The following is a 72,089-nucleotide window of genomic DNA, read 5'->3' on the forward strand; positions in this document are numbered from 1 at the left end:
CATCCTAACGTTTAAGGGCCAACGGCAAGGTCTTAACCAGACATACCCCCCCCCACTTGGAGGGGCGACAGCACTGAGGCGTACTCAAGTGCAACTACTACCAATTTCCCTTGACTTGACGGGGGCACTTATCAACTCGACGCCAGTTAAAGGTCGTTCGAAGACTCGTGTGAGGTATCTAGAAGGTATCGTAGACCTCCCCCCAACCCCACACAACTTACCGCATCTGCCGTCGCAGATGTCACTGGCCCCGGGAAATTCCCCAGGAGGGGGCTGTAACCCCTCCTACACAGGAAGGGGCCTTGACCGCCTTTCCTCTTCTTTCGGCGACCCATCCTTAGAAGGGACCGCCTCCCCGTTGAGGGGCCAAAGGCCACCTCCCCCGAGCGCTCCCATCCGTGTTGGGTGACGCCCACTCATAGGGATCTTCCAATTAGTGCTCACCGATCATGACCTTACCGCCACAGGCCGGATAGTTGACCGGCTATCCGGACCCCCCACACAACTCCTACCTAAAGGTCATGTTTCAATGATTTTAACCATGCTAAGAAGTCGCCTAAGAGTAACTCATTCCCCACCCAAGGCAAATGCACACCATCCCCCGAATACATACTGTCATCATTAATACAGCTATGAGAAATAGAATGCAATGTCCCGGAACGGAACAACCTACTCACTTTATTGTTAAGCTTTCTAACAGAATGGTTCAAAGCAGGAATAGAGATAGCCCCCCGCCACACCTTTCGTGGAATCAAATGGGACCATGCAATCGTGCACCCCGGAACTCTCCTCGCCAACCAACTCACGGTGGAAAGCATTGCCTCCAGGAGTAGTCGTCTACCGATGGTGACCAAATCATTACCCCCAACATGCACTATAACTATAGACGGCGGTGACCTTGTCCGCCCTAACAAACCCTCGAAAAATGTTTGAAACTGGTCAATACAGAGACCGCCCCTTCCGTAGTAGGACATCCTGTACCCGTATTCCCCAGCTACGTGAATCATGTCACCTGCTTTGAATACGTCTGCGGCACGCCTCACGTATGAGTGGCCCACGACCCACACCTCCTTTTTCACAGCCGGTGATGTCTGACCGCTGGCCCGGTGTAGGGTCGACTGCATAGTCCGCCCCGCCTCGTAGGCTTGCGTAACTGAAAACCAAACAAAAACAAGAAGCGTGAGTACATTATTACAGCTTCACAACATGTGCAACCGCACGTATCTTTTGTAACAATTGGAGGACCAACGCCCCACTCGTTTCACTTGCTCAACATTAAGACCCCTGGCTGTAGCTTCCGTGGCAGCCCCTATTCGAAAGGAATGGGTCCCAAATTCGCCCGGGTTCAAGCCCGCAGCGGCAATTGACATCGCAAGCACCCGCTGAAACTGAAATTTCGTCAGTGGGGTGGCGTCAGCGTGTCTTAACAAAGTCCCCCCCCAGGATGCCACCCTTCGTGCTAGGTAATCCTCCAAACACTTTACCGGACATATGGAGGACCCCGGAATCCTGCGTATGATGACGCAGTCACCCATCCCATCTTGATCAGTCTTGGATTTTACAAAGGAGACAGTCATTGTTTCTCCCCTGATCTGAACGTGTTCCTGGCACAAACCCCCTGCCACATCCAGTTTGTTCCTTGCAACTAGTTCGCTTACCCGCATTACTCCGTGGAATGCTAGCGTAAAAGCGGCTCGGAACAGCACCGCCTCAAACTGAGATGAACATGTGGCCGGGAGTGTGGCCAACAACTGGGACAATCTATCCAAACCTATCGGGCGCCTTTCATCTACTCTGCGACCCTCAAGGCGTTGCCACCCACGCAGCGCCTTCTGTACAACGAACGACGCTGTTGGGTCCTGGATAGCGTGTGCTTTGGCAACAAAGGAAATGGCAGCACGATGCCTCTGGGCCGTAGCCACCGATTTCCCAGCCCTACGTAAGGACATCAGGAAATTCACTACCCCTTCCTCGTGACCCCAAAGTCGCTCTCTATCACTCCCCAAAAAGGCTAAATAGGCCCGAAACGCCCCTTCGTATGCCTTCCTCGTCCTTGGTGCTAGACTCTCTCCCACAAGGTGACGAAGTTCGGGGCACCGAGAGACCAGAGAGCTTCGGGAAAGGGTGCCGGCTCTGGGTCCGCTGAGGGGAGGAAACCCAAAAAAGCCTGCATTTGAAAACGAGACAGTGCGTCAGCCGCCTGATTCATCACCCCTGGAACATGTTTTGCTCTGAACAGCACGTTCAATTGCATACATAGTAAAACAATTTCCTTAAGCAATCTTAAAATCAGTTTACAACGTGCTGCCTGACTATTGATGCACTCGACCACGGTCATATTGTCAGACCAAAATATGACAGAGTGATCTTTGAACCCATCGGGCCATGTTCTCAAGGCCACCAAGATGGGAAACAGTTCCAGGAAAGCAATATTACTCGTCAGACCATTCTCATGCCACCATGTCGGCCATCTTCGCGCCGACCATTTGGTGCCGAAGATGGCGCCAAAACCTATGCTTCCTGCTGAATCTGTCCACAGCCCCAGCTCTTCAGAAGACACGGCTGGTTCATTCCAGACGATTCTACCATTGAAGTCCGCCAGAAATGCTAACCAAATACGCATGTCCTGGCGGATCTCGGCCGATAGTCTCGTGCGATGATGGCACTCTTTAAGGCCGACCATCGCTTGGGCAATTGAACGGGAAAAGGGGCGGGCCATTGGTATTCCCCTCAGGGCAAAATTCAACTGTCCCACCAACTGCTGTAATTGTTGCAGCGTAACTTTAGATGCATTTATACACACTTGCAGCGCAGCCCTGAACTTCAACACTTTCTCAGCTGGCAAACGGAAACACCCTTCAATGGAGTCCAACTCGATCCCCAGAAACTCGAGGCAAGTCGTAGGACCCACTGTTTTACCCGGCGCCAATGGCACACCAAACTGTTTCATTAACACACAAAATTCGGCCAAGGCCCGGCCACATTCAAGATCCCCGGCTGCCCCAAGAAACAGAAAATCATCAAGGTAGTGCATTACATCTTGGAAACCTGTTTTCCTTGTGAAGACCCATTGTAGAAAACTACTGAATTTCTCGAAATAAGCACAGGATATAGAGCACCCCATTGGCATACACCTATCCATGTAATAACAACCCTGAAACATGAATCCTAGGAGACGCTGGTCGTCTGGGTGTACCGGGAGCAATCGGAACGCTGACTCGATATCTGACTTCGCCATCAGCGCCCCGGGCCCCAGGCGATTTAAAATGGCTACGGCCTCATCGAAGGATGCGTACCGCACCGAACACACTTCTGGATCGATTGCATCATTCACGGAAAGACCTCGTGGAGCTGATAAATTATGAATCAGTCGGAACTCACCGGGGTCTCTCTTGGGGACTACCCCTAAGGGAGAACAAACAAAATTCTGGACCGGGGGTACACTAAACGGGCCGGCGACCCGACCTCGAGTCACCTCTTTCCGGATCTTATCCTGTACTACGGTCGTATGCTGCAGGACGGAAAGTTGATTTTTACACTTTTCCACACCCTGAAAGTCCCCTACCGGGATGCGGAAACCATACGAAAAACCGTTCCGCAGCACCCCAGCAGAAGTACGATCCAGGTATTCACTGAGCCAGGGAATCATCGCCAGGGTATCAATTGGGGTAGGTAAAGGCGCCCCTCGGACTATATTAGACCTGTTTGGCACCTCCTTTCCCCCCATTATCACCCGTTCTGGCTCTGCACGAGGACTCAGGATGGGACGACCCACAACCACTACATTCATGTTTGAATTTACACGATCCCTGGGGTCTAGTACATTTACCTCTGTTGTAATTAAAGCAGAAACCCCTTTTCCCGGTATTGCCGGCAGGTTTCGAGTACTCGTCGGCACCCGTACCTGATCGAAAGGGCGTCCCCGCATATTGCCGGGAGGATTCGCCAACATTACTTCCCACCAACGGCATTTTCAACATTCCTGACTCCTTCATTTTATCCCAAGTCAAGGAATCATAACAATCCCAGGTTAAACTTTTATTATGCTCTTTTTCCTTTCTGAACAGATTATCGTAACAAAACCAATGATTACCCTGGTGCGATGTCGAGTACCCCATGATTCGTGATTGATAGATTGGGAACTCGGAAAGCAACTCAGGTCTACGTTCCCCCAGGATTGATGTAAAGATTCCCCAAGCATTGCCCCAATTGCCGATATTCTCATTCACTTTAAAGGCGGCCATTTTTGCGCGCCAAACACTCGGATGCATGAGATCCTTCTGACCCTTTACATGCTCTACCTCATAATGATCAATAAGCAGTGAGAAAATGTTCACATACTCCCCCGCCCAAATCTTTTCCTTAATTGCCAAAGGAACATGTTGCCCCAACTTCTCTCTCCGAGAGGGTGTTGACTCATCCCTCGCAATCGGCAATGGCCGCTTACCTGCACCTGACGCTGCCTCTGTGGTCGCAATCGTCCCTGGTGTCTTGTCCCCTACTGCAGCCAGCACGGGCACCTTGGCTGCTTCCCGTTTCTCACGCAATTGCTTTATCAGCGCCTGCGCATCGACAGCCGTGGCGCCCTCGTTACCTTTTCCCAACCACGCTGCCAATTGTGCTGCCAGCTCGGGCGGCATATCATCCTCGGACACGGGGGTGACCACAACGGGAATTGGATTCCCCTCCTCTGGCACGGGAGTTGGAGCCTCGAGCGGGGCACTGGGACCCGGGATGTCTTCACCCGCTGCCCCCCTCCTGGGCCTCTTGTTTTTCCCTCCCGGGGCTGCTCCCGCCAAAGGACGTTTTGGACCCCCTTCCTCATTCTTGTCCACCCGCTTCTTTAGCTCGGACATCTCCTTCATGAGAACACGCAGCATCTGGTCAGTAGTCATGCGCTTTCCCATCTTCTTCGGCATTCTCCAACAAAGTAACTGTAAAACAAACAAGAACGATTAAAACGCTCAAAATTGGCTCTTCGTTCCGTCTCGAGCTCACGTGCAGCGAGGTGGTGCAGCTTCAGAGCACAGGAACAAGAGGCTGTCTTCTGGTCTTGCGTCCCTTTTTATCCATCTTCAGGGCGGGCGTAAACCCGCCCCTGCCTGCCCCGAGGGCGTGGCCAGCCGCGTCAGTGTCTAGGCCAGCCCACTCTAGGGCGGGAAAAAGCGCGCCCCGGCTACGCCGCTTCGGGCATACCAGCCGAGACGCGCCTCCCGCCCAAAATGGCTTCCCGGGGGGATCGAGGCACTCTGCCATACGTTCGGGGGGACCGAGTGGTCGCCCCTTTCCACTCTTCATCTAACAGTGAAGAGTGGGATTGGAGGACTTGTGGTATGACTTCCTGCCACGCAAGCCCACATGATAACCTTCAAGATTTTTGTTGGACAGAATCAAACTCCTGCTAATCCTCTTCCTAGCTTGAAAAGCCAGTAACTGTCTGGTGCCCTTGCTATTCTCAATTCATCTTTCTCGTATTTACGCAAAATGACACCAAAATTATATGAAACTATGCGTAATTATGTGAAAATCAAATCGTCATGTTGTGCTATATTTTAGCTCCAATGCATCCTCGCATCAATTTTTATCATGAGGATGCAAGATCACTGTGAACAACAGCCACTTATTTTCTGTTGTTCTCTTGCGTTAGCTGTAAAGCTTTACCATGAATTATGCCATTTCCTGAAAATGTTTATTGCAAATAGCACATAAGAAAGGAAAGTGGCCTAATAGGTAAGTTAGGGAATTTTGCTTAACACGAAATTCCAAAAATGGCATCAATTAGCACAGCCTAATTTACATTTCACTCAAACCTAATGGAAAACCTGCAGGAATATGTTTTAGATTTCAGAGAAAGAAATGAATGAACAGTATAAACGTCAAAGATAACAAAAGCATGAATCAAGTTTCTCTGGTCTCATTTAAGTATTTGCCTAAACTTTTAGTTTATAATTTTTGGAAAAGTTGTACAACTGTAACAAAGCAAGAACACAGCACATGGAAGACAGAAGACATATTCAGAAAATGAAACAATATGTTTAAACATAAAAGTTCATGAGTATATACTCCTCATAATCATCGTTTTAACAAGAACCTCTATCTTAATCGTTTCATTAAACAATTTTCTGTAATTGCTCAGTTTCATCTATTATAGGCAAGTTAAGTCGAGGGTATGTTTATTGTTCATAATAGTGTCAACATGTTTTTCCACCTGTTGTAGCAGTGCAGACCTTAATCTGAGATTTGCTGAGAATGATGCACTAGAACACAAAATCACCTTTTCAGTTGCTTCCAAAATCTCCACCACAAAGTAAATGAAGGGGTTTTTTAACACAGAGTAGCAATAGTGTTCAATTATGGTTTTCTAACATTAGTCTGATCTACCTATCCCACTTTGCTCATATTTCCCAATATATACATTTTGATGGTCTGTTTTGAATCAAATACCATCTAGAAATGTGTGCATTTGGACTTGGCGCTCTAAGATGCTGGGCCATTTTGACATCAACTGGAGTGTGGGGCCTGCCAAAGAGCCGACCTCTCCGATAGGACGATTACAATGGCATTCCATTGGGATTAATAATGTAGCCCATTTTAACATATTTAACACAATACCAAACGGCCACTAAATATTGTGAATAAATGAAATATGTGCTCTATTAATTTACTGTTGTTTTAGGCTGCATAGTACATCTTATTACTCCATTATCTGATACTGTCTATATTTCTTGTCAGAAATGGGGCTAATATGTGGGAGAGGTCAAAAGACAATAAGGAGACCATCTTTGCTATAAGTGTGTGTTAAGTTAAAGCCATACCAAAAATTTTAAAGTAAAGGACACAACCCAATAAAACCATCCGGTTGGATTCTTTGGGGAGCAGAAATGGGTTTGGTCACATTGCTACGGGCAGAATCTTATTCCGAGGATCGAAGTTGCTCTTCGGCGGACTGCAGAGTGATCAGGGAGCCCTTGATCACGCTTACTCATGTTACCATTAAGTCTCCAAGTGGTACCCCCTACTGGCTGTTCTTTTTGTCCGGAAGATGTATCCCGATAATTCTTACCCTACGTTCTCCATCTCACATAAAATAATAGAATGGATAAGGGACATTCTTATGTTTAGGGACAGATGTCCTCGATTTCAACATTTTATATACTGTTTTGTATAGCACTGTACATAGTATCTTCACTTAAAACACCTTGTCACTTATAGTTCACTGTTTCACTTACAAGTCACTTTTTCGCCTTTTTCAATTATGAGTCATTTTGTCTTGGCAGCCATATCATTGTGTGCCAAAAACATAAAACTAAAAGTAAATATTACAATATACTAATTTTGATTGACTTCATGAGATCTGTGTTTCCTTTTTATTCTTATTTTCTGTACATTTATTGTTTGTAATATAAAGAAATTTTCCACCCGACAGAACCAATTGTAGTGTATTTTCTAAACACTCAGGTTCTGAAGGATACTGGGTTACCCCAGTATATTTCATATAGTGATGTTGCTCTCAGCGCAACAACTCTTCATCAATATTGCAGCCCATATGGGAATTGCCGCTGTCTGAAGCTTTGTCGACGCATGCCCTCGCATTGCAAATCTCTTGTCCATGGGCAGCCTTGATGATGATGCAGGTTCTCGCAATGTATCACTGACAGTGGTCTTCACATTGCAAGCCCTCATCGACTGGATCCTCAACGATGATGCAGGATCTCACGTTGCAGCTTTGCAGATCCCCAAAACGAATGCATCAACCAGGCTGCACGACACATCCTCGATGTGGGACCACACAACGCTCCACAACCATGACTTAAGGTACTCTTGTTTAGCGGACCGTACTGGGTCCCTGTAGCCGGCCTGTGCTCAATAGCGGTCTGACTGAAATTGTGACTGGCTATCCACAATTGACACTTTGTGCATCCTGGTAATATTTTCTCTGAAATCTTTAAACCTGCATATCTCCAGTTCCACTGATTGGATTTTTGTTGTTTTTGATATTGTTTTATTTATTAAAGATTCATCTATATATCTAAACCTGGTTTGGGATTCTTTTGAGGTGTGTTGTTACTGTGTTACTGTTTGAAATCTTGCACAAATACTTCACACATTCCCTCTAAGTTAAGGGTGACTGCTCTGTGCCCATCTACCAGGGGGTTGAGCACAGGTTAATTTGGGCCTTGCTTGTGGCTTCACCCTGATATTATTTAAGGTTTATACTTCAGCAAGATTTTATCCCACTCCAACCAGCACTCAATTCCTGCAGTTGCCTTCACTACACTCCATAATTTGACCACTGTCGGTGATGACTCGGATAACCAGATTTTTATATATGTTCTGACTAGTAGGTAAAATAAAAAATAAAAAAATAACAACAAATATTCATCCTTCTGGCACAGTATCACAAGTACCAAAAATCACAAGAGCATTGTTTACCTTAAGCTCTTAGTCAAGAATGCTACTGATAAAAGTACTTAAATTCTGCAAATGTTCCCAAAGGGCCAAAAACAGTAGAAACATATGCAAGTGATTGGCCCTGGACATATCACACGTTGGACATTGTACCACTCCATCCTGCTGGATTTTGAAATGTTTCTCTAGTGATTTCTCCTAAGAGTGGATGCTCACACTGTTATACAAATGATATTCATTGATATTTTTTTACTAACTTGGAATTCAGTAATTGGCAGGCATATGTCCAACAGTTGCTCTACATTACATATTTTATATTGCAAGACCTGTCATAGTGTATTATGTAATCTTGCTCATTCTTTTTTATATTAATTAATATTATGTTCGAAAACAGGAGCTACTAAAGAGTTATCTAGCGGTTCCAAAGATATTGCCCACAATGTGAAATATAGATATTTGAATATGAAAATCTCACTTTTTTAGATATGGAAAGTGACTCCCATGACCTGACCATCAAAAAGCAGGTCACGCAGAAGTTCATACCAGATTCCAGATCTCTTTAAGATTGTTATTTCCCAAAATTATCATACTGCTTGCAGATTCTGTAATAAGAAACAAAAAGCAATTTCCAGACTGCATACTACAGGTTTAGAATTGCCAACAAAATGCTTAGTTAGATCGTCTTGAAATACTGAGCAGAGAATTTGTGCAAAAACATACTTGCAAAATGGTTCTCACCTATCCCCAATAGTGAACACCAATCATTTTCACCAGGAATCATTTCAAAGCTCTAAAATTCTTTAACTGGAATGTACTACGGCACCACTGAATGCCAATATTCTGCTGCATTTTTTATCAATCCATTAGTGATGGAGTCAAATGTAAATTGTATATGGGGAATGTGAGAAATTGGGTTACTGGTTGACTACTGTGTGCGGTATGGTCAAGCAGCAACCACAATCCTAGTCAGAGTAAGGCACAAGTAAACTCCAAATTAATTTGTGCTCAGCCCTCCGGTGCCTTGGCACAGAGCAGTCAGGCTTAACTTAGAGGCAATGTCTAAAGTATTTCTGCAACACTTCAAACAGTAAAGCAGTGAAAACACCAACTAAAAAGATCCCACACCAGATTAGAAAAAAAGACCTTTATTTATTAGGAAAATAAGAAAAACAACAAAAATCCAATAAGTAGAACAGGAGATATTGACTTTTAAATGTTTTAGAGAAAATAGCACCAAAAAGCGTAGAGCTCCAACTCTGGATATCTGGTCACAGGTTCAAGCAGACTGCGATGGAGCACAGGCCAGCTACAGGGACCCAGTTCGGCCCACTGAACTAAGTACCTTAAATCCAGGAGTCAGAACTTTGCTAGGATCCGAGTTGAAGATGTATCGCGTAGCTGAAGTGATACATTCATTCCAGGATGCGGTGAGGCTGTAATATGAGCACTTGCATCATTGTCAGGATCCCGTCGATGGACCTTACGATGCAAAGTTTGTTGTTGAAGATGCGGTGTGCAGTTGGAGCTGTGAGACTCTGATATGGAGTCTATCATCGTAGCTGCCATCATCCAGAGATGTGAGATCCTTTGGCGAGGATGCGTCACAAATTGGTGGTTCCTAAAGGCTTTATGGGTTGCTGCGGTGATGGAGGTCTTTGAGATGGATTGAATGCACCCAGCAGCAGAGGTGCGTCGGTTCAGCTCTGGGGTTGCACTGTGCAGCAGAGGAGATGCATCAGTTCTGCTGCATACACAGAGCCTGATAAAATCACCTTAAGCCCACTTTCAAAGCTCCGGTACTGGGGTGGCACCACGTGGCAGGGTAGACTCACAGATGGCACAGTCCAGGAGCAGAAGCAAGGTGTTGAAAGCATGTTATAGTCCTGAGGCTTCAAATCAGGAGGTTAGGCAACTAGACCTTGGAGTCACTTTGGCTTCTCGGTTCAATAGATGCCTGCCCAGTCTTCCTCACTCAGGCTGGAGGGCAGTTGGTCAGCACAGCAGAGCAAAGCAGGAGTCCAGCAGAGTGCAGTGCAGCAGAGTGGAATCCTTCAGCAGCACAGCATTCCTTTTTCCTGGCAGAGTATCCCCAGACCCAGAAGTACTGAAGTGGTGGTACCTGAGGTTCTTCTTTTATACACAGATGTACCTCTGAAATGGGGAGAAGCTTCTAGAAGCATGCCTTTGTAGGGCACAGATTCCCTGCCTTTCCTGCTCTGGCTCCAGACTAACTACAGAGGGTATGCCGTTCTTTGTGTGGAATGTAAGGACAGTGGTCCCAGAAAGTGACAGTACAATGTGAGAAATTAAAACAGATATGCAAAATAAAACACAAGGTATTTGTTGTACTCAGTGTTTAGTTCACACTGGGCAACAATCTCTTAATGACATTTTTTAAATATTATTGCATGTAACAATGTCCCAAGAGGGGAGCATGGTGAGGGAGAGAAGAAAGGAAGGGAGGTATGGTGTTTTGTGAGGATAGGGAAGTGATTGAGAGATCGAGTGTCAATCAGAAGCAGTACATTACTTAGAACACGGGAGGCTCATTCATGAAGCCTGTAAATCTCAATTCCAGCAAAAACTGTATAGACCCATGATAACAACAGTAACACAACATGAAACTGCTGTTGTCTATGCTGGCGAAGCAATACAGTATCCACGTTTCAACCCCTAGGACAGTGTAGGCAGATGGATCCCTTACTTCAGGGTCTTTATCAGGACAAGGTGTGGGGGTGAGGAACCTAATGGCAAGAAAATGACAGCTTTGTAAAAGTGTTATTTTAAGAATTGTAATTTAAAATCTGACTCCACCATGAATTAGGATTTAAAGTTAGGATTTCCAAGACACCAAACATGAACCAGTTATCTCTTCCAATTTGGAAATCACACGTATAAAATGTAATAAGGCAAATTCAACTTTATCCTGTGGTAGAGATAGACATTGTGGTAGTAAAAAAGAAATGTAAGAGTTTTCCACTACCAGGACATGTAAAACTTTGGGCTTACTAGGGCCTACCTTAGTGGTGAGTTCTGTGTTTTAAAAACTATGGTTTGGGCATGGCACCAGGTTTATTTTACTAGGTTGACATGCAAGGTCAAAACTGCACATACAGGCTCTGCAATAGCAGGCCTGAGACATATTTAAAGGGCTACTTAAGTCGGTGGCACAATCAGTGCTGCAGGTCTAATAGCAACATTTCGTTTTCAGGCCCGAAGCATATGTAGTGCACTTTACCAGAGGCTTCTAAATAAATTAAATATGTGAATTGGGTATTAGCCTATTAGACCATGTTTTGAGCTGAGAGGAAAAGCACTTGAGCACTGGTTAGTAGTGGTAAAGTGTGCAGAGCTCTAAGGTCAGCAAAATGTAAGTAAATAAAAACAAGAGGTTTGAAGGCAAAATATTAGTAGAAACCAATGCAAGGATGCCAGGTCTAGCAGGGAGGGTCAACATCTGTAATAGGTTAATTCATCTGATGTTTTATTGAGAATAACAGACATCAGTGGCCTTAGATTCTTTGTGAATGCTACACCTAGGTATCTTAATTTACCATAGCATTGAGGGTAATTAGTTTCTAAATTCCAGACCAGGCTTTATAAGTTTGCATTATTTACTGCATAGACCAACAGTAGTGCAAAGTCTGCCTCTCAGGGTATTGTCTCATGGGATCACTGTTAATATTTTCAGGTTGTTCACATGCAATGCGTCTTTATTATTATACTGTTCATGCAAGAACTTGGTGACCATATTATGCTTCTTCAAACATGTACAAATCAAATAAAAATAAATGCCTTCCTTTTTTTCCATGAGAACAGTGGTCATTATTAGGTCAGCGTGATGCCTTTACTCATATGGCCAGCACTCCCGCCAGGTCATTGAAGTAAGCTTTCCATCCATTGAGTCAATAGGAGCAGCGCCAACAGAACGTTGCTGGTCCACCCATCGCTAAAACAGGGCAGGCAGACAGAGAGTTTGATGGGCAGGGTACTCTGTCACATTTGTAACAGAGTACCCTATCTGCCAAACTCTATATTGGTCCCTGTGTCAGGTCCTTTTGGCGAGACCAGCAACTGTGGTCCTTTGTCAATCCTCAAATAACCCTCCTCTAAATTAAACATCTTATTTGAATTTCTCTAGTTTAGCAGCAAGGCATTCTTTTAACTGTTATATAATTGTATTTAAAGTCAAGTCATTAAATGTTAATGAAAACTTGGATCATGTAGTACACATTCAGCATTAACAGGAGAACATGCTTGTGCACAGCAAATGGGAAATGTATGGTAAATTGAAGAAGGTACAGGGAAAAAACAATTTATTGGAAGAAAAATAGGTATTTAGGAAACCAAAATTTTTTTGCATTCATTACCTTCTTTTGCAGAACCCGTTTTTGTTGACATTAGGAATCTGTGCTTATTACCACTGCAAACCAGTGGTAAAGTGCTTGTGCGTTCTCCCTAAAACATGGTTACAGTAGCCTACACCAGATGGGTGAATTTAATTTACTTGTAAGTAACTACTAAATGGTAATACATGTATCCAGGACCTGTAAATTAAATGCTACTAGTGGGTCTGCAGCACTTGTTGTGCCACTCACCAAATTAGCCTTTTAACCCCTTAAGTGCTGCTGACGGCCAATGGTCGTCAGCAGCGCTACCTCCCCAGTGCTGCGCACGACCATTGAACGTCCATTCAGGTCTAGTTCTAATGGACAGCGCAGCACTGGGGAGAAATGTTTACACGCAGCTAAGGTGTTAAACATGTCTCATGTGTGCCAGTGCAGCCTGTAGTGCAGTTTTAAACCTTCATTTCAAGCTGGTAAAATAAACCTTTTTCCAGGCCTAAGCATTCCTTTTAAATACTTACAAGTCACCCCTAAGTAAGGCCATTCAGAAGAGTGGTGCTGACATTGAGGCCTGCAGTTGTGCATGTTAAGAATAGAGGTCTGCTATCTCGGTGGGATAGCTGAAGCTTGTGGTTTGAAGCAAATATGCTGCCTATTATTAAATGACCTCGGAAGCTTGTTTCCGGTCCAGGGAAGACATGGCTTGGCAGTTTGAGCTGGACTGTTCCCATGAGGCACAGGGTCAGACTGATTTGCATATAGCCATGTCTGAACTGGGGTGGCAGAGTGGGCTAAAGAACGGTGATGGATTAAACCCAGATCTTTTGACTGGGTGTGAGTGTTTGATTAATTCAGATGCTCCATCCATCACCACCCCCTTTTGTACAGCTTTTGGCCGCCATAAGTGTGGCAGGGCATGCTCAGACGTGAGTCCCTTGCTCACTTTGCCACTGGATTCAAGCAAGCCAGTCTGAAGACGGCTGGAATGCCAGAAACCGGTCCTCGGAAGCTTGTTTCCAGTCAAGGGAAGACAAGGCTTGGCAGTTTGGGCTGGACTGTTCCCATGAGGCACAGGGTCAGACTGATTTGCATATAGCCATGTCTGAACTGTGGTGGCAGAGTGGGCTAAAGAACAGTGATGGATTAAACCCAGATCTTTTGACTGGGGGTGAGTGTTTGATTGATTCAGATGCTCCGTCAATCACCACCCCATTTTGTACCACGGGGTATAAATACAAACCAGGAAACAATGTAGCTCTTTTCTGTATATACTGAACAAATTCCTCAACTAGTAATCATCGTTCAAGTTTTGGTTCATTTCATGTTAGACTAAAAGAAATTGTGTCAGAGGATTGACTCTGATGCATTACAATGTATAATATAGCTAGCCTCTTTTGAATGGTGTGCAGGGCCGACTTTGCCTTGTACAGCACTATAGAAGATGAAAACATTTCATACTTTGTCTTGCAGTAAAACAAATCAATTAGCTATTTAAAAATTGGTCGACCTCTCTTCTTATCAAAGGATTTTTTACTTAGCAAAGCCGAGAGTTAATCTCAAGTCAAATGGAGCTGAGAATGATTTGTACTTTTTCCCACTAGAAGAACAAAGAGAATTGTTCTAACTTTTATTAAAGTGGCTACTGGATATACCAATAGTTACTTCAGCTATTATAGGAATTAGTAACTACTATTGCACAGAATATATGTATGGAGCACTATTGAAGACTTCCTAGGGGCAACATAGTGTCCTTTATGGGCAAATGCATGGGTTCCTCAAGTGCTGCATCTCCAGTGTTTCCTTAAAACACATGTTTTAAAGATGTTATGTAATTTGCAGGTACCTACTTCTATCAATAAACTATGAGGGGAAGATATATAACCAACTACGTTCCAATTAGATATTTTGAACTTTTAGGTACGCTAAGGAACAAACTCTTACTTTTAGGAAATGCAAACATCTTCCAGGATGGTCTTCATGCCATTCTAAGGTTAAAAACTTCATATCAGCAATCATAGTGTTCATATAGCTTCGAGCTGGTCCTAAAGAGATAACTAAAACAGTCCTAAAATTCGTTAATGAGGTGAAGCGGATGAAAACAAAAAAGGGATTGCTTCTTTGCTAGTCATAACACATTTGCTGACCAAAACTGAGCGAGGAATGGAAAGCTATCTCAAATATGATACACCCTGAAACCCTTGTACTCTCTATGTTCTGTTTAGACTAGGGGTTTACAGCCTTTACGTTTTTCTGCAATGTGGAATAGCAATAGATATGAGATTTGCCTATGTGAGGTAAGTGGGAGTCAAGAAAGGTGTAATTCATTTTATGTTGTTCTGTTCAAATTCTAAAAGACTCAATGCTGCGTAAGTATGGGGTGTGAACAAAAAGCAAAGTTATTAGCCTGTGTAAACATTGTTATATTAAATACAATTTTTGGAAGCAAACTGTATCTGTAAAGTTTTGACTCATAGAACATCAATGTCAATAATGCACCCACCATACACTTTCTTATCCAATTGTGTCTATATATTAGATGGCTTATTTAATATGAGTTGATTTATACATGTGTTTATGAGTATACAAGAAAATGTGTTTTATTTTTGTGGTACGTAGTCTGTGCGATCTAATGTATTTGCTGAAATTAACTAACTTTAGTTAAGGGAGCGACTCTCTAAACTGAACTCTGCCTTTTGAGCATGGAAGTATCTGGAGGATGATAGGTTCTCGATATAGTGCTCTTTATTGTACTTGAAAAGTTAGTTACGGACATTCCTTGGAGGAATGGAAAGGGACGACCACTCGGTCCCCCCGAACGTATGGTTGGGGGCCCGGATCCCCCTGGGAAACCATTTTGGGCGGGGGGGCGTGTCACGGCTGGTATGCCCGAAGCGGCGTAGCCAGGGCGCGCCTTTTCCCGCCCAAGAGGGGTTGTCCTAGACACCTACACCGTTGGCCACACCCAGTAGGCGTACCGGAGGAGGGTACACGCCCTCCCGAAGAGGAATAAAGAGAGCAGGAATCCGAAGAAGCATCCTCTTGTTCCTGTGCTTGGAAGCTGCACCCACTCGTTGCACGTGAGCCCTCGACGGAACAAGGAGCAATTTTGAGAACTTGTAATTCTTGTGTTTCTCTTTCAGCGACTTCGAGCCTACGGATCCAGGACCGTGTTGAGCAACGGGCATCGAATATCCGATAACAATGCCTGGCAAGAAGGCGGGAAAGAAGTCCGGGACTGACCAGATGCTTCGCATGCTGATAAAAGATATGGCGAGCATGAAAAAGCAGATGGCAGCGATGAACAATACTGGTAAACCGAAGAAAGTTATAGGCCCGGCATTGCCGGGAGTTGTCCCCGCAGGGAGGGGTAAAAGGGTCAGGAATAGGATGGCAGGGGGGGAGGTCCCGGTTCCCGAGTTACCCCCGGCAAGCCCGGTCATTCCAGTCGAGGCCCCGGTACCGATCCCGGACGCGGGCCAACCGATTCCGGTTGTTGTTACGCCCGCCAGCGAGGAGGACATGCCTCCGGAATTAGCCGCCCAGTTGGCCGCATGGCTTGGTAGAAAAACAGGGGGTGCTACGGCACCGGGAGACACGGCCGAAGAGGCCAAGTTACTAATGCAGCAGTTGCGGCAGTCGCGAGATGCAGCGAAGGCGAATCTCCCTCTTGTCCCCCCACAGGTGACCTCGGAAGGACCGGCAGCTGGCGTCGAAAAAACAGCGGGAGCAGCAATGGAGCCGGGTAAGCAAGCATTGCCAATGGCAAGGGAGTGGTCTTTGCCCTCAAGACGGGAGAAGGTGGTCCAACATATACCGTTGGGCACGAAAGAATTGATATGGGCTGATAAGTATGTGAATATGTTTTCTCTACTGACTGACCATCGCGAGATGGAGTATGTTAAGACACAGAAGGATTTGTGGCACCCGAGTGTATGGCGAGCCAAAATGGCGGGTTTCAGGGTTGATGAGACAATCTCAAATTGGGCCAAGGCCTTTGCGATGTTTACTGCAATTATTGGGGAACGTAAGCCCGAGGTTTTGCCCGAATTGGCCTGCTATCAGGCACGAATAATGGATTTTTATGAAACGTATGAGGGCAATAAGTGGATGGGTTACGATATGAAGTTTCGTAAGGCCAAAGAGTACGATTCATCTCTGATGTGGGATTGTCTCGACTCGATCTCTTGGCAGAAGCAGCTCCTGCCGGGCGCGACGAAGTCGTCCTCGCTAGGCGGGAATGGGTCGGGGCCTTCCCGCCAACAGCCTGCGGCGCCCTTTCGAGCGGGCCCCGCTGGCGACCACCAACCATGGAATGGTGGGAATGGGGGTAAGAAAGGGGTCTGTTGGAATTTTAACAGGGGCAATTGCACAAGGCCACAAGGGACGTGTAAGTTCAGACATGTGTGTGCAGGTTGCGGAAATTCTGCACACCCCGAGAGTTCGTGCATGTCTCCGCTGGGTTGTTGAGGAACGGCTTCTTATATGGTTTCCACATCCCGGCGGGGGATTTTCGTGGGGAACCACTGTGTAGAAACCAACTGTCGGCTCAGCATAATCCAGCGGTGGTTGAGAGGAAGATTGCAAAAGAGGTTGCCCTTGGCCGGGTTGCTGGCCCATATAGGCACCCGCCAGTAACTAATTTCATCTGTTCCCCGTTGGGAGTGGTTCCCAAGAAGGACCCGGGGGAATTTAGGCTGATCCATAACTTGTCAGCTCCGAGGGGTCTTTCGGTAAACAATGCGATTGACCCAGGAGTTTGTTCGGTGCGGTACGCATCCTTCGATGATGCCGTCACCATGTTGAATCGCCTGGGGCCTGGAGCGCTGATGGCGAAGTCGGATATCGAGTCAGCGTTCCGGTTGCTCCCGGTACACCCACGGGATCAGCGTCTGTTAGGCTTTGTGTTCCAGGGCCATTACTACATGGATAGATGTATGCCAATGGGTTGCTCCATCTCTTGTGCTTATTTTGAGAAATTCAGCTGTTTTCTGGAATGGGCATTCACAAAAGCCACTGGCCATAGCCATGTTATGCATTACCTGGATGATTTTTTGTTCTTGGGGGCGGCCGGCGACAAAAAATGTGCGCAGGCCTTACATGAATTTTGCACTCTCATGAAGGAATTCGGGGTGCCATTGGCACCAGGTAAGACGGTTGGACCATCTACTTCACTCGAGTTTCTGGGAATTGAGCTCGATTCTGTGGAGGGATGTTTCCGTTTGCCAGTGGGGAAAGTAGCGAAATTTAGAACTTCCCTGGAACTGTGCATTAGCAAAGAGAAAGTTACTCTCCATCAGTTACAACAAGCAGTGGGTCAGCTTAACTTTGCCCTAAGAGTGATACCAATGGCCCGCCCCTTTTCCCGCTCCATTGCACAAGCCATGGTTGGTCTCAAGGAAGGGCACCACCGCACGAGACTGTCGGCAGAGGTTCGCCAGGACATGCGCATATGGTTGGCGTTTCTGGCGGACTTCAACGGTCGAGTGGTGCGGAACAAGCCGCCAGCGTCTTCGGACGAGCTGGGTTTGTGGACCGACTCTGCGGGGAGCGTGGGATTTGGCGCCATCTTTGGTAATCGATGGTCTGCGCAGACATGGCCGACGTGGTGGCACACCAGCGGTCTCACAGGTAACATTGGGTTTCTCGAGTTGTTCCCCATTTTTGTGGCTCTGAAGGCATGGCCGGATGAGTTCAGAGATCGCTCTGTGGTGTTTTGGTCCGATAACATGACTGTGGTTGAATGTATAAATAATCAGGCAGCACACTGCAAGTGGATATTAAGATTACTGAAAGAAATTGTACTACTTTGCATGAGACTGAACGTGCAATTCAGGGCGAAGCATGTGCCAGGTGTACTGAACCAGGCGGCTGATGCACTCTCTCGTTCACACATGCAGGCTTTCAGGGGTTATCTACCTTCTGCGGACCTAGCGGCGGCACCATTTCCCGAAGCACTCTGGCTACTCGGTGCCCCGGATTACAAGACCTCGTGGCAGCAAGCTTAGCCCCCAGGACAAGGAAGGCATACGAAGGAGCGTTTCGTTCCTATTGTGCATTTTTGGGTCTGGCAGGGGGGGACAATTGGGGTCAGGAAAATTATGTCCTGAAGTTTCTAGTAGCACTGCACAAAGAAGGCCGATCAGCGGCAACGGCCAATAGGCACCGGGCCGCCATTTCATTCATGGCGCAGGCGCATGGCATCAAGGACCCGACATCGTCCTTTTTGGTAAAGAAAGCCCTTCGTGGTTGGCAACGCCTTGAGGGTCGTAGAGTAGACGAGAGGCGCCTGATTGGGTTAGACAGGTTGTCCCTGCTGATGTCGATACTCCCCACGACATGTTCCTCCCAGTTCGAGGCAGTGCTGTTCCGGGCCGCTTTCGCATTAGCGTTCCATGGGGCTATGCGGGTGAGCAAGCTGGTGGCAAGAAATAAGAAAGATGTGGAGGGAGGTCTGTGTCGGGATCATATTCTGATTAAGGGTGAGTCAATGGTGGTCACAATAGCCAGGTCCAAGACTGACCAGAGTGCTATGGGAGACAGTATTGTTGTCCAGCGCATACGAGGGTCCCCCATGTGCCCGGTGAAGTGCGTTGAGGAATATTTGGCGCGAAGGGCGGACACATGGGGGGGAAGCCTGCTGAGACACATCGACGCCACCCCACTGACGAGGTTTCAGTTTCAGAGGGTGCTAACAATGGCAATCGCAGCGGCGGGCTTGAACCCGGGCGATTTCGGGACCCATTCCTTTAGGATAGGGGCTGCTACAGAGGCTACAGCCAGGGGTCAGAGTGTTGAGAAGGTGAAACAACTGGGACGATGGTCCTCGAACTGTTATAAAAGGTATGTGCGGTTGCACATGTTGTGAAGTCAATGTCATGCACTCACGCTTCTTGTCTTCTGTTTGGTTTACAGTTTCGCGAGCATGCTATGCGGGGCGGACTGTGCAGTCGACCCGGCACCTGGGGACCAGCGGTCAGAGATCACCGGCTGAGGAGAGAGCGGTGTGGGTCGTGGGCCACTCATACGTGAGGCGGGCCGGGGACGTATTCAAAGCAGGTGACGTGACTCACGCAGCTGGGGAATACAGGTACAGAGTGACCTTCCACGGAAGGGGCGGGCTCTGTTTTGACCAGTTTCAATGTTTTGTCGAGGAACTGTTAGGGCGGCAGAGGTCACCGCCATCTGTAATCATAGTACATCTGGGGGGTAATGACTTGGTGACACTCGGTCGGCGAGTACTACTCGAGCGAGTTTTATCTACTGTTAGCTGGCTGGCGAGAAGGATCCCGGGGTGCACGATAGCATGGTCCCACATGATTCCCAGGAAGGTGTGGCGGGGGGGCCTCTCGGTGTCAGCACTGTACCATTCAGTGAAAAAGGTCAATAACAAACTTGGTAGGTTGTTTCGCTCGGCGCAGTTGCACTGTATTCCGCATAGATGTATTCGGGGGGATCACATGTATCTCGATGATGGGGTCCATTTGTCCCGGGAGGGGAATGTCTTACTCATAGGAGACTTCATAGCATGGTTAAGGGGTTTGTAAAAGCATGACCTTTAGTAGGAGTTTGTGGGGGGGCCGGATAGCCGGTCAACTATCCGGCCTGTGGCGGTAAGGTCATGATCGGTGAGCAGTAATTTCAAGGTCCCTAGAGTGGGGGCGCCACCCACTATGGATGGGAGCGCCCGGGGGGAGGCGGCCATTGGCCCCTCCCACGGGGAGGCGGCACCCACTAAGTATGGGTCGCCTAAGGGAAGACGGCCATAGGCCCCTTCCAGGGGAGGAGGCGGCTAGATGCCCCTCCTACAAATTTCCCGGGGCCCGGATATCCGCGACGGCGGATGTGATAGACAGTGTGGGGTGGGAGGGGGGTCCACGCTGCCTTCTTACAGACACCCCACACGGGTCCTCGGACGACCTTTAAGATGGCGTCGAGTTAAAATGGGGGCCCCCGCAAGACAAGGGAAATTGGAGTTGGCGCAGAGGGTACAGTCCTCTGCGCGGCCGCCCTCACACTGTGAGGGGGAGAGTTCTGGTAGTAGGGATCTGACACCGGTTGCGACCTTGCCGTTGGCCGGTAATGCTAGGATGTACAATTTTAATTTAGAAAGTATGCATTTGCAGGATGTTAGACTCGGCTAGGAAAACCTTTGTACTAGAGATTTGTTAAGGTTAGCCAAAGAACATGTCTTCATCAAAATGTAATAAATGAAAATTGTACATGATATGAAACTGTTATTTTAATGTTTTAATTTTGTTTCATATTTTAATAAATACGGCCGGGAGGGTAACTCCCTCCCGCCTTCCAAAAGTTCAGAACTGCGTCCGTCTTCCCATCCTTGGGGATTGTGTTGGGAGGGGGTGACAGGCATCCCGGCCATATGGAAAGGGGCGACCACTCGGTCCCCCCGAACGTATGGTTGGGGGCCCGGATCCCCCCGGGAAACCATTTTGGGCGGGGGGCGTGCCACGGCTGGTATGCCCGAAGCGGCGTAGCCGGGGCGCGCCTTTTCCCGCCCAAGAGGGGTTGTCCTAGGCACCTACACCATTGGCCACGCCCAGTAGGCGTACCAGAGGGGGGTACACGCCCTCCCGAAGAGGAATAAAGAGAGCAGGAATCCGAAGAAGCATCCTCTTGTTCCTGTGCTTGGAAGCTGCACCCACTCGTTGCACGTGAGCCCTCGACGGAACAAGGAGCAATTTTGACCCACCCACCAGCCCCTTATGGCAACATTAGTACTGCAATAAAGTGATTTGCTTTGATAACATCTTTTTTCCTTTGTTTAGCGGTTGATAACATGGCAATGTCAGTACTGCAATAAAGTGATTTGCTTGATAACATCTTCTTCCCTTGGTTTAGCGGATGATAACGGTCTAGTTTAATGATGTGATGAATGTCTAGTAGTATAGACAAATATTGCAATGTACAGTGTAATTTTCTTCCTTAGTAGGTAAACAATTGTCGTATTTATTTTTTGGTCGGGCGGTAAGGTCATGATCGGTGAGCAGTAATTTCAAGGTCCCTAGAGGGGGGGCGCCACCCACTATGGATGGGAGCGCCCGGGGGGGAGGCGGCCATTGGCCCCTCCCACGGGAAGGCGGCACCCACTAAGTATGGGTCGCCTAAGGGAAGACGGCCATAGGCCCCTTCCAGGGGAGGAGGCGGCTAGATGCCCCTCCTACAAATTTCCCAGGGCCCGGATATCCGCGACGGTGGATGTGATAGACAGTGTGGGGTGGGAGGGGGGTCCACGCTGCCTTCTTACAGACACCCCACACAGGTCCTCGGACGACCTTTAAGATGGCGTCGAGTTAAAATGGGGGCCCCCGCAAGACAAGGGAAATTGGAGTTGGCTCAGAGGGTACAGTCCTCTGCCCGGCCGCCCTCACACCGGGAGGGGGGGAGTTCTGGTAGTAGGGATCTGACACCGGTTGCGACCTTGCCGTTGGCCCGTAATGCTAGGATGTACAATTTTAATTTAGAAAGTATGCATTTGCAGGATGTTAGACTCGGCTAGGAAAACCTTTGTACTAGAGATTTGTTAAGGTTAGCCAAAGAACATGTCTTCATCAAAATGTAATAAATGAAAATTGTACATGATATGAAACTGTTATTTTAATGTTTTAATTTTGTTTCATATTTTAATAAATACGGCCGGGAGGGTAACTCCCTCCCGCCTTCCAAAAGTTCAGAACTGCGTCCGTCTTCCCATCCTTGGGGATTGTGTTGGGAGGGGGTGACAGGCATCCCGGCCACATCCACAGTAGCTGTGTCCATATTGATTAGATTCCTTTCAACCAGTCCTAAAGATTTGACAGAAACATTCTTGATTACCTCTGGATTACTGCTGCGTACTCATTTTGCTAATAAAGGAAGAAAAAACTACGAAGAGAAACAAGAGCTTTCTAAAGCAGATTTCCTAGAAAGTTGCACCTGCTATGGCCTCAGAAATGTCTTTACCCACTTAGGGGATATCTGGCCCAGCAACCAGTACCCAGATTGGATTGCTGAACTCAATGGGCCAGATGCATCAAGCATTTTGCCCCTCATAAACGGGCCGAATCACAGAATCGGCCAGTTTGCGATTGTAAAAAATGCATTTTCCTCATTGAAGTTTGGTATTTTTGGTGTCATATTATTAGTTATGTTTTACTCTATTTTTCGAAATTAGAGTGTGAATTTTATTGTGTTGTATTTTGTCTTTCATACTGTTTAGGTCCTGCATAAATAATTTACATATTACCTCTAACCTAATCCTGTTAGCTCTGTGTCATAGCTACCAGTGGGTTGAGCTCTGGTTAATTTAGAGACTTTAGTGGTGCATCCTGACAAAGTTTGTGATTTTTACTTAATACACTAATACATGTGACTAATACACCAATTTAAAAATCTAACCTATCAAATTAGTGGAAATAGTTTTTTTCTCCGGCATATTCATGTCAAGCAGTGTTTGAGAACATTATCTCTCTTGAATGCGATCACTGAGATAACCAGTAATTTCTTTAAACACTACAAGTCTAGCATACGTCTCAAAGTGGAAATTCTCTACATGCAATGCTAAAGAATATAGTGCATAAGGCCATTTTTTATTTTTGTAACCATGGGCAGATGCTCAACACCTAAGTGTATTTAAGGTTTATTTTGTAGTCCTTAATATGATTTAAATCCATCTCCAATCAATGAAATATATCTATTTAAAATATGACTTGTGTCCACTCACACCTTCAGTGACTTTTCTTATAAATTCTCTTAATAAATACAAAGGCATGTTCTGCTGAAATGAACAGTATAACTAGGCTTTCCTTTTTTCAGGTTATATTCATAGTAAATTCTTGTGGAGTGGATTGTAGTGTTTTCCAAAGTTTTCAAAAATTCTAAAAATCAGTGGTTATTAGTGTTCATTCTTTTTTGCTCCGTACATAATCATGGGGATTGTGTTTTCCAGAGTAAATAAATAAATGTGCTTTCTACACACCCAACAACTTTCCCAAAGTTCAGCAATGAATGTACACCTTCCTCTTTCATTCAGGGAAGGATTGTGAAACCTTGGGGAGAATAAACTTACCGCCTGATTCATGAAGCAAAATTGCACTCGCAAAGGGCAAGATTCTCAGAATCTTGCCTTTTGCGAGTGCAATTTCGGCATTTGGGATTCACAATCCCAAATGCTAAAATCGCTAATGAGGAATTAGCAAATATGCGAGGATTAGCATTTAAGGAATCTCTATTAGAGATTCCTTAAATGCTATTCATGACACTTGCAAAAATTGCGATTTAGCAAAATTGGGCCGCTATTTACCGAGAGGTCAGACCTCTCGGTAAATAGCAAAAACATAGAAAAATGCTTTTAAAAGCATTTTTCTAAGTTGCATGTTGCACACACACATGTCCTTTGGACATGTGTGTGCGCAACACCTGTTCAAATGTGCATTTTAGGGGTGCTACAGGGTGTCCTTTGGACACCCCTGGCACCCTTAAAATCGCTATCTGATTTGCGAGTAGCAAATTCCTACTCGCAAATAAGGGATACTCCCCATTCATTCCTATGGGCCTTTTGGCCCATAGGAATGAATGGGGAGAAATTCCTTTTTTTGCGAGTAGCAAATTGCTACTCGCAAATAGAGAACATGTAGGAATCGCTATTGATTTAGCAATTCCTACATGAATGCCGTTTTGCGTGTCCTCAATAGCGAGTCGCTATGATTCGCTATTAGGGCCACGCAAAACGGCCCGTACATGAATCAGGCTGTTAGTCACTAAAGTTCAAACTTTTTTGTAATCTTTCTCCAGGTGGCGTATGAGAAAAACTATTGCCAACTGGGATACTATGTCTTGTACTCCTATTTGGGTGTCCATTCTCAATTTAGACCATAATTACAGTGCTGGTCACAAAGCCTCTAACCACTGGTTGTAGGTTTAAAGTCCGACTGTCATATTATAATGACAGAGGTCAGAGTTTAAACCAGCCTGGGGCGCTGAAGCGGTTCCGACGGTCTCAAGGAGCCAGTCAGAAAGACCTCATAATCCCTTAAGGACAGCCTTTCTGCTGTCAGGATTATGATGGCACTTTCCAACAGCAGTTCCATGTCGGCCTTTCCAACAAGGAACTGGTGTCAGAAAGTGTCTTATGGGGCCCCTAGCAGGGACCCATCCCTCTGTGGCATCTGCATACTCCCTGGGGGACCCTACGGTGCTCCTCCCAAGATCCCTGCATCATGTGGTAGGCACTGTGGGGTGCCAGCCACACTGTGAAGGGATGTTTGAAAACTTCCATTTTTCTATGGGAGCTTAAGCTGTGGGCATTTATCGCCTGCCGCACAAGCTCCAATAAAAAAATGTATGTTTCCAACCACACTATGTGTGGTCGCATCCAAATGATGCGGTCAGAACTGCTGACCTGAAGTTGGACGTTACCCATTCCGCAATGGTGTTGGATGGACGTAAGTCCACCCAACATTGTAATCAGGGCCTATGTGTCCTAAGTAATATCCAAGCAATAATAATATAATGCACATCTTTACCATCCTAGGAATAACATCAAAACAGATTCAGTGGTGGTCCTGGACATTTGCTTATTGGAGAGCTAAACAAAGGCACTAACCCCTCCAGTGTAGCTTGCATCAGCTTCAAAAACCAAGTAATAGTTTCATTTTCACACTCTACCACTAGGGTGAGGCAACATTTTTTCGCATGCAGCAATTTAGAGGCAGTTTGGCACCCAAGGTACCTAAGTCTTCTCATGAGCTCAATGGCAAAATGAAGTTAATATAGATAGCCAATTTTGCCAGATTAGCTGAAGGTGTTTGCAATGAATTTGCTCTGTTAGAGAAGCCCATATTCAAGTTAATGTCATCAATGGAAAGGTATTCCACTGCTTTAGAGGGATCTACTCAACAGAGGATGACTGATGTTATATAGTTCAAAGTGTCACTTTATGAGGTTTGGCTGACTTCTAGACACCAAATGCTCACCAGAGCCAGATTTATTAACATTTTGGTGGTAAATTTGATATTCATTGCACTAATGACATACTGTTTTGATACACTATGACTTCTTGCCAACCAACAACTCTCCCCCGAAATGTTTGTAGGTTTCTCATCTCAAGGACATTTCTTCCATGCTCTTCAACACGTTTGCTCTGTCCTTGCCAAATCTCACAATTTGATGTGTATACAGGCTAGCAATTTCCCAAAGAATATTGACCTTATTTTATTCAGAAAATTGTCAGAAACAAGTCTTAAAGTACTAAATAAAAATACACTTACACAGCCATTGGTCCTCACATTTCTTGCCATCTTCTATGCACCTCAAATGCTGGTCCATCATTTATAGTGTCACTGCAGGTGGTACATCAAGGAGTGTGGACCAATGTCACCAAAGGGAATGTTTCTAAATTCTTACTCATTAGCCTAACCTGTTATCCCCCACCCATAGAATCAAATTCTAGTTGCCTAAACTTAAAACCAAATGCAAACAATCTCTGAATGTGTTCTAATCATCAAACTGGTCAATGTGTGAAGGAGTGGCTAAACAGCAGGCAGGATGCAAATATTGTGCAAGGACTTTTTTCACCTGGGGGACAGTCACCATACCAATCATGACCTCACCTGTGATACTTGATACATTTGAAAATGAAGGTGTTTTTAAGAAGGTTTTTTAGATTTGAGAAATTACATATACAGAGTGTACATAAAAATTATTTGCACAAAAGCATTGAAAGGGCCGGGCTCAAAAGTGCTAGACTGTTCAATAGTCACACTCTGATGGTTCTTTTTCACAGCATGAACGTGTAAACGGGAGAAAAGTCTCTAGAAAAACAATCAATTAGCCAATTATTCTTTTGTATATATAATAACCCACGAGCAACTACTTATGGTTAGTTAGTTTATTACAAAGCCAAAAATAGCTGAAGGTAGATATACCTCAACACAAGTGTATAGAAATACACAGGAATCAGCATGAAGCCAAATCTGTGCATCCAATTTCGATGGTGCAGCATAAGCAACACAATTAATTCAAGAAGTAGAATACAGAAAATCAGGAAGCATGAGTCCAAATTTCCCTGTATCAAGGGTTGGTGAGTAAAACACATTCAATCCATCTCTACTCTAACACTAAGGTGACATCCCTAAATAAGCATTTTTTCAGAAGGGAGGGTAATAGGTGTCAGCACATGGAGTCTCCCTCAGACATTTCTCCACGATCAATGGGTCAAGTTGCATAAAGCTACAAAAGACAGAGCTCGTTCTAGGATGCTCTTTCTCTGAAGGCAAGAAAGAAGTGGTGCGCTATCCCTACTTCCAACCACCAGTTATCCACGGGTAGCACTCCCATGGTGCCCTTTGGATCACGCCATCCACCCTGGGTACAGTCCTGACGGTGTTTTTCCATAATATCAATGGTCTGCCTTCCTTGCTACAATTCGTCCTTGGTTCCCAGGCCTTCTCTTGTGTGAAGCACAACAACCTTCCTTTATCGACTCAAGCCACCCGAATATAACTCCTTCTCTCCTTGCCTGACTAGTAAAAAAAATATTCTATTTAAGAGGGCGCTTCTTCACCTGCAACAAAAATTCATAAATTTCAAACTGTTAATTCTAAAGGGGGGTGTTCAGGGACTTCCATTTCAGGCCTACGAATTTCAGCTAACATAAGAGAAACATCATATAAGCTTTACAAATTCATATAACATTAATGCAAATTTCAACTAGTACATTTACCTATGTATGAAATAACAAAGTTAATAAGTACATTTAATATATGAATAAGTGTCAGTTGAACAACACAAGTTCTTCATGTTAATGTTTCCTACTAGTTACATTCAGTTTCGAAGTCGATCCTCCATGCTACTTGTCAATGGCCTAAAATACACCACGTATTCATGTTAATACATTTCAAAATCCTAAAACTTCACGTTCATACAACAAATTATTATATGCGGATGCGCTCTACATGTGATGATGATGCACCCTTACAGTGGAAATTAAATCTCCACTCTATCAGCATCATCTCCATTTGTCGACTTTCAAGATTCTCAAGCCTTGCACTGATTCTCACAAAATCCTTTGCCTCTTTTGGCAAGGATTAAATGCTAAGTTTTAGGACACAAAAGTAGTAAGGCGTTCATTACATACAAACACAGTTTGAAATACAGCATGTATTTAAATAGTTCTAGGACAGATGTCCCATACAAAAATGAACACTGATGCATTTTATTTGGTAGGGGAAACAGCATTTACAATGCACCATGAACCACGCATGCTGTTACATTGCAACCGTTACAACAAATGCATCTTTACCACGTCTTCCTTTACCATGCATATCTTTACAGCGAAATGCCTGAAGGAAAACGGTGTTGGACTTTGAAGTCCAACTCTTTCCCTACTGCTGTTTAGACTGGAATGAAATAGTAAATTATACCTCTCCAAAATCCAATGTGATGTAACAGTATGCATGGTGAAGGCATGCTTGACTCCCACATAAAACCATTTAGCAGGAAGAGCTGTAATTCTGGAGGCAGATGCATTTATGGGAAGCAAAGTTTCTCACCCTCTTACTAAACACTTTATTAATGTTTGTTGGGGCATACTGGCAACTCATCAAATATATGCAGCCCAGAGTCAACGCTACATTTTATTGAACGTTTTGACATTTTTTTGTGGGGTCTACTATCGAAAGCTGGCTTCTCTTTTTGTTCCCACTGTCCAAAGAGTTGACATGGCCCTGCCTTTTTAACACTGTCTGAAATCACGTTTGTGTTACAGATGGGTTTTCTAAAGATTGATTGTTCAGCCTCTTTTTGAGTGTGCATATAACGAAATATTTCCTTGCATGTGGCAATACAGATTTCCTTGGCTTACAATACAGAGTTAACATGGATAGTTTTTTCAGTGTTTCAAGACATTCTTTTTCTATCAAAGTATCTGTACAGGCAAAAGCAGGACATCCTCTTCATCCAGTGTGAACATGAAATAGTATCATACTCCCAACATTTGGTATTCATTGAAGTAATTCAGATGATTATTTATTCATTTGGAAATAATGTGGATGTCATATGTGCTCTGCAGGATTGCCACTGCAATTAATTAACAATAACTAATGCACCATTAAAATAAAATAGGTTATAGCAGAATTAAGTAACAGAAGATTTGATAGGTAAGTCGTAACACTGATGCATTTTGCTTCGTTAGTAACACCAAGTGGCAGAATGAGAACAGTTTTACATTTGATTAAATATAAATCATACTCTGGTAACATCAGGAATTTGCACGTTTGCTTTCTTTATTCTATAAAGATTTAGAGAAATCTGAAAGGTCTTCTGCAATGGTATGTATCAAAGGAATATCTGTCACGGAATGTGTAAAAAACTTAAGTCAAACTTTTCTTCCTCCTTTGAGGTCCTCTGTTTTTCTATCTAGTCAAATCTCTGAACTTGCATTTTTCCCCTTTTTATCGCCCTCATCTACATAATGTGTAACACACATCTGCTGCATTACCTACATAAATGATCAAGGAATAAATGGGTTTTTGTATATTTGATTTACTTCTTTGCTAATATGTTTTAGTAGGTGCATGCTGCGCACCGACTAAGCAGCAATGGAGTAATTGACTACAAACATATTAGGCATGTTATTTTTAATGGATGCAATGTATAAACTGGAACTACTGTTTGCCTTCGAGCCATACATCTGAAGTTCCAAACAATGTTGGCACTATAATAATTCTCACAATACTTTGGAAAAACTTACTCAAGGGCATATTATCTTGGAAGTGAGTTAAAATTATCGCGGCTTAGAAAATTGCCGCTAAAGCAGCGATAATGGGCTTGATAATAATACGCTTTTGAGAATTCCAATAGAAGCCCATGTTCTGCTGTGAACCTGGGCTTCTATTGGAATTCTCAAGGGCGTATTATCAAGCCCATTATCGCCGCTTTAGCTGCAGTTTTCTGCCGTTAAAGCAGCAATAATTTTAACTCACTTCCTTGATAACATGCCCCTCAATGTCCAGTGCCAACGATCATTCTGATCGTCTTCCATAAGGCACTTAGGCCTAGATGTATCAAGATTCCATTTTGCGAATCTTAAATAGCGATTTTTTGCGAATCGCTATTTAGAATTCGCAAAATGGAATGTATGTAAAAAATTGCATTTTTTTTGCGATTCTTTATTTATCTTTATTTGCGAATTCGCATTTTGCGAATTCGCAAATAAGGAATAATTCCCCATGCATTCCTATGGGCCAGGAGGCCCATAGGAATGATTGTGCAGTAATTCTCAAATTGCGAATTCGCAATTTGCTAATCGCAATTTGAGAATTATTTCAAGGGTGCAGGGGTGTCTCATGGACACCCTGCTGCACCCCTGAAACTTACATGTGTGTGCATATGGCACACATACATGCCCTATGGGCATGTATGTGTGTCACATGCCACCTTCAAAATAGTCATATTTTGTTTTTTAAAAGGATTTCGCAAATTAACACGAACCTCAAATTGGTGTTAATTTGCGATTCCTTAACCCAAATTCGCAATTTTAGAAAGTTTCATACATGCCATTTAAGGAATCGCAAAATTGCGATTCCTTAAATGCATAAGCAAAATAAGGAATCGCAATTTTTTGCGATTCCTTATTTTGCTAATTTCTGATACATCTCAAAAGATGCTAAATGTCCGTTTGCGATTCCTTAAGGCCGAAATTCTGCGAATTTCGGCCTTAACGAATCGCAAAAGGCTTGATACATCTAGGCCTCTAAATCCTCCTGCGAGTGTCCCAGGCTATGTCAACACCTCATTCATGTTTCTTTTCTTGACCGACTATGTTGCTATGATTGGCTCACTGTTATCTGCTTCTGGGTCCTAGTGCCAAGAAGCCACTCAGGGAAGTCAAGTGATGTGCAATTTCTATTCTATTCTATTCTATTCTGTTCTATTCTTTTGAATTATGAAATGAATAACGTTGGAATACTCTTTCTTTGTAAGTTTCACTAATTTCCTGTCTATTCTCTCTGATGACATGATGACACATAGGTAAAGAGTAGTCTAGCTTGATATGCTTATATAATATTCACATCAAAATTATTTTACTCAAAGCGATCACTGAAGCCATCAACAGAAGATGACGTTACATTGCTTTGATTTTAGAAAACCTAAAAATGAACAGAAATAGAACATGCCGTATTGTGAACCGCGCTGACAGACTCTTCTTGGCGCCCTTCCCTCATATGCTACATTATTTACAATACGTCACAAGACATTATTATTGAAACACAAGAAATGTCGTCTGCTACAAAATCCCAGATCCAAGGAAGGAGTGTAAACTGGATAACATGGATTTAAAAAGACAAGAAGACTGCATTCAAGCCAGCTATCAAGGCCTGATTATATAACTGCAGGCTAGTTGCAGCAGCACCTTTTGGACACCAGATATTCGTTCAGACTTTTATTTGCATACATTCGTATTCTGCTAGACTTGCATTAAAACAGCTTTTTGAAATCGTTTAGTTCCACATAGAACTATCTTCCTGGGAGCCCATTAATTGATATAGAAAAGGTAACTCATTTATTTTTTACGAAGACCGTTTTCCCCCGTGTGTCTCTTAGTGCTGGAATGTGCAGGGAAAGTCTATTTTTTAAAAGAACAACATGAAAGTGCTGAAAATTAGCAATACAAATTCAACATCCCTTCGAATCATAAAACCAGCCAATTTTGAATAATAAGATGTGACAGAGTCATTTACACAGGAAGGGCTAATGATTTTAGCGTTTTGCTGCAAGTGAGGAATTGAAGGTTGGCAGATTTAAATCTTCACTGGTTCTCCCATCAATAAAACAGAAACAAGACTGATTGGGAAGCGGATCTGAGAAAGTCATGCATTTATAATTGCATTCTAGCCTTAGGCTTCTAAATTCCATTGGGTTAAGAGCGCCAAAGTCGGTCAGAGGTAGGCCAAAATGCCCAGTCAAACTCTTGAGCTACAAGTAATTGTGATTCTGGTTATCAGATTAAAGTCATAGAAACCAAGGTCCTCATTTATGATATTTTGGCAAGGTACTTAGCTGTGCTGCCCTACTCCAAAGTGAAAGGGCAGAAATACACCATAGTAATGCAATACAATGCATTCCTGTCCTTTCACTCTGAGATGGCGCCGTTTCAGCAGCCTAGCTCCAATGTAGGTACCCCTGCTCCCTGGTGCAAGCATGCCTTTGTTACATGCAGGATTGTTTTTTGTGAAGGAAGGGACACCTTCCTGCAAATAAATAATCCTAAGAGATGCCTTCCTCTTTCTATGCACGCTGCAGAACGCAGCACACATAGAAAAAAGAAAAATGAGAAGAAATAAACATATTTCTCTTTGTTACTCTTCACTGACACTGAACTGAAACTGAAACTATTGTTTGTTTAATTAAAACCGTACCAATGTTACATAAAATGTTATTTTAAAACTTAGTAAACACATTTGCCTTCCTTCAATGAGTATTAAAATTGCCATTGCCATTCAGTATGATACTAAAAAATTTGACTATATTATCCGTTAAATTGGTGTGCTTTTTAAGGCTGATTCATAATGCTTTAAAAACTTTAACAGCTTACAGTCCAATTGAGTGTCTGATGGATTAAGGCCCTGAGGTATAGCTGCTCCACATGTCCTGATGTTCCTGTTTTTTAAGGTCAGACTGCAGTAAAGTGACTTGTGCTGAGTAAAAGTGTGGGCAAATGCAGTTCAGATGGATGAAGTCCTATTTTGTTTGACCTCAAAATCTACACGATATGGGGCCTTTGTATTTCCAGCGTGGAAGATCTGCTGTTGCTGGTAGGTCACAAAAGCAGAGAGCCATCAGTCATTTCTTGTAGAAGACAGAGAATGTGGCACTTAGATAGGGTGCTTGTTTTAGGAAGTTGAAGTTGTTAATTACCATGTATGTGTCCGTCTGCTGAATACTGTTTGGTATTCATGTATTTAGTGAAGGCAGGGCCTTGCTTGCACACATTGCAATGTTAGTACACGCTTATTAGAAGTTTAAACGTCATTTTGCAGCTTTTGCACAAAACACTACATGTAAATATTGTTGTAAGTTAGACTGCTTGAATTTCTTCACATGAGAATGGCTTGTTTTTAACATCCCTAGACTTACATCGCGACCTTAGTCTGTACAGTGCGTGCAGGAACCTCCAAGGTTACCATACCAATGTGAGCTGTTATTCGGGCTGATCGGCCCACGCTCTAGACACAACATGCACACAGCTGCAGCTAACTGAAACTCTAGCACCTTTAATATAGCACTGCATGCATGATTAGAGCACTTGGAGAAAATCCTTTCCCAGAGAGCGAGAGCTTTGCTGGTCCTGATGTGATACACTTCTGCTGATCTTGGAGGCATGGGGTTCCCCATTCAAGCCTAAGAGACCTTATATTATTATTATAAAACCTAGTTCCTAGCAGAGGAGGGTGGTACACAAGGCTCTATAGGACCTGTATCCACCATCATTATAATATGATTTCTCCAGTTGTGTTTTATGGAATTGTAACAATGCTGATCGTATTATTTTTAATCATATGCCTGCTTATGTCAGCAAAAATACTGCATTTTAAAGCACGTCGTTAAAATAAACATTTTACATTTGTCCGTGCCTCTATTTACTCATGTTGTGGACTGGTATGAGAATAACAAATGAGTGTTCTTTATTCATACCATTCCTGAGTGTAACCTAAGTCGCATGTCCTGGGTTGTCTAATCATTAGTAGCTTCGCTATAGGACGGAGAGCTAATGAGACACTGATGCTAGTCAGTTGGGAGTTCTAGGTACTGAGATGAGTTTTTTGGTACACCACAATTCACTGAGGTCCTGGGTCTCTGTCCATAGTTCTGTGTATGAGCAGAATCACTGCAACAAGTAGTGATTGGAGTCTTGCCATTTTATTAGTGATATGTCTAAATTCTAAAAAGGTCGAACCGTTTTTCTACAGGCCCTCTTTGTCTTTCTAAATTTCCGTCCATAATACTTTGCTGAGTTTGCAGTGTTCTCAGTTAAGTTTTATTTTATACCGGCTTTTTATGGTCGCATACATCTTTCCCAGTAGCGGTCGGTGGAGGGAGTCCCTTGAAATAAATCTCAGTCTTCGATACAAATTTCCACTTGATTCAGTATCCCAAACCGCGGAAAAGTCAGCTAGCCTCCGTTTGTAACGGCTCCGAAATGCCTCAAAGACTGAGATTTATTTCAAGGGACGTCTTGTGGTGCTAACTTCAGCACACTGGCAAATCTTTTTTGGGTGCAGACTAACTTCGCACAAGTGGCACACCAGTGAAGGGAGCCCATTGATATTGGGGTTACTATACCTACGTCCACATTGAGTCTAACCCTCCCCTTCCCCGTCCTGATGAAGACCCGCCCCTGAGGAACCCAGTCACCCAGTTTTTGTCTTGGGTCGAAACGTCGACAATTCCCTTCTTTTGGAGCCTGTACCTATGTTTTCCTGTCCCTCCCCCTCCTCCCTTTCCTGTTGTCTCCTGTGTCAATCAAGGAATACGGAGGATTATCCAATCACGTGCCAGCAAGAAAGATTCACATTTTTTGCAAGCTATCATTTTAGGGCAGGCTCACTTGTGATCTTTTCAAAAAATTATATATTCTTTCTTCACCGACCATCTTGGTCACTTACACGAGCACTTACTTTCACTCTTTTCTGTGCACACCAATTGACAGTGAACCCCATTTGTAAACATTTGTGTTTTATATTTTCTAAAAAAAACATTTAATTAAATGACTAAGTCTCTCGGACTCTGGTGAGACATATTTGCTTGGTTTATGTGTATCAATTGATATCTTGGGCTATTGTATCTGTCATGTTCTGTTCTATATTAACCATAGAGGATTTAATCTAATGATGACTAAAGTGACTAATTGAACTATATCATTACGTTGTGTGTGTTGAATTAATGTCTAGGACCAATTGTTGACTATAATACTTGATACCCAGGTCCTTTGACTACAATTGGGTTAGGCAGCATGGCATGAGAAGTCCTATTTGAGAGTTTCGATTTTTCAGTCTTTTGGATTTCAGTAGTTTGCTGGATTTACCCTAGGTGTTTCTTCCTCCTTCAGTGGCTTGTAGTTTATTATTTATGCATCTAGGCAGCACGCAATGAAGTTGTTTATGCATGATGCAGGTTACCTTTAAATGGATTCAGACCTCAAGGTAAATCCAGTGAAAGTCACTCAAGAGGGGTGTTAAGCATTCAGGCAAGGTGTGTGGTTTGAAATATAACTTCAGAATGTCTGGGTAGAAAGGCATTGTTGTCACAGTACATATTTTAAAATAAAACTAGGCCTTGTAGCACAGCCCTGAAGTGGTAGAGAAGGCTAATAGGTGTACATTTCCTTAGTAGTAAGTTCTGGAAGAAGGCAGTTTTAGACATGTTTGGTATTTGAGATAGCATCATTATTTTGTTGTCAATAATGAAGTCTAGTGATTTTGCTTCTGAAAAGATTTTTTGAGCCAGATATGAATAGGCGAGTAAAGTACATAAAACTCTGTTGGATTTAGAGTGATGACCTCCAGAATCCTAATGGACCATTCCAGGAAAGGAGATAGTTGAGCTGTTTCAAGTTTCACCAGAAGATGAAGTGGAATTATATTGATGAAAGTGTGTGGTGGCATGACATGGTTCAGACAAGATAAATAAGGTAAGCGGGTAAGGAGAGCGAGGGAAAGTTCTTCCAATGAGAATACTGCAGTTGGGTGAACTTGATCATTGAAGATGAGCAACAGATAAAGAACCTGATGGCAAGAAGGCAACAAGAAAATACGGAGAGAGCAGGTTATTGGGGGTGGATTAAGAAGGAATATTAATAGAAAGAGAAACACAATGCCATTATACCATCTTGATTAGTATGCTATTGGCCAAACTTAGGTTAAGTTGACAATATCTTTAAAAGCTACCACAGTAAGACTTTGTGTCCCTCTACCTCCTAACTTGATTTGTTCAAATAAGCTGCATCTTTTCTATATTTTAACTACTAAAACAGATTGTAGAAGGAAGCATGAATCTTGCAGGATACAGAACAACATGGCAGTTCAGAGAAGTTGCAGACCAATCATTTTTTCATGATATTGTAGAATAAACCACGACCTAGAGTGTTAATACCGGATTTACCCTAGACACTGATTAGTCACTGATGGGAGGAAAAGGTGGTAAAGTAGCTGATCACCCAAGTCTTGTTATGATGTTGACTGAAGCTGAGCATTTTTTAAGGTTAGAAGATATTATCTTCTAAACTTTAAATTAAGTAAAAATATTGTTTAACACATAAATACAATTGCATAAATGCAAATATAGCATTAATATATTAATAAAATATTTTTCATAAGGCACAGTGTCAAATTAGTACCTTTGTATTATTTATTTATTTTCTTTTCATTATTAAGGACCTTAGAAATGAATAAAGGAAAGTCTTTTTTTGTGTTTATTTCACCACCTTTTTCTTTGTTCATACATCTACATGTTGTCCTTTTTCTATTTCCAAAATCTTGAGTGCATTGCAAATCTGTGTGGCTTCAGCGACTCAGATTAAAGTAAAACAAATTTAGGTCTCACATGAGGTATTTGTATTGTATGTCTAAGGATTGAATGGATGGGATGTGAACTTTTGTAAGGGGTTAGTATGGGTTGCTGTGTTTATTTGTTGTTTTGTCTTTCATTTTGAGTATTACATGACTTTTGTACCTTAATAGAGGAGCTATCTTTTTTAGAAACAGAGGTTTGAGAGTGTCTAATGAATGGAAACCCTCTTTCTCTACTAATCAGTTTTCAAAGGAGTATGTCATTTGTAAAAAATGTTTTGCTGTTTTTGCAATGGATTTAGTATCTGTGGAGTCGCAATTCATTTTTTAACAGTTTTTTTAAGGGTTATCATAGGTGTCTCTACAGGGAGAATCATCTCTTGTTTTATATTTTTATGTTTTCAAAGGAACGTTCTGTTTTGAATATCTTCAATGTATTTTTTATTTTTATGTTGAATGCACATGGGCACAGCTTACTTAACAGCTTCTTAGTGGCCCAGAGGATGACTGGGAGGTTCCTGCTTTTGCCTCATGAGATCTCATGAGTTTTAACACTCCTGGAGTATGGTGGCCATTTTGGATGCTGCAAGCCCACACCAAAGACATGACCTCACTTGGTATCCAGAGCATCCAAAGCAGCAGTAGTTCCTTCTTGTAGAACTGAATTGTGCAATGCTTTCTGTGCAACTCAAACGCCCAACTTACCTGTTTTCTATTTTCAGGCACCTCTGTTCCCTCCTGGGCCTCTCGGTTGCAATGGCTGACTGAACCTTGGAAAGAAAAGAGATTGTAAGCACAGGAATCCAACACTGAACGAGGACATTAAAAGTAAGGGGCAGGCGCCTAGTAGAAATCTCCAAATTACTTGATTAGCCTTCTCCAGCAAGCCAAGGTGCCTTGGAGGAAAACAAGATAGTGAAAAGAAGTGTGAAAAGATAATCAGTATTATTGTCCAGAACAAAGGCCTTTAAGTTATGAAGCAATATTTAAGGAATCAATCTGAAAGTTAACTTTGAAATATTCAATGAATGGTTGTTACCACGCCAATGGCATCAGGTATTGTGAAGAGTAGTGGGAGTGAACTCAACACCTTCTTAGAATCCCGCCTAAAAAGCAGAAATTAAGGGCAATCATCTCACAAGCAAAACTGCTGGAAAAAAACTAATGAACCATCTTGCTGGTGACACCTTGGGCACTAGCCGAGGCCTTCCAGGTTCTGTCAGAAGCAACAACATTGTAAGCAATATCCATCAGATATTGGGTCAGGGCCAACATATGCAGAGGGTGCATGGGTCTTCGCTCCACTAACCAACCTGAGCCACAAGATGGGCCCCAAACGGGCAACAACCCACACCACCCTACAGACATGAGCACTCTCCGGCTTCCGCTAGGCCCCCTGGACCGGGGGCATGAAGATTTATGATAACAGCTACTCTCTCTCTGGATGCCCCTGCTGGTCACTCACTCTGGCCGCAGGGACAGTGGTTGCTTCTGGCAGTACGGCCCTACTCCGGGCTCTGGCAATCCACTCCACCTCTGGCCCTGCTGGGGATATACCCCTCTTCTCCGCACTAGCTTCTGGCCCTACAAAACCATGGGGTGGGCCCAAGTGCTGGTCCTATAGGAGGCTTGCCCACAACCTCTGATAGGCTGCCTGGCCCAGGGTCCACGGCTCATCCGCCGCCTAACTTCTGTTGTCCAGGAATGGGCCACCTCCCCTTTGGAGGGTCACTGAACAAACACTCAGGCCCGCCCAGGTCTGGATCTAGGCTACCCAGGCATGCAGTGGCCAGTCTCTCCAGTTCACACTGCCAACTCTTCCGTGCTCAAGAAGGGGCAGCCACTCTCTAGGAGTCCACAAACACTCCTCACTGACCCTGCCAGAGTCTAAATCGAGGCCCTCAAACATATTGCGCCTGGGTCTCTGCGGCACCTGCTGTCACCTCTCAAGCACACAGACATGATCTGCCCCTCCTCAGGGCCCACCAATACTCTTCTCAGAGCCCGCTTGGGTCCAGATCAGGGCTGCCCATCTTGCCGCTCTCTGTCGGGCTTCACCACCGGCCCCAAACGCTGCCTTGCAGGCTGAAGCCCTAAGACCTTTCCTTTCACCCAAGTCACGACCCGCTCCTTAGTCTCCCTGTGTCTCCTCAGGTCCAGGGATGCTCAGGGGACAAAATGGTACTCAACGCAAGGGGTCAGCTGCCGCAGCTTCTCCCGCACATTACCTTTTTCCTCATAGGACAGGTCACGCCCATGTAGGTGGATGATTGAGTATATTCTTTAATTATTTTCAAAATGGGTAGCTCAAAGAACACCACACATTTTTATGGTACAATTTTGTTATTTATTTTCGTGTGGGTTGAATAATGCTTATTGGTAACAAACCATATATTAGTTATATCATACTATCTGCAATGTTTTCAGAGAGAGTGTATGTTTTTGAGAATGCATGTTAACATGTTTTAAGTGCCCCATTCACATTCAAGTGGAACATTTCTTGAGAGAGGAAGGGTTTCTCTTACTGAAAAGACTTAGAAAACCTTTTCTGATTTACAGAATTTAGGTTATGTTAAATAAATGTTTTATTAATCTCGATAAATTGTAAGGATTTGTAAATTTTAATATATGGAACATTGCAGATTTGGGGAATGCGATCCATAACCTTGCTTCCTTCGATTTATAGTTTGCTTAAAGGTTGGAAGATTAGAGAGAGGTGACATCTTTCTACTTTGCAGAGAGGTTGTTTTCTGTTATACCCTCCCTTGCATTAACTAGACAATAGGTTTCAGATTTCCCGTGAGTCATAGGCTCTGTGTTGTGTATTCTACAATACAAATCCCCATGTTACATAGTAGTCTATTGCCTCTTCTTGATAATATATATTTGTTATCTAGCATGTCCTCCATTATTATGTTTATCTTCAAATTAAAGGGCGTTAGTTGATTTGTGTGCGTTTTGTGTAATTGAATAAATATGTTTTTTTCTTACATTTTCTTTCGATTATGCACACAGCACAAAGGAAGTGGCTAATGTTATCACTCTAGAAAAATTAGGTGTGGCAAGGTCAGTGCTCACCCATCATGATGTCATTTAATAGTACAGCTTTAGCAACCAAAAGTGCAATTGGGCTGGTTCATCCAATGTATCACTAATGCTTATACCTCTGTTCTTGAAATGAAGGCTTATCATTCCTAGCAAACAGACATTCTCAAGGTCCAGAAGAATTTTCCACCAGCTAAGTGAAATATTTAAAACTATGGTTGAAGGTGTCTGCTCAGTGTCTGACTATTAATGACTCTTGACAAGTTTCATTCAGCCTCTTACAATGTGCATCTCCACTTCCAGTTAAAATCGATTACATTTTTTCAACTGTACAATATAAATAGCACACAAAATAAAGAAATACAAAGGCCTAAATTGACAATTAAGATGCACAATTAAATAATTATATTAAAACATCCATAATTAAATCAATGAATGAAAACATGTGCATTTGTACATTCATAATTGACTAGACTAATTATTTGTGTGAGGGAGAAAGAACGTTTTGGAAATCTAAGTGCACATTTTCTTACACTTCAATCAGATCTGTCGCAGCTTACCTAACGTAATGGCCACTGGATTTTGGGGCATAATATCAAGGCAGGCGATATGAAATTATCACCGCTTTTGCTGGGATTTTTGTCCGCAAAGGGGCGATAATTTCATCACCCTATTAGCAAGCTGTCGCTAACATCAGTTAACGACAGCTTTGAGGCGATAGCGAGCGGTTTGGGGCCCACTTTGCATGTCAGCGATATTTATCACTAATGACATGCAAAGTGGGCGTACGCAACCTGTTAGCGACTGAAAGCAGTCGCTAACATCGCTATTGCCTATTATCAACGCAGGCGTAGCAGTAAAATAAATTGCGCTAAGCGCAAATATCGCTGAAAGCGAATGCCTGCTCAGACCAGTTCTTAACCTGTATATCCAATGGGAGTTGGATATTCAGGTAAAGACCCATATACCAAATTTCACCTCTATCGCCAAGAAATGCAATTAAAATATGATGCTATTTTCGTATAACCGTCTTCGTTCTTTTCTCACAAAAGGAAGTCAACATGTTTTAAGCAATAAAGCAACATGCTTTAAGCAAAGAAGCAATACATGGAACCCCCAACTTAGCCTTCCTCTCTGATGTCTATTAGCTGTTGTAGGATGCTGCATAAAGGCACAAAGAGTGCCACAACATGATGGGATAAGCAGAAATCCCCTAACTAGAAACATTGTTGGACGTAATTTTAAGAAAGGCATGTTTTTCTAAAAGGAGAATGGTATACACAGGCTGTCTTGAAAAATAGGCCATACCCTGACACTTTGTCTACGTTTTACTGCTATTACCACACTGATTTCGTTCTAAAAAACACAACTAACACCTGTTATAGAGCGGAATTTTATAACAATACATGCCCATACATGCTTGTACATCTCCCTGACTGTAACTGTCAGCCTGACAACCCAGCACCTATATCTTGCTACACCACTACTTGCCCACGCTTCTTTCAGGCTGCTTGCATCATGCACCTATTGCGCTCTGAATCTTTCCATGTAAGTACTGGCGTCCGTCTGCACTCATTCTGCTCTTAACAGTCTTGTCTCCACCTCCTCCTAATGGCACCTCATTCAATCTAAACCTTTATCAGGCCATCCATCTCTCAGATTTGACATCTACAAACTCAAACATTTGCTTGGCTGCTCTTTTCTCAGCCCTCACCTCAACCTACTAATACTTCTTCCTGCCATAATTGAAATCATGGTCAAACTCAGCCGTTCTCTGACTCCAAGTCGTTCCATGTACACCCCTGATGAAGACCCGCTATGATTTAGAGAACATATGCTTCCTTAGATGGTTGAAACGTCAATAGTTTTACATTCAGCCTGTGACAATCAATTCTTGGCCTTGGGCAATTTATGAACTGACGTACTTGGCCTACCAATTAGGGACTAAAGATTTGAGCAGCTTGGACAGGCTTATTGAAGTTATCAACAGTGTTTGCACAAATGTTTGGGCCCTATTTCTCTTGATGCATTACACAAGCACCTTAATGCTTAATTTATGGAAATTGATGTTGCTGTATCAATCAAATATATATGATTTTTAGTTCTCTGGACCTAAATCTTTCTTTTCTATGTTAACTCTTTATACAATTAACTACAAAGTTATCTGACAGAACCAATTACCAATTATTTGTTTATATACTATATGACTGGTGGTTCTGAAGAAGACAGGGTGACCTCATTGATGTTTAAAGGTTGGCAAGAGTGTAGCAGCATTTGTTGACATATTCAACTAAACCAACAGAATCTAACAAAATTATGTACATAAAACATGCTAACACATTCGAAACCTAATAGGACACATCACAACAAAACAGAAAAGCATGTAACACAACTACTGCACTACAACACTAGAAAATTACATTGTAACAATGCAGAACAAAATACAGTAGCACAAAAAACAACTGAAAATGTTGCCACCACAACAAAATGCCATGCTACAAATATGCAGAAACACTCTTGCCAGACATTACCACCTTCATAGGACAACACTGCCTATACTTAACAACTGACAAGGAATAGCAGTCTTCAAAAACTTAAATTAGCACCTTCAGAGCTCACTTTCTGTTGCACAGGCCAATATAATGAATGTTATTTCCGTGGTAAGTCTCCTGGTTGAAAACTCAATTAAACGTTTCTGATACTTCACACAATGACTCCTCCTTTAAAATCGCTTTATAGTTAGACTCCATATGAGGGAAGCTATTACGGTTAGAATATATCTCATATGAAACTACATCTTTTACCTGATCTAGAGGTCCCCTGTGTTACATGACATTCTCCACTCATACGAAAATTCCTAATGAGAAAGAATTGGACATTTTTGCAAATAAGTAATGCATTTAGTAACTCTGGACCTGGCAGAAAACAGGAAAGCTGATATTTTTCAATGTGTGAAAAAAAGTAATGAATCATACTGACAAAGTCCTACACGTGGCCTTTCAATCAAAAAACACCGCTCTTTCTGAGAAGAAATGCAAACAGCATCACTGATTGAGTTAGGTAATAACAGACGAATTTACATTTTAACCTTAGGCAAATCACTCGATTCTGCTGTCAAATGGTTTTAGGCTGATTACTGTTCTGGTTTCCTTTTAATAAACCCTAAATGATATCAGCCCGCCTACTAAATAACTTCTCTTTGAGGCTACTCAGCGCGCCTTGACAGCAGACTTGAGTTTTATGCCAGAATTCCAGATTGTTTCTTTAAAAAAAACTGTTCCACTTGTCTGAAAGCAGCCATGTAATGAATATGTGATAGCAGTAATGTAATGCTGAAGTAATCTCGCGAGATTGCCTGCATCCCCAGCGGCATTATTCTGGAGTGGGTACTGCACAGACAGCAGCGCGATAAACGTTGTTTTCTGAAGTTGAGGAATAACATTCCTTCAATTTGTACTTCAAGGAGCACAATCATCATTTAGAAGTTTCAGTGGAATGCGTGTTCCCCTTGAATAATGTGCCTTTCATTTTGAGGAAACAGGAGTGACAGCGTTGATGGTTATTACAATGTTTCTGACTTAATGCAGGAACTGACCCGGGAGTCCCAATTTTAGCTGCGTGCCTCGGCCGCGCATGTCTTTGGGGGACTGAAAAACGAGCTCGAGCACACCTTGCACGTGAACTGTTGGGAACATTGGAAACAGCTACAAATTGAAGTGCCTTTAGAGCACTACTACCCCGTAACCCAATTAATCTACTCTGCAATTCCTTTGGGGATGCAAGGATACATTCAAGGACCCATGCGTTTGTGCTGACCCACCATCCAATGGCAGCCGTTTCTGACCTGTTTCCTCAATATGGGTGGAACTGTGTTGGGTGTAATCACCAGAACATCTGAAGATCTCCTAGCGGGAACACCCAATTTTAGAGTGCCTGAGGGCTCATTTATGAGGCTGTGCGTCACTTTTACGCCGCAGGTGCGTCACTTTTTGTGACGCACCAGTGGCGTAAACAATGCGCCTTGTTACGCCATATTTACAAAGTGACGCATCTAGGTAAACCCCTGCGCCACATTATACCTGCGCCAGGTATAATGTATGCAAGGGGGGCGTATTGACGCAAGGAAGGGCCGTAGAAGTGAGATTTCACTGCGTCACTTTTAGGACGCCGTTGCGTCAAAATCTTGCGCCTGCCTCACAGCAGGTGTAAGACTGACGCAGGCCCTTTCACATGGGGCTTGCCCCATGTGAAAGGACGCATTGATGGAGTTGCGTCACTTTTGTGACACACTCCAGCAATGCGTCACTTTTGCGCTTACAGATACCTCAGAAATACTGACGTATCTGTAACTCCTTGCAACATGATGCGTCATACATTAAATATGACCCATCAGGAATGTCGCAAGGAGGGCGCACTGAGAAGCGACGCATCGCTGCTTTCATGCAGCGATGCGTCATTTCTCATAAATGAGGCCCACGGAGTTTATAGATAGTGACACACGGATCAAGACATCATACTAAGGATGTACATGAGACAATTAAATGATGCACAGAAACCAAAAAGCAGAGCATTTTTCAAGCCCCCCCCCCCCCTAAAAAAACAGTCGAAATGCTACATTACTTCCAAGAAAACTATTTCAGACATACAGGACAAAGAATCCAGCTCAGATACAAAGGGACAGAAGATGTCATGCCAGCTTGTATCAACTGCTGTATTGTATAGTTTATCACAATATTGCAAATTAATTATTCAATATTTGTATTGCTTTTACATTATATCAAAAGAGGCAATTTTAATCTTGACAGTATATCGGATTTTTCATTCAACAGTGCAATAACAGTCTCTTACTTTTCATCTCTGAATGCTTGTATGGACTGTATCAGTCCTAAATCACGCAGTTCTGCATTATCATTTTAGGATTCTGGCAGCTTTAGCTGTCTGCCCATTCTCATGTCAGCGGCCCAACCCAACAAATATAAAGGGGATAGTGTGGGCCAATTCCCTTCGTCTATTACCTTAATGGACGGTTTATTGAATTTTGTCTGAGTCATAAGGAACATTTCCTCTTCACTGATATGTGCATTGTGGTTGGTAATGCCTCTATTATTAGCTGTGAACAAGTAGACCCTATTATTTTACTTCTGTGTTTGTGCTTGATAACCAGTAATTGCTAATCCCGCAGTGCATGCTCTCCTTATCACATAGGTTTGCCCGCTTACTGAGGTGAGGAGTGAGTGAAGAGTGAGTATCATTGAAGAATAAAGTATGAGTCACAGTTGCCACCCCTTCTTCGTACAGCTGTGAAATTGATGCCCTTGAAAAAGGCAACTAGAAGGTTGTCGGCAGTCCAAGAACATGCATGGGTGCAGATTATTAGTACACTGTTTTCTTCAGCTCCTCTGGCATGCTGCAGGTGTGGTGCTGCACTGCCTGAATAATCTATTAAAAAAATATAATAATATTATTACAACCTCAAATTAGCAGAAGTACATTTTTGACTGACATGGATGCAGGATCCATTTCAAAATGTCCATCTGCTTGTATCCTTCGCTGGATCACTGACGTAATATCAGAACAAGCAATATTGTGTCCAAAAATATTGTATCAAAAATACTGATTACAAAAAATATAGTTTTCCTACATTTATATTAGTAAGTACAAAAATATTGGGGAAAAAAACAGTTTTACATTAGTATCGAAAAGAAAAAGTAAATGAATGCAACTAATATGAAATGCTAAATAAAAATACAATCTAATATCAACACACACATGTGTATAAATGTATATAAGAACCACAAAGAGATGATAAACTTTTCAGACACTCACCCCCAGTCACATATCTGGGTTGCATCCATCATTGTTCTTTAGCTCACTTCGCCACCCCAGTTCAGACCCAGTTATATGCAAATCAGTCTTGACACTCTTCCTTGTAGGAACAGTCCAGCCCGAACTGCCAAACCAGGTCTTCCCTGCACCGGAAACCAGCGTCCTGGAACTGGTTTCGGGGTAACACCCCTCATCAGCCAGGCTAGCTTGAATCCAGTGGCAAAGTAAGCAAGGGACCCACGTCTGGGCATACCCTGCCAAATTAGGGCAAACCAAACACAAAGAAAGGATGGACGGAGCGCTGAAACTTTTCAGACACTCACCCACAGTCACAGATCTGGGTTGAATCCATCATCGTTCTTTAGCTCACTTCACCACCGCAGTTCAGACCCAGCTATATGCAAATCAGTCTTGACGCTGCTCCTTGTGGGAACAGTCCAGCCAGAATTGCCAAGCCAGGTCTTCCCTGGACGGAAACAAGCATCTTGGGACTGGTTTCGAGGTAACAACCCCTCATCAGCCACAGAGATCAACTGCAGAGTATCTCAAGGTTCATCGCTCAGTTCCACGCTCTTCAACATCTACATGGCCCCTCTTGCCGCCATCGTCAAACAGCATGGACTCAGCATAGTATCCTAAGTCAACGACACCCAGCTCATTTGCTCCCTCATGAAGGACCCCAAAACCACCAGACTCAGCTTCCAAGAAGGAATGAAAGACGTAGCAGCTTGGATGAGCAGTAGCTATCTGGAACTCAAATCGGTGAAGATAGAAGTCCTCATCCTAGGACCCACCCCCTCAGCTTGGGACACCTCCTGGTGGCCCACCGCCCTTGAGTTTTTGTGTTTTTACTTTCTGGAGACTTTTGTCAATGACTTTAATTGGCTATTCACTCTTTCTGAACTGTGTCTGATCTTCTTGACTGTGTTTTTCGAACTCTGCATCTGGCGAACAATTCCTTTGTATTCTCATAAACTCTCCATAGGGAATCCTCCATTTTAGGCTATTTTGATGGAACCTCTCTGCATGGAGGATTACATTGGTGGCAGTTAATTGCCAATGTAACATTGTTTGTAGTGTACTTTACTCTACATAGACTCCAGCATCTAACATTTTTATTTATTTTGAGCTGATTTCATATGTAGGCCTGTATTCCAAACTGGTGCTCAATATTGGGGTACAAGGTGTCTGATAGTATGAGGTAAGGGATCAATATTGGAACCAATATCAGATTACATCGACTTCTTCCTCATACCATTGGTTAACCGCATGCGCGCTAGCGGAATTCCACTAGCGCGCTGGGTTTTTCAAAATCGCACTTTGCGTGACGAGCTGGGCTCGTCATCAGCTTGCGAGCGGGCTACGCCATGACGAGCCCAGCTCGTCATGAGCGTCGAAGGGGTTAAGGATCTGAACTCACACTTACAAGACACTACAGGCCTATTACAAAGATTAGAGGGAATTTCCTCGCAAGCAAACTACAAATTGATAACAATGGATGTTGTCTCGTTGTACACCAATATTGAGCACCAAATTGGAATACAGGCCTGCAGTTTCTTTTTGGGTAAAATAAATATTCAATTCCAACAGCACAATGAGATGTTGATAGAAATGATCTTGCTCTGTCTAAATAACAATATATTTTTATTCAACAAAGTAATTTTTAAACAAATTGAAGGTACTGCCAGGGTTTTTCCTTTCCCCCAAATTATGCAAATCTTGTAATGGGATGGTTCGAACAAAAAATTGAATGGGCACCAGAAAATGATTAAATTTTGGATAAAATCATCTTATGGCTATGCTTTATAGACAACCTTTTTTGCATTTGGGATGGCACGGAGGAAGAATTTGCAAGGTATTTTGCAATATTGAATAACAATAAGGCCAATTTAAAATTCTGATATGAAATCAGCTCAAAAGAAATAAAGAATTTAAATACTGGCGTCTATGTGGAGGAGAACACGCTGCAAACAACGTTACATCGGGCATTAACTGCCACCAATGCAATCCTCCAAAGATAGAGCTTCCATCAAAGTACTCTAAAATGGAGTATTCCCTATGAGGAGTTTTTAAGACTACGAAGGAATTGCTTGTCAGATCCAGAGTTCAAAAAACACAGCCAAGATGCCCAGACACGGTTCAGAAAGAGAAAATACTCAATTAAAGTCATTGACAAAGGTCACCAAATGCGATGCAGTGAGCACAACGAAATTCATTATTTATTTGTATGTTTACTTACCTGTTAAACTCCGTAATCCATACATTACTACCCCCGACCCGGCCCCTCCCCCTCCCCACGTCACACCCTTCAGGATCTCCTACTGCAGACCGCGGCTGCCCTCCCCACGTCACCGCCCGACAGGTACTCCCACCACTGGCCGTTGCTGGTGTCAACAGTGTAATAACATGAGAAATAAGCAGGGAAAAAATACACACAAATGCATAGTGCTAATGATATTTGCACTTCAATGTTCTAGCACGATTTTCTATTATGGGTGCAAATGTTAAAGTGGAATCTTAGAAATTACAATGAAAGTCTGCTAAAGCTTTAAACATTAACTCGTGAATGGTGCGTCTGAATAATTGTTTCAATACATGGCTATTTTGCCTTAATATATGGAAAAATATATAAGTACATTCCCAAATACAGTCCCTTCTATTAATATCACGCTGCTATTAAGCAAACAGAAGCACCGTGGGATAGTAGAAAATGTGGTTTACGTGGAAAGCTTGGACACATTAGCGTCTGACCAAAAATAGCCCTAATTACCAAACCGCATTTATTTTCTGTCACTCCCTTCAGTGCAATTTTCTTGAATAAAGAAATCATTAAGAATATAGCTTCACTCAATACGGGAGTTTTCTTTATGAGCAAGTTTTCAAATGTAACACAGTAATACAGCGGTGCGTTTACAGACACATAACAACTAACAGCCATCATTCTCAAACGTACGTATAAATATATTTTTCATTAGAGTTAGATTTCATTCGTAAAGTATTTGTGCTAGTAATAAAAACATTTCCAACTGCAAATAATGAAGCTTGGAAGTCATTTCACAGTAAAGACGGTTTGCAGCAACACCATGGATTTATTTTTGGTTGTACATTAAGCACGGTTGATGTTCTGGTTAAAATGTCGCCTTTGGTGAAACAAACTGATTTACCAAATCTGTCAATGAAGTATAGCTGATTATTCATATTTGAGAGCATGGTTCATGTTCAAAAATATGTATAAGCCCGTACAGGTTCTGGGCCTAACCCACATGAATGGCAGACTGTGTGGACGCTATGGAGACAAAGCAGTAGTCAGGCCTGAAGTACTGTTGGAGTACAGTGCAATCACTATTCGTGAGGTCCACGGTAGGGCGGTCCAACGCTGCATGTACCCCACACAGCACCATCCTCAGGGCCTGTAAGACCTGGCATCCTTGGCATGGTTTTTCCTGACTTTTTGCCTCAACCTCCTGTGTTTTTGAAGCTGTGCTGAATTTCGTTTTAGCTGGCTTAGATGCTTAGGGCACTTTGCCACTGTTGATCAGTGTCAAAGTGCACGTACTCCCTGTTTAAATTAGTATTGTGATTGGTTCTCCATGATTGGCATATTTGATTTACCAGTAGGTCCCTAGTGAAGTGCCCTGAGTGGGCCAGGGCTGGTAAATCAAATGCTACTAATGGGCCTGCAGCACTGATTGTGCCACGCCACCCACATGAGTAGCCCCGAAAAGATGTCTCAGGCCTGCCACCGCGGTGCCTGTGCGCACTTTGCTAACTGCCATGTTGACTTGGCAAGTGCACCCACTTGCCAGGACCTCCCCTTCCCTTTTCTTACATATAGGACAACCCTATGGTAGGCCCAATGTACCCCCCTGGGAAGGGTGCAATGTATGTGAAAGGTAGGACATGCGCTGCTGTGTGTAATGTCCTGATAGTGAAAATACTACCAATTTCCTTTATTACTCTTAAAAGGCTATCTTGCCCCATAGGACAGAATGGGAATTATTTTGTAACATTTTACAAGCATATCTTCCCATAGGGATAAGATCAAAAAATGGAGTTTGTTGCCCTGAACTCAGAATTTGATAACACATCTTTTAGTAAAGATGGTTTTACATTGTGTGTTTGAAAGAACCACTTTTAGAAAGTGGCTATTTTCTTGTTCAACCATCCTGTGTGCCTCTGCCTGTTTGCGTATTGAATGTCTGGTTTCACCACTCTTTTTCCCCATTGGACTTGGCTGTCTCTGGAGGGTCACCCTCAAATGGTTTTACCCTCACCTTCCTATTTGGCTGAATTCGTGTTTGTTGGCCTTAGCACTTTGCGCACTTTACCATTGCTAACCAGTATGAAAGTGCGTGTACTCCTTCTCTAAACTATAGTAGAATTGCCTTACATCTGATTGACTGCTTTAATTTACTTAAAGTTACTAGAAGAGTGGTATTCCATGTACCAAGGGGTGCTGAGACAGAATATTGAGTTGGAAATGACGATTTACACAAATATCTACTTGGAAATATCGTGAATCAGAAATATTGACAGCAAGAATATCATGGTCAAGAATATCGAATTTAAGGTTAGAAATATTGTTCTTAAAAATATAGAAGTCATTAATATTGTTTGCAAAAATATAGATGTTTAAAATATTGATTGTGTAATTAGTGTTATGTATTTTAGTTTATATTTTAAATGTATGTGAGGTATATTTTTTTGTAGAAGTCTTGTTTATTTTTTTTAATATATGTGCTACATTTGTAGTAGTTATGAATTTTATTTTATTTATATTTTGCATTTTATACTTCTGTAGCGGCTTGTGGATTTATAGGGGAATAGGGTGAGAAAAAATGTATTATAATAAATTAATGATTATTTTGTTATTCATTTAATTTATATTTTATAGAGTTATTTGTGGGAAGTAATTTGTTTGCAATTAATTATTAATTTGTTGTTAATTAATATTAATGAATTAATTGATAATTAATTATATGTTAATTGTGTCATTGTTTTAGTTGTGGTTTGTGGGGTTTATAGGGGTAAAGGGTGGGAAGTAATTCATGTTCAATTAATTAATAATTAGTTGTTCATTTATATTAACTAATTAATTGATAATTATTTATGGTAATTGTGTGATTTCTTTTAGGTGTGGGTTGTGGGGTTTATGGGGTAAAGGGTGGGAAGTAATTATTTTAAATTTATTAATAATTAATTCTTAAATAATAATAATTAATTGATTGAAACTTAATTACTGAAATGTGTAACACATTTAAGGTGCGGTCTTTGGATATATAGGGGTAAAGGGTGGGAAATAATTTATGTTTAATTAATTAATAATTTGTTGTTAATTTATATTAACTAATTATTTGATAAATAATTATGGTAAAGGTGTGAATTATTTTAGGTGTGAGTTGTGGGGTTTATGGAGTAGAGGGTGGGAAGTAATTTATGTTTAATGAATTAATTAATAATTGGTTGTAAATTAATATTACTTAATTATTATATGGAATGTGTGTAATTAATTTTAGGTGTGGGTTGTGGGCTTTGTAGGGGGGTAAAGGGTGGGAAGTCATTATTGTTTAATTAATTAAAAATTAGTTGATCATTAATATTAATTAGTTAATTTATATTTTATTAGGGTATTTGTTTATTTTTTGTGTGTGGGTTTTATTGTTATAGGGGCACAGAGTGGGGAGTAAATTAATTTTACTTACTTCATAATTAGTTGATAAATACTATTTTGTTTTTAGTTGAAAATAAGTTTGAATTGTGTAACTAATTTGTTTACAGTTTTATTTTAGATGAGGGTTGCGGGGATTATAGAGGTAAAGTGTGTGAAGTTAATTAATTGCTATGAGTTGTAATTTGTTTTTTAATTAATAATATTTCTTTAATTGGTAATTACTTATGTTAGTAGAAGAAGTACATTGTGTTTTTAGCTTAGATGTGGGTTGTGAATTGTGTGGTGTTACAGGGTAGGAAAAAAAAAAGTAAATTTATGGAATAATTGTATTTGTTTCTAAATAATTTTTAATAAACAACATGTATTTGTTCGGGAATTATTTTTTAATTTATTGAATACAATATTGTAGGTATTTGTTATGAATATAACATTTAAATACATTTTTCATTTGTTTTCAATATTAAATATATTTGTTTTTAAAATTTTTAACATATTTATATATTTTTTAATTTATTTTTTTCGAATATTTTTATTTTTGTTAGAATTGTATCTGTTTTTAATATTGAACTGACTGGACTGAGAATATTAATTGGTACTCCTCTGCAATCCAACATTTTCCCTACTGTTGCACTCACTTGAGAAGGAAGAGTAATTTTTACCCTCCCGCTGTCCAACACTTTCCCTACTGTTGCACTCACTGGAGTGGGAATAGTATTTTACCCCTCCGCTATCCAACACTTTCGCAACTGTTCCACTCTCTGGAGTGGGAATAGTAATTTGTACCCCTCCACTATCCAACACTTTCCCTACTGTTGCACTCACTGGAGTGGGATATTTAAGTTTGAAGATTTTTAAATAGTTTAATGTTTTAATTTTTATTTGATTTTTTTTAAATTCAATTGTATGTTATTGGTACATACACACACATGACACACACACATATATATTTGCAAATTGTTATATAATTTTATAATAATAAAATAAATACAAATTAATACTTTATTAATTGTTTTAAAGTAAATATATATGATTTATTATGTATGTGTGTTTAACTTTTTTAATTACGTTTATTTATTATATTGTTTTACATTTATATTAAATCTACTTTATTTTGTAGATTAATTTTATTATTTAATATATTTAGGGCCCGATTCCGATTCGGGATAAAAAAACGTCGCACGACTCGTATTCGTAGCCGTCTCCGTACGAATGATAAAAGACCGTCCAAACTGCGTAGTACGATCCATATCCCGAAAACTACATCCGAATATCAGTGAACCGTACGAACCATAATGGAAGACCCGTACGAATTGGCGTCGTACCCCAAACCGTACGAGGTCAATGCTGTTGCACCCATCAAGCAAACCAGGCAGGAATGCCAGGTCAGGTGGTACAATCTGCGGAGGATGGTCAAGAAGAAGATGGTCCAAGACCACACCAATGCACACCACACTGGAGGTGGTGCTCCTCGCAGACCTCCACAATACCATCACTGGGAGGAGAAAGACATGGCCCTGCTACCACCGGTGGGAGTTTACGGAATCGAAGGAGCCGTGGAGCCTGGTGAGTATTCAAACAACTCATGTAACATGTGGGGACTTCCAGCAGTGCCTAACAGTATGGGGGTGGTGTGGGGTGTGTGGCCATGACTCCCAGCAGTGCCTAACAGTATGGGGTGGTGTGGGGGGGTGTGGCCATGAATCCCAGCAGTTCCTAACAGTATGGGGTGGTGTGGGGGGGTGTGGCCATGACTCCTAGCAGTGCCTAACAGTATGGGGTGATGTGGGGGGATGTGGCAATGACTCCCAGCAGTGCCTAACAGTATGAGGGTGGTGTGGGGGGTGTGGCCATGACTCCCAGCAGTGCCTAACAGTATGGGGGTGGTGTGGGGGGTGTGGCCATGACTCCCAGCAGTGCCTAACAGTATGGGGGTGGTGTGGGGGGTGTGACCATGACTCCCAGCAGTGCCTAACAGTATGGGGGTGGTGTAGGGGGGGTGTGGCCATGACTCCCAGCAGTGTCTAACAGTATGGGGGTGTGGCCATTACTCCCAGCAGTGCCTAACAGTATGGGGGTGGTGTTGGGGGGTGGCCATGACTCCCAGCAGTACCTAACAGTATGGGGGTTTGGCCAATACTCCCATCGGTGCATAACAGTATTAGGGTGGTGTGGTGGTGTGGGGTGTGTGGCCATGACTCCCAGCAGTGACTAACAGTATGGGGGTGGTGTGAGGGTGTGTGGCCATGACTCCCAGCAGTGCCTAACATTATGGGGGTGTGGCCATTACTCCCAGCAGTGCCTAACAGTATGGGGGTGGTGTGGGGGGGGGGGGTGGCCATGACTCCCAGCAGTGCCTAAAAGTATGGGGGTGTGGCCATGACTCCCAGCAGTGCCTAACAGTATGGGGGTTTGGCCAATACTCCCAGCAGTGCCTAACAGTATGGGGGTGGTGTGGGGGGGGTGTGGCCATGACTCCCATCAGTGCCTAACAGTATTGGGGTGGTGTGGTGGTGTGGGGTGTGTGGCCATGACTCCCAGCAGTGACTAACAGTATGGGGGTGGTGTGAGGGTGTGTGGCCATGACTCCCAGCAGTGCCTAACAGTATGGGGGTGGTGTGGGGGTGTGTGGCCATGACTACTAGCAGTGCCTAACAGTATGGGGGTGGGGTGGGGGGTGTGGCCATGACTCCCAGCAGTGCCTAACAGTATTGGGGTGATGTGAGGGGATGTGGCCATGACTCCCAACAGTGCCTAACAGTATAGGGGTGGTGTGGGGGGTGTGGCCATGACTCTCAGCAGTGCCTAACAGTACGGGGTGGTGTGGGGGGGTGTGTGGCCATGACTCCCAGCAGTGCCTAACAGTATGGGGGTGGTGTGGGGCGGTGTGGCCATGACTCCCAGCAGTGCCTAACAGTATGGGGGTGTGGCCATGAATCCCAGCAGTGCCTAACAGTATGGGGGTGGTGTGGGGGGATGTGGCCATGACTCCCAGGAGTGCCTAACAGTATGGGGGTGGTGTGGGGGGTGTGGCCATGACTCACAGCCGTGCCTAACAGTATGTGGGTGGTGTGGGGGGGTGGCCATGACTCCCAGCAGTGCCTAACAGTATGGGGTGTGGCCATTACTGCCATCAGTGCCTAACAGTATGGGTGTGGTGTGGTGGTGTGGGGTGTGTGGCCATGACTCCTAGCAGTGCCTAACAGTATGGGGGTGGTGTGGGTGTGTGTGGCCATGACTCCCAGCAGTGCCTAACAATATGGGGGTGGTGTGGGGGTTGTGGCCATGACTCCCAGCATTGCCTTACAGCATGGGGTGGTGTGGGGGATGTGGCCATGACGCCCAACAGTGCCTAACAGTATGGGGGTGGTGTGGGGTGTGTGGCCATGACTCCCAGCAGTGCCTAACAGTATGGGGTGGTGTGGGGGTGTGGCCATGACTCCCAGCAGTTCCTAATAGTATGGGGGTGGTGTGGGGGTGTGTGGCCATGACTCCCAGCAGTGCCTAACAGTATGGGGGTGGTGTGGGTGTGTGTGGCCATGACTCCCAGCAGTGCCTAACAGTATGGGGGTGGTGTGGGGGTTGTGGCCATGACTCCCAGCATTGCCTTACAGCATGGGGGTGGTTTGGGGGGATGTGGCCATGACGCCCAACAGTGCATAACAGTATGGGGGTGGTGTGGGGGGTGTGGCCATGACTCCCAGCAGTGCCTAACTGTATGGGGGTGGTGTGGGGGGTGTGTGTGGCCATGACTCCCAGCAGTGCCTAACAGTATGGGGGTGGTGTGGGGGTGTGTGGCCATGACTCCCAGCAGTGCCTAAAAGTATGGGGGTGGTGTGGGTGTGTGTGGCCATGACTCCCAGCAGTGCCTAACAGTATGTGGGTGGTGTGGGGGGGTGTGGCCATGACTCCCAGCAGTGCCTAACAATATAGGGGGGTGTGGCCATTACTCCCAGCCGTGCCTAACAGTATGGGGGTGGTGTGGGGGTGTGTGGCCATGACTCCCAGTAGCGCCTAACAGTATGGGGGTGGTGTGGGTGTGTGTGGCCATGACTCCCAGCAGTGCCTAATAATATGTGGGTGGTGTGGGGGTGTGTGGCCATGACTCCCATCAGTGCCTAACATTATGAGGGTGGTGTGGGGAGGATGTGGCCATTACTCCCAACAGTAACTAACAGTATGGGGGTGGTGTGGGGGTGTGTGGACATGACTCCCAGCAGTGCCTAACAGTATGGGGTGGTGTGGGGGTGTGTGGCCATGACTCCCAGTAGTTCCTAACAGTATGTGCTGGTGTGGGGGGTGTAGCCATGACTCCTAGCAGTGCCTGACAGCATGGGGATGGTGTGGGTGGCTGTGGCCATGACTCCCAGCAGTGCCTAACAGTATGGGGGTGGTGTGGGGGGTGTGGCCATGACTCCGAGCAGTACCTAACAGTATGGGGGTAGTGTGGGGGGGGTGGCCATGACTCCCAGCAGTGCCTAAAAGTATGGGGGTGGTGTGGGCGTGTGTGGCCATGACTCCCAGCAGTGCCTAACAGTATGGGGGTGTGGCCATGACTCCCAGCAGTGACTAACAGTATGGGGGTGGTGTGGGGGAGTGTGCCCATGACTCCCAGCAGTGCCTAACAGTATTAGGTGGTGTGGGAGTGTGTGGCCATGACTAAAAGCAGTGCCTAACAGTATGGGGGTGGTGTGGGGGTGTGTGGCCATGACTCCCAGCAGTGCCTAACAGTATGTGGGAGGTGTGGGGGTGTGTGGCCATCACTCTGAGCAGTGCCTAACAGTATGGGGGTGGCCATTACTCCCAGCAGTGCCTAACAGTATGGGGGTGGTGTGGGGTCTGTGGCCATGACTCCCAGAAGTGCCTTACAGTATGGGGGTGGTGTGGGGGTGTCAGGCCATGACTCCCAGCAGTGCCTAAAAATATGTGGGTGGTGTGGGGGTGTGTGGCCATGACTCCGAGCAGTGCCTAACATTATGGGGGTGGTGTGGGGGGATGTGCCATTACTCCCAGCAGTGTCTAACAGTATAGGGGTGGTGTGGGTGTGTGTGGCCATGACTCCCTGCAGTGCCTAACAGTATGGGGGTGTGGCCATGACTCCCAGCAGTGCCTAACAGTATGGGGGGTGGTGTGGGGGGGTTGCAGCCATGGCTCCAGCAGTGCCTAACAGTATGGGGGTGTGTGGCCATGACTCCCAGCAGTGCCTAACAGTATGGGGGTGGTGTGGGGGGGGTGTGGCCATGACTCCCAGCAGTGCCTAACAGTATGGGGGTGTGGCCATTACTCCCAGCAGTGCCTAGCAATATGGGGGTGGTGTTGGGGTGTGTGGTCATGACTCCCAGCAGTCCATAACAGTATGGGGGTGGTGTGGGGTTGTGTGGCCATGTCTCCCAGCAGTGCCTAACAGTATGTGGGTGGTGTGGGGGGGTGTGGCCATGACTCCCAGCAGTGCCTAACAGTATGGGGGTGTGGCCATCACTCCCAGCAGTGCTTAATAGTATGGGGGTTGTGTGGGGGGTGTGGCCATGACTCCCAGCAGTGCCTAACAGTATGGGGGTGGTGTGGGGGGGTGGCTATGACTCCCAGCAGTGCCTAACAATATGGGGGTGGGTGCAAGGGGAATGCCAGAAACCTGCAAGGCGGAGGGGGAGAGGGTGCAAGGTGTAGGGTAGGAGGCTGTACTCAACCCTATGGCCCAGGTACACACCCATGCACCATGCTCAATGCACATGGACTGTGAAAGTACTGACAAGATATCAGACACTGGGCCCTGGTGTAGGCAGGACAAGGGCCTCCTGTGACCAGTGCAAACACTAACACCAGGGCAAGGTCAGGTATCCTGCACAGGAACTCACAACCACTATCATGGCAGCATGCTTCATGGGGGACAGACACACCACGAGGGACGCCAACTTCCAGATCACACTCAAACTACTAGAATGGGGTGTGACACACACCCCTTACAAGAACTGATCCCCTGGGGACAGGCAATGGAGTGCACCACTGTCACAATCGTCAGGTAATACAACATAAAAAATACTGATCTGATGACGCTTCTAAGCAACAAAAGCACAGTGCTCAATTACAAGTCCATTGTGCCACTCACACAATGCTGTTGCCACAGTTTTGTGACGCTGTGGATGCACTCAAGTAGCACCATGGACCTGGATATTGACAAGGTAATGCATCTTGCAGACAAAAGTGCCACGTTCTAAAGCCCTCTGCCAGAAGTAGGTGTACTGGTCCTGGGGGGTTGGCAGTGGGTGGCCGTCACGGCACAGCAACACCTCTCAAAAGTTGCTGAATGAAATCAGGAAAATTCCACTCAGTCTACATCATAAACATGCTGCATTACAACCCTGTGCATGCTTGAACCAGGCATTAGGATTGACGCTGCATTGTGTAGATTGGCCCACACAGACCACAGCTGGATCTGTGTGGTGGTTGCGACACAAGCCACAGCAATGGCTCTGCCAGTCACCCTAAACAGTACCCAACATGTCAAGCACCCCTGAGCACATGTCAATCTCATACCACAACATACCCATACACAAGTGAACAATTACAACAATCCAAAGCAGGTGGAACAGTGCTAACGGCAATGTTTTTTTCAATTGGATGTTGCATGATAGTGCATTAACAGTGTTTGTCTCTCACACCCACAGGGGAACGTGGGGATACTACCCACAACCAGGGGGGAGATGGATCGCAGTCCCAGGCTCAGCAGGACCCTGACCCCACCGACAGCGATGCCTCTCAACACACCATGTTTGACCCCAACCAACCCGGCCCCTCTGGATCCCAAACCCATGCAGAAGCTGGATCAGATACATCTGTGCCAACCACCACACCCATTCCTGCCACATCCCAGCAGACATCCGGGAGCCCTGACCATAATCCACAATGGAGCCAGTCTGACAATGAGGGACAAGGTTCACCGGGCACCCACGAGGTGGCAGATGACACCACCACTGCCAGCACTCTTTGGTCTCGTCGACCTGATGTGCTCACAAACGCAGGCTGTGCTCGTGTGGCCAGGGGTGGTGGAAGTGGCGCAAGGCGGAGGCGAGAACCTGACTAGCCAGCTGCAGGGCCCGGTATGTCAGAACTCAGAGACATAATGGATGTATACTAGCAGGACACCAGGGAGTTCAGCCTGGTAGTGGAGGCCCTCAACAAAATGACAGATCAGCAGGCCCAGCTACTTGCCAGTCAAGAACAACACCAGGGACGGATGGAGGCAAGACTGGATGAGCTCATGATGGTACATAGGGGAATTAGCCAATCACTCCGTCTGATCGCTGCCAACGTGCAGCACCCTCCCTGTGTCACAAGGCCAGAAACATCTAGGCAAAGACCAACAACAGGCACAGGGAGGGAGGAGGAGGAGTATTTGTCAGATGGAGCATCTCACGCATTGTCAAGGCCTGCACGTGAGGGTCCCCCAAGGAAGGTGGGTCGTACACGGACAAGACGTTGAGAGGCATAGGGCCATGCACAACTCCCAGGTCACCTGGTCTGGCATCTTGCCTTTGTGCGCAACATCATCACCTTATTGACTTTCTGACTCGCCCACATGGACTTGCTGGTTGCAGTGTGCCCAATGATGCCAAGCACTGTGGCCTAGACACTGTTGACTCAACCTGTAAGGCATCAAATCTCCAGCTGTGAACTTTGGATTCCCCCCCTTTTTGTACAGCACCTACTCACTTCTCACGCACAAGATCTGAAAATAAATGTAAATAACATAATACGCAGTGGTGGAGATGTTTTGTACCCTGATGAAAAAACATATGTGTGGGGACATGGAAATAATACAAGAGTATTGAATAAACTGCAGTCCCGTTGAGGACACACATAGGTCACAATATTGCAACCACTAGATACATGGATAGCAATACACACCTGTGATGGTTACAAAATGCAGAAGGGGGGTTTGCTTGCAATACTGCAATTACAGACCGGTACAGAAGAGTCACTTGGAGGTGTACGGATCATGGGTAATATGTAGGTGTCCATGGAGGGAGTACCCGGATCTGTGCACAGAGGTATGAGAACTATCAGCAGCATGCAGTTGTACTGTGGATGTCATGAATGGTGTCCAGGCCAAGGGTGGCAGGACGGACTGCGGGCAATGGGGTGTTGGATGGTAGACGTCCATATTAGTGTATTGGCCTGGGCCTGTGGAGTGCCTACTGAGTGTGGCTGAAGATTATGAAGGAGAACCTGCAGTTGACTGTGGGACTATTGTAGGTATATCAGGTGGATGGTCATGTGGCAGTAGCAGGGGATGTTGAGGATGAGGTGTGTGCATGCACCCTGGAGTTGCACAAATACTCCTGGAGTCTGGTACTTGTACCTGTGTAGAGGTTCTTGCTGTAGTTGGGCTGGCTGGTGTCGTTGACGGCGACCTGGCTGAACACCACCTCGTCAATAGACATTGCCATAGCCATCCCAGAAGACCATAAGATCTCCCGCAGACAACGCACCAACAGAGTGGGAGGGGGATTCGCCATCATCCATATGAACACTCCCAGAGTCACTACCAACACCAACGACACACTCCACACCACCTAGCACATGCACTTACAGATACACACTGACGCCAACAACACCCTCAGAGGAACACTCATCGACAGACCACCTGGATCACGACCACAATCCATCTACCCCATCCCTGACCTCATCAGCACGCACGGCCTTGGCTACACGGTTTCCATATCACAATCCGTATGTAGCCCTGTGAATCTGTAAGGGCCATGACAGGACAGTAGACATCACCCGCAAGAGCCGTTAGCAGCTCCTCAATTGAGGAAAGGAATGACCTAAACACAAGGAAGCCCCACAGGAGCCAGTCATTGGCTCTTGCAACTGTGCCCCACTATGCTAAACATGACAAGCAGGTGAGACCAAACTCAACAGTGAGTAATGAGAAACAAAGCCACAAAAATAAGCCTACCGTGACCATGGGATGCTGCACGGCACAAGATAATCCTGTGAATTACCTCACTCGACTGGTGCCACGGAAATTTACATTTGCTACAATCTAACGTAGTGATGACATCAGCGCAACATACCTGGCATCATGGGAATGGAAAGTGAACATCAACTTACCGAGAAGGCTAGCGAAGCAGTGTTCTCCACCGGCACTGAGGTAACAACATAACAGTGACATGACATACTGCCACTAGGGGCAATGCATCCATGCAAACAGACTCACAGGACAGTTGACAGAACATGTGGGACATACACTGGCCCACACCGATACAACATTGTTTTCTGGAAATCAAACTGTACTGGCCCACAAGGTTGAGTGGATGATTCGGACACATCCTGCTGCACACAGTGAGGCTGCAATTCTCCACGTAGCCTGTGTTTGTGATGTCACACACAATGGCAAGCCATGTTATCCACATTGTGTCAGGGTCAATGTTACCACATATTGATGCATTCACCAAAGTCAATACTCAACTACAGATGACTGTCAAGAAAGTTGAGTGTCTTGTCATGGGAGTGGTGCAACATGAAATTGATACATGGTAACGTGACAATGTATGTATGGGCCTACAACATGCGCATGAACTGTTTCCACACATTTATGAACCATACCAACAATAAACTGCCTGTTTGTAATCCGTACCCACACTGACATTTCCACATGTCTGTGCAGGGAACGCAGATTCATCCAACGTTGCTATCTTCAAGAGGAATTTCAGGAGGACCAAGATGACACAAACAGACAACAGGCATGGCGACCTGGAAAGGACAGGCACAAAAGGGGTCACGTCCTGGATATATTAATTCTGATGTGGTCATGTACAGAACACTAACAATGTAGTACGCTGGTACATTCAAAGTTCACTCATTGTGCTCATGTGTGTGGCATCACATCGGCACTTGTGTGACACTGCACCACAAACATCAAAGTGAGATTGTAGACCGTCTGCTGGACACACAGTATGCCACACATGTCACTCCATGGTAGTAGCATGAACACTATTTTACAGGTACTCACCGTTATGAGAAGAAGTTCAGTATGAGCTGACTCTGGATATCATCATCATCCTCATCATCGCTAGCATCCTGGCCAAGGCCTTCATCCTCAACGGGTGGATGTTCCTCATCATCAGGATCCAGGACGAATGGCACATTCTTCTCCACTGCCATGTTGTGCAGCATGCAGCACACAATGAAGATGTCACACACCTTGAGCGGGGCGTATGGTAGGGATTCGCCTGTCTTGTTGAGACACCTGAACCGGCTCTTCAGGAGTCCAAACGTACGCTCTATCACACGCCTGGTCTGCCCGTGTGCATTATTGTACCGCTGGTCTGCAGCAGTTCTGGGGTTGCGTAGAGGAGTCATGAGCCACGGCATGTTTGGATATCCGGTGTCTCCTACAACAATACATCATGGCAATGAGTGTGTAAAGAGAAGCCGTGAGAGAGACAAATTACATTAAGACATACATGAGAAACAGTGTTTACCCACCAACAAGACATGCACAATGGTTGTGCAGCTGCAGCATCATCTGTGGTACCCTGCTCCGCCTCATGATGAATGCATAGTGGCACGATCCTGGAAAACGTGCACAAACATGGGAAATCATCATGTTAGCAAGACACACCACCAGGGCATTTATGGAGTGGTAATGTTTCCTGTTGCGGTAGGCCTGCTCCTGAGCCTGTGGTGGCACCAGTCCAACATGTGTCCCATCAATGGACCCAATTATATGTGGCTTGTGTCCCAGGGCATAGAATTCACCTTTGACATTGGTCAACTCTTCTGGAGTAGGGAACTTAATGAATTCATCAATGTGCTCCAATATAGCAGCTAAGACATCACGTAGTACACGGCTGAACATGGTCTGGGGCATCCCCCCCACATCAGCTATGGTGAATTGGAACGTACCTGTGGCAAAGAAATATAGGGATGCCATCACCTTTACCTTGGGTGTCAGCGCAGTTGGATACCTGTGTCGCGGTTGGACATGTGGTTCCAGCCTGTCCGTCAACTTCTGAATCAACTTGCGAGTGAATCTGTAGCGGCGTATGCAATCATGTTCCCTCATGGCATCCAAGTCAGGCAACGGCCTTGGCAGTGGGGGTGCCCTGCACAACATGTTTGGGGAGAAAGGTGTACAACTATCACCAAACAACAATTACAATGTACATAGCACAATCAACACTGCTTCAACACATTAAATCACAAATGATTCTGTGGTGGGCTATAAATCATGGACACTTATGCCAGCTAGTTGGCACTCCAACAACAAAACTGATTCACCTGTTGTCAGTGAAATGGACATGACATGCACTGAAATGTTCAGCTGGGCTGGTCTGAGTTACCAGAACAATGTATCACGTCAGTGACACACGTCACGTGACCTGCATGAGAAGGTTGTCAGCACATCCAGACAGCTGACTGCAAGGAACACACCCACGTCACATGTGCTATATTTTTTACATTTCTGTGATATTGTGCCTGAGTTGTGCATTTGACTAAACTACACCAGAGCCATCCTCAGAATGCAGATCTGTATGTCTGTGGACAAATGCCCTATGATGCCATCACACACATGAGCTGTAGAAATGCCCCTGTGGCATGGTGTGCGTACATGTGAGACACTTGCAATCACGACACAGACCCATCACAGATGCACCTAAAGAGGATTACGTTTACCGGATACAAACAGCATGTCCAATCTGTTACATGGCACACACATTACATTGTCACACAGGGTAATGCTGAGCGTCAATTGGTCAAGTGAGACAGTGCCCCTGTCCCTGGCATCATGTGACAGATGCCCATAATAAAGAGTGGGACATCCCAGTTTGAATAACAACATGTTCATGATGTTACTCATGTGACAAGTGTGAAGGTAATGTGAATGACATAGTGGCCCATCACAAATGTCATGTCTTCACAGCCCATCACACATCAACTGTGCCACTAGATCACATGCTCTCTGCTATAGAACTGTGTGCCACACCTACGGCCTGCTCATGTAAGTATGCCATGCCAACACATACATGGACATCCTCATGATGACCCCACACCCACATCCCTGCCATGTGTTTTCCTGCTCTCACTATAGTAATGGTGCCATGCGTGAGCTTGTTGAAGGCACTGTACACATGCATTCACTAGAGCATGTGAAACGCCCAGTACCCCAATAGTACGTGCGTGTGTACGGGTCGTTTCACTATTGCATTGTAGACATACGCGAGCAGAGCGTACCCCAATGGTACGTGCGTGTGTACGGGTCGTTTCCCTATTGCATTGTAGACATACGCGATCAGAGCGTACCCCAATAGTACGTACGTATGTACGGGTCGTTTCACTATTGCATTGTAGACATACGAGAGCAGAGCGTACCCCAATGGTACGTGCGTGTGTACAGGTCGTTTCACTATTGCATTGTAGACATACGCGAGCAGAGCGTACCCCAATGGTACGTGCGTGTGTACGGGTCGTTTCACTATTGAATAATTTGCATTTGCGACGGAAAACGCACCGTACTTGTGTGGGGATTCCAGATAATACATAGGGAACATCTAGTGGACGAGTAGAATGCCCAGAATACAGGCTAGTTGTCAAGGAAACAGAGATTTCAGTCTGTTCTACAGGTGTTCTGGAAAAATAAGTTGGGCAAAACCATACAATGTTGCAAAATTTGTTGTGGTGCTCAGGCTCAGTTTTTAAACCATGCAAATGTGTGTCATGGCCTTATGTGTAATGGGATTGGATGAAACATAGGATGCAAAGTCATCTGGTCTATCACACTGTACTCCTTGGGCTGACAGCCCCTCAGCAGCACTGATTTAAGGCTGCATGTGGCTGTGAGAGGGCACTTGCCTGCACAACATTGGAGTGGACAACACTGCTGCTGTCTCTGCATTCCCTGGACCATGATTTTGCTGAGCATGGAGAGGGCACCTGCATTCAGTGAGGAGGAGAACAAGGCCCTGCTGGATGCCCTCCTGCCAAACTACAGCAAGCTGTATGGGAGACCAGGGGAGCAGGTGAGTGATGACTGCACTACCTTGGACTGTGCACCTGTTGTGTGTGTGACACTACAGCCTTTGTGTATTAATGGAACTGAGATGCAATGTCGTTTTGAGTGAGTAACGGGTGTGTACATTGTGGTATCTCCCATGCAGTGAATGATGTGGTGAAATATTGTTTACTGCTCACCTGCAATGTGCTAACTGTGACTTTCAATGCAATGTGAATCACACTTTCTGCAGTGCCACACCTTGCATGTTGTTGTGGCATGATTTACTGAGGTGTGACACTGTTCCCCCAGAGTGACAGATGAATATACTCACTGTTGATGATTGTTATTCGTCACCTGTGTGGATGTTGGACAAATGCATGCTTTGAAGTCATGGACATTGAAGAGTGTGAATGTTCTTTGTCACCTGGCTAATTGTGTATGTGCTGTTTAGCAACACTGATGCATGACGTATGCCACAGCTGTACCCATCTGATGTGACAAGTATGCAGTGCCGTGTGCATGACTTGGACAGTTACCATGAGGCCTGTGTCACATTTTCCTAAAGTGTTACCTGTGCAAAGGGAGGTTGTATACACTATTGACAATGACAAGCAAATGATCTGTGCCAGGGTGTGCATGTGTGGTCTGCTGAGGGTTCTTAGGTGTAGTGGGATATGTGACAGCATGTCACGTGCTGTCCAACACCCTGAAGTAGCATATCTTGTTCAGTGTGTGCCATGCTCAGTGAATGGTTTGCAGCCCTTATGGCATCTGTTGCCTTTCAAAGACATGTAGTGCATTGGTGTTTGCTTACAGGCCACATTCACATGGACAATGATGCAAGTACGGTCAGCATCCTATGCCCTGTTGTCATCGTCAATGTGGTGCAAGTGTGTGTCTTTGGGACTTGGACCAGGTGTACTGATGTTGTTTCGCTTTATCTTCCTGACAGGTATCTGCCTATGAGAAGGGGGAGATCTGGCTGCACATAGCCAGGGCTTTCAGGAGTGAGGGGGGCCCTCGCCGAGGATACGTAACATCCGCAAGAGGTGGCAGGACATCTGGTGCTGGACCCGCTGTATCGTCCAGGTCCAGCTGAAGCTTGGAGCTCCACGCCGGCATGGCGGCACCCGTCACCTCACCCCCCACATGCTCCGGGTCCTGGAAGTGGTTTTCCTAGACCTCCATAGGCAGTTGCAGGAGGGACAGCAGCAAGGAGGGGGTAGGTACATATCTGTTTGTTTTCATGTGTGTCACATGCTACCTGCAGTGCTCCGAAGCCTGGTAACACTCCCACAGTTGGGGTGGTGTGGTCAGTCAGGCACTTTATGCATTGTCATTAAAATGCCCCATATTCAGCAGATGCTCTTTTACATCCCTTCCCCTCCTCCACATTTGTCCCCTGCTTTGGGTCTTTCATTTTTGCTCATGTCCTCCTAGGGTGCAATGTATTAGTATGCATATTGCTTATGACATCATCATGTTGGAGGGAGGTCTGTGACACGTGTTGGTACCTTAACTGTTGCACAACCAGCGTTGTGTCTATTATAATTTGTCCATTACTAGACATATATATGTGCTGAGTTATGTGGCATGTGACTCATGATGCATGCCATGATTAGAAATGTCCACAAAAGATTTGTTGCTGATATGTCTGATGTGTACAGGCGACGGAAATATTTGTCATTTTCTACTTGCCAACAGCATCATCACCACAATTTGGAGGAGACACAGGCACGGACCGGACAGAGGGACCAAGCAACAGTGCCACCAGCTTTGAGGAGTCGGAGGGAGGCAGTGGCACAGAGGGTAAGGGGAGTCAGGCGGCAGGACCTCATGAGCACGAAACCTCTTACCATGTGGACGGCTCGGATTCTGACTCCCAGGAGGAGGGGGAATATGCAGCTATGCCATCTACAACAACTTTGCCTGTCCCCTCTTCCTCCGGAACCATCTCCACCCTCCCAGTTGTTAGGGTCCCTAGGGTCCGTGCTACCCCCGTGTCTCTTTTGTCCCCGGCACCGCAGCCCCTGCCCATGTCTCCCCTGCTGCCCTCAGTGCTGAGCATGTGGACCTGCTCCGGCAGATCCAAGTTGGTCAGACATCGATGCTGACTGTCCTCCATGGCCAAACACACATCATGACACAGTTGTTGTCATTCATGGAGGGCATGTCATCAGCCATGTCTGGCCAAAGTCGGAGTTTGGCAGCCATAGAGTCTTCACTGATGGCAGCACTGTCCATCCTGCAGCATCAGCCCCCCCACTCCTTCTGACCCATCCACATCATCCTCTCCCATACCTGTCCAACTTACACGCAGACGCCACAGGTCAGACACCATAACAGACACATCCAGCACACCCTCACGACAGTCAAAACGCAAATCTCCACGCACCCAATCTCAAGGGGATGTAGGCATACCCACAGGGAGAGGGGACAGACGCCACACACGCATCCACAGACACACGACACCTGACTCACAGCCCTCTACCTCCAACCTCATTGTGTCCCCATGTTCAGGTGGTAGTTTGTCTGAACTTGCAGCAGAGTGCAGCGCTGAATATTTGTCATCCTTTGGCGCTGCACCAGACACTGTTGAGGATTCCACCCCACCTGCACCCACAACACCTGCCCTTCCCTCTCCTGTCCTTGCGGTGCCGGCCAATTACCCCGATGATGCCCCCCATGTGTCCACAGACATCTGATCTCCATGTGCAGGCAAGTTTGGGTGTGACAACATCCACTACGCCACCACTGTTGGGGACATTTATTTGGACTGGCCATTGGCCTTCTGTGAGCCTGGACTCATTTTATTCGTTTTTCAATTGTGGCGCAGAATAAAGCTTTTCATTTTTCATTCTGAACTTTTGCATTTCAGGACATTTCTTTGACTGTTGTGTGCTTACGAGTTGTTGTGATGTTCATATTTGCTTACTGTAACATATGTCTATTTCCTGATGGTAATGAGCTGGACCATGGTATGTTTGTGCTATCCCAATGTTGCAGCAATCTATCTAGATTGGTGTGTCTGCAGTTTGCATGCAGACATTGTCCAAAAGAGTGTCCCTTCCTCAGTGACACATGTGATGTTCACTACGGACAGCTACACAATAGTGGTGATGATGTTTCTGTTGATTCCCTATAGATTTGTACCTTCCCTTCAGCAATGGCAATGCCTGCTCACAAATGAATTCAGATAATTGGTCAGTGCTATCCATGCTACTCACTGTGCTTGGGTTGGTAGTATGTAGTAATGCCTTCATGGAGACCATCATACTTTATCAGACTATGCATGACAATGTTATCAGCCTTGACGTTATGATTCAGATTGTACATTTCTAATCTTTGGACACACAAAATAGAATTTGTTTCTTTGTATCTAGGGGATTTCTACCCTGTTACATCCATGAGGGAGTACATGTTGCACCACCTGGACATTCACATCATGTCCGGGATGTACATGACACTTTATTGTTACTTTTGTGCTTCATTTGTTTGGTGGTCTGTTACATGACTGCACACTTTTGAGTCATGATGGAGGGGGGGGGGGGGGGGTGCCAGCGAACTAGACGGGTGGATATACATGTGGGATCTGACAATACACCCACATGTGGTGTGCCACACAGTGTGTGACAGGATACCATTCTCCATAGAGTAGGTCACTGCTGTGTGTGATGTGTTGCTATGCATCTATTGTGAGTGTTCCCAGTTAGGGATGTACACATACAGGCATTCACTTAAGGTTTGCTGTTGGACATGCACACTCCTATGACTGGGCACTGCTGGGGGCCCTGTGCACACCCCTCTCTTATGTCTGGGCACTGCTGGGGGTCCTGTGCATACCCCTCTCCTATGTCTGGGCACTGCTGGGAGTCATATGCACCCACCCCTGTCATTTCTGGGCACTGCTGGGGGTCCTGTGCAAACCCCTCTCCTATGTCTGGGCACTGCTGGGAGTCATATGTACCCACCCCTGTCATGTCTAGGCACTGCTGGGAGTCCTGTACACACCCTTCTCCTATGTCTGGGCACTGCCGGGGGTCCTGTGCACATCCCTCTCCTATTTCTGGGCACTGCTGGGAGTCATATGCACCCACCCCTGTCATGTCTGGGCAACGCTGGGAGTCCTGTACACACCCCTATCCTATGTCTGGGCACTGCTGGGGGTCCTGTGCACACCCCTCTCCTATGTCTGGTCACTGCTGGGAGTCATATGCACCCACCCCAGTCATGTCTGGGCACTGCTGGGAGTCCTGTACACACCCCTCCCCTATGTCTGGGCACTGCTGGGCGTCCTGTACACACGCCTCTCCTATGTCTGGGCACTGCTGGGGGTCCTGTGCACACCCATCTCCTATGTCTGGGCACTGCTGGGAGTCATATGCACCCACCCCTGTCATGTCTGGGCACTGCTGTGAGTCCTGTACACACCCCTCTCCTATGTCTGGGCACTGCTGGGGGTCCTGTGCACACCCCTCTCCTATGTCTGGACACTGCTGGGAGTCATATGCACCCACCCCTGTCATGTCTGGGCACTGCTGGGAGTCATGTACACACCCCTCTCCTATGTCTGTGCACTGCTGGGGGTCCTGTACACACCCCTTTCCTATGTCTGGGCACTGTTGGGGGTCCTGTTCACACCCCTCTCCTATGTCCTGGCACTGCTGGGAGTCATATGCACCCACCCATGTCATGTCTGGGCCCTGCTGGTAGTCCTGTACACACCCCTCTCCTATGTCTGGGCACTGCTGGGGTCCTGTGCACACCCCGCTCCTATGTCTGGGCACTGCTGGGAGTCATATGCACCCACCCATGTCATGTCTGGACACTGCTGGGAGTCCTGTACACACCCCTCTCCTATGTCTGGGCACTGCTGAGGGTCCTGTGCACACCCCTCTTCTATGTCTGGGCACTGCTGGGGGTCTTTGCCACCCACCACTCAGATGTGACGCACCGTACCCGACATTTCAGACGAGTGCGGCATGTATCACTATTGCAATAGTGATATGCACTAGCGTGTGGCGCACCATGCCCCTCACCACACGTTGATGGCGTATGTGCAGCACGTATCACTATTGCAATGGTGATATGCGCTAGCGTGTAGTGCACCGTACCCCGACGTTAATGGTGTATGTGCGGCACGTATCACTATTGCAATGGTGATATGCGCTAGCGTGTGGTGCACCGTACCCCGATGTTAATGGCGTGTGTGCGGCACGTATCACTGTAGCAATGGTGATATGCGCTAGCGTGTGGCGGACCGTACAGGAATACTTCCGTCGTTGTGGTACGTAGTACTCACCTTGTGCGCCGTCGTCGGTTACTATATACGAGGTCGTAGGCTTACAGGGCTGGGATGACACGCTGGAGGGGGTTCATGTCATATATGTCGCGTACCGGGGTGCAGTTTGGGCGAGACTCAGGTTTTACGGCTGTTTACAGCTCTCGTAGCAAAAGGGCCGTACGGAGTGTCTTCAACACAATAGTACTTCCTGGTTTGGAAATGGCTGCCTATTTGCATACGGACGTAGCATACAGATTCACCCGGAGACATTCCATATGTAATTTCTAGTTGTACGGTGTTTGGTACGAGTTGTACGGAGTGGCGCATTGAGTTCGGATCGTACTTTCTCGTTCGTACGGGGACGTTGAAGGTGTACGATTCGTACGGGAAAAACGCTCCCGACAGATAATCGGAGCGCTTTTTCCAGAATCGGAATCGACCCCTTAATGTTTATTATTTAAAAAAATATATATATATATACATAAATATATATAACATTCGGTATTTTGTATGCCTATATTTTTTACAACCATATATTTTTTTCGAAGTATAGGGAGTTGATATTTTTGCATTCTATAGTTTTGCATCACTATTTTGTTACTTCTATATTTTTAACATCAATATTAACATCAATATTTTGTCAGTGAACTATACCAAATGCTGTAAATGAAATTTGATCTTGGCTTCAACAAAATTCTCCCTCATTACAAGCAATAAATGGTAATAATTGTTTTTTTTTTAACCTATCAGACCAGCCACTATATCAAGAAAGGCTGCCTCATAATATGTTTTAAAATGTGGCAAAGCCGGTCCCCCCTGTTCGGCTGGAAGTTTGATCACTGACAACTTAACTCTCTGTGCTTTCCCCCCCAAACAAAACTTCTGATCATAGTTTCCATTTCTTTAAAAAAAGTAGAATTCAATTTGATTGGAACATTACAAAACAGGAATATTAACAAGGGTAAAATCGACATCTTAATTAAAGATACCCTACCAATCAAAGTGAGTGGGAGTAAAAGCCATTGGGCGAGACGACTCTTAATTTTATTTTTTGTTCTCACATAGTTGAGAAGATAAAGCTGATGATATTCGCAGGTCACATATATACCTAAGTATCTAATAGGGTCCAGGGTTGCAGCCTGAACACGTAAACGAGATGGGAGAAGGCTGAGGTTGGTATTTAGAGCGAGAACCTCCGTCTTCTTAGCATTTAGTTTGTAATCTCCTATTTGTTCATATGCTTTAAATTCCCTTAATATGGTTTCTATGTTCTCTTTATTTGGCTTCAAATAAAGAATAATGTCATCAGCAAAGAGCTTGAGCTTCGCCATCCCGGGGATAGGGGGAAAAATGGCAGGATTATTTCTAATTTTGATCACTAGGGGCTCAATAAAAAAAGTAAAAAGTAAAGGAGACCAAAGGCACCCTTGCCTAGTCCCTCAATTGACTTTGATTGAACCAGCCTTATTCGAATTTGTTATAACCTGCACCGAAGCACCTTGATAGATGTTCTGCAGCATTCTGGATTCGGGGGGATCAGTGGCAGTGATCCTCCTGGACCTCAGTGCTGCTTTTGACACCGTGGACCATCAGGTGCTTCTCCAACGGCTGTCGGGGGTGGGGGTCACTGGTCTGGCTCTCAAATGGTTTGCTTCCTTCTTGGAAGGTCGTACATTTGAGGTGTGGGAAGGCCATGAAAAATCATCTTCAATCCCTCTCCAGTGTGGTGTGCCTCAGGGCTCTTCATTGAGCCCTACCTTAGTCAACGTTTATATGGCCCCCCTGGAGAGTGTGGTACTGCCGCTGGGTATTAAAATCATCAGTTATGCTTATGATACTCAGCTGGTGGTAGGCCTTTCCCAGTCGGCGCACCATCCCGACCGGCTGCACACGTGTCTTGAGAAGATCTACACGTGGATGTGCAGCTCAGCACTAAAGCTAAACGGCTCCAAGACGGAACTGATGCTGCTGGGGAACTCTTTTCCATCCTTGTCCCACAGCAGCTGGCCTGACTGTCTGGGACCGGTACCCACCCCCAAGCAGGAGATCAAGAGCCTGGGGGTGTGGCTGGAGCAGGACCTTTCGTTTAAAACTCATGCTAAAAAGACTGCTGGCGTGTGTTTTGGCCTGCTCGGTTCTGCCCGGAAGATTCTACCTCTGCTCCCAGCGGCCACTAGGAGGCTTCTCATCCAGGGACTTATCATCTCGCGGCTGGACTTCAGCAACGCGTTATTCTTGGGCGCACCCGAATCTACCCTGAACAAACTGCAGCAAGTGCAGAACGCGGCCGCCAGGCTCTTGACGGGTCTCCCCAGGCGTCAATCTGCTCGCCCGGCATTGAGGGCATTGCACTGGCTCCCTGTTAGAGACAGGGTGAAATTCAAGTCACTCTGTATTGCCCATAAAGTTCTGCATGGGGTAGGTCCACCTATTCTGGGGGAGATGGTCCAGCCCTACAAGGCCCCACGCTCTCTTCGCTCTGACCATCAACATCTTCTTCAGGTCGGGAGGGTGAAGAAGGCCAGAACGGGTGGCAGAAGGTTTTCGATAAATGTGGCCACCTTGTGGAACTCACTGCCCCTACAACTGCGCTCGGAAGCCAGTCTTCTTCGGTTCCGTAAACTTTTAAAAACTTTTCTGTTTTCTGCTTAATCCCTGCATTCTTTTGGTAGTGTTATTTTCTGGTGAGCGCTGGGATGCCTACGGGTAACCAGGCGCTATACAAAACTCATAATAATAATAATAATAATAATAATAATAATAATAATAATAATCTTGATCACTTGTTCTGGAAACCCGAATTGGGCAAGGGAATGAAACAGGGTTGCCCAGTTTAACAGGTCGAACGCTTTTTCCGTGTCAACCATTAAAATACACGCTGGGGTTGAATTGATATTAAAATAATCCAGTGCCTGAATTAAAAATTCAGTATTGGAAGCCATTGAAC

Source organism: Lissotriton vulgaris, chromosome 5 (assembly GCF_964263255.1).
Source record: "Lissotriton vulgaris chromosome 5, aLisVul1.2, whole genome shotgun sequence".
NCBI lineage: Eukaryota > Metazoa > Chordata > Amphibia > Caudata > Salamandridae > Lissotriton > Lissotriton vulgaris.